This window comes from Pleurodeles waltl, chromosome 1_2 (genome assembly GCF_031143425.1).
Source record: "Pleurodeles waltl isolate 20211129_DDA chromosome 1_2, aPleWal1.hap1.20221129, whole genome shotgun sequence".
Taxonomy (NCBI): Eukaryota; Metazoa; Chordata; class Amphibia; order Caudata; family Salamandridae; genus Pleurodeles; species Pleurodeles waltl.
Window position 1 is genome coordinate 594,732,615 of NC_090437.1, and position 72,089 is coordinate 594,804,703.

At 43.1% G+C, this 72,089-nt stretch overlaps 1 protein-coding gene across 3 annotated transcripts; it reads left to right on the forward strand.

Annotated features, from left to right (window-relative positions):
• The first annotated feature begins 11,950 nt into the window (after positions 1 to 11,950).
• Positions 11,951 to 37,199, forward strand: NOCT (nocturnin). Of its 3 annotated transcripts, none has more exons than XM_069242238.1 (3): positions 11,951 to 12,246; positions 26,576 to 26,848; positions 30,617 to 37,199. In XM_069242238.1, exons 1-3 carry the CDS (start codon positions 12,195 to 12,197, stop codon positions 31,450 to 31,452), a joined length of 1,161 nt encoding a protein of 386 aa, XP_069098339.1. In that variant the 5' UTR covers positions 11,951 to 12,194; the 3' UTR covers positions 31,453 to 37,199. The 3 variants fall into 3 exon arrangements, with proteins under 3 accessions (XP_069098339.1, XP_069098335.1, XP_069098338.1); XM_069242234.1 differs by lacking the exon at positions 11,951 to 12,246 and adding an exon at positions 12,252 to 12,530; XM_069242237.1 differs by lacking the exon at positions 11,951 to 12,246 and adding an exon at positions 12,253 to 12,512.
• The last annotated feature ends 34,890 nt before the right edge of the window (positions 37,200 to 72,089 follow it).

Below are 72,089 nucleotides of genomic sequence, written 5' to 3' on the forward strand. Positions count from 1 at the left end.
CCTGACGCTGTACACATTTCATTTTGGCCCATGACCTTTTCTCCTTCCTATCAACATTATTTTGCAATGTCTTCAACTCTTCCAATGTATCTATAACATGTAATGCATAACCTGGACATGTCTCATATTCCTCAGGTAACAATTCTCATTTCTCTTTGAACGATATACAGTTCAATGTGCAAAACCTTGCAACTTGATCTGCATATCCATTTCCCATAGACACAAAATCTTGTGATTTTAGATGTGCACTGCATTTCACCACGGTAATATTTTCAGGCATTTGGCTAGCTCGCAACAACTCCTCAATTCTCTCACCGTTTCTTACTGGCAAACCAGAATAGGTCAGGAAACCGCTCTGAGACCACAACTGGCCAAAATCATGCACTATCCCAAATCCATACTGGCTATCCATATAGATGGTAACTTTAAGCTGCGCAGAAACATGGTGAGCTCTAGTAAGGGCTACCAGTTCCGCTACTTGTGCGGAGTATACTCCTCGACGCCAGGACGCTTCAATTATACCAGGAATGGTGCACACAGCATATCCTGCTGTCGGTATTCTCGTATTGTCCCTTAGACAGGAACATCAACAAAAATAATTTGGTCATTCTCTTCCAATCCAGTATCTCTAAAATCGGGTCTCTGTTTTATGAACAGATCAGTTACTTCAAGACAGTCATGCTCAATATCTTCAAATTTTTCGATTTCTACATTTTCATTGGGGAGTAAGGTTGCCGGGTTAAGCACTGTACATCTTTTAAATGACAGGTTTGGGGACCTTAGGATGCTCGTCTCATAGCGAGTCAGCCTGGCACCTGTTAAATACTGTGTTTTGGTTCCTGTAAGTAAAACTTCAATGGAGTGAGGGATCATTATGGTCAGGGAATGTCCCATCACAATGACTTCACACTGTGCGAGGCTCTATTCAACCGCAGCGACTGAATGCAAACAGCCTGGTAAAGCTGCTGCAATTTGGTCCAAAGTAGCTAAAAAATATGCTACTGCTCGGTTTACACCACCATCAACTTGAGTCAAGACAAAGAACATGATTCACGCTCATGACAAAACAATTTGGGGGGTTTTGGGTAGTCAGGTATTCCCAAAGCCGGAGCTTTGCACAAACTTTCTCTCAACTCAGAAAATGTCTTCATACAGGCCTGATCTAACACTAGGGGATCAGTGACTTCTTTGTGTGTCAGCTTCTGCAGCGGCTTTGAAATTACTGAAAAGTTGGGAATCCACCGACGACAGTAGCCTACCACCCCCAAACACATCCTGACATCTCTCTGTGTGGCTGGGGGACTCATCTGCAATATGGCTGTGACCCTTTCTCTAGATATTTTCCTAATTCCCTTCTCGATCTGGTGACCCAAATATTTCACTTCTTTCTGACAGTACTGTAATTTAGTTGGGGACACTTTATGGCCATTCTTTACTGAATGGCTCAGCAAGGCAATTGTGTCATATTTGCGCTCTTCCTTGGTTTTGAATGCATTTAACAAATCATCAATGTACTGTACCAACGTCGATTGGAAAGGCATTTTCAATGACTACAGGTTTGTTTTCATCATCTGGCTGACTATCGAAGGTGATTCTGAAAACCCTTGTAGAATTCTACACCAACAGTAAACTCGATCTAAAAATTTGAAACAGAAGAAAAATTGACTATCCTCATGAAGGGGCACAGAAAAGAATGCTTGGGACAAGTCTATAACGGTGAACCATTCAGCATCACATCGAATCTCAAGCAAAATCACGGCTGGATCTGGCACTACGGGACAACATTTAATCACAATGTCATTTATTTTCCTCAAATCCTGCACTATCCAAACTTTCCCACAGGGCTTTCTCAATCCCATTAGCGGTGAATTACATGGACCGCTCAACACTTCTTTCAAAGCCCGTTGGTTCACAAATTCTGCACCTTTTCAATGATGTCCTGTGTTATGTGGTATTGGGGAATCTGGGGAAAAATTGTGTTCGGCTTTACTTGAATCTTAACTGGTTCAACACCCTTTATCAGACAAATTTCTTTCTCTGTCAAATCTCACTTTCTCTCTTTAACTGTTCCTTGTGAGTTGGAAGGAAGATCCTTTACAGTGAAAACTGGAAAGAAGCTAATCAGGGGGTATTCCTCATTTATTATCTCACACTCTGTTTCTGGAGCTGGGTTATCCTCATTATCACTGTTCGTCTGTATCTCAATCCCATCATTCGAGCAAGTAATTGAGCATCTTGTTTTACACCGCAAGTCTCTTCCCATTAGGGATACCGGACTTGAGTCACAAACAATGAATTTGTGTAATCCTTTAAAGTTGTCAATTTGAATCTGAACTGGTTCTGTAATTGGGTTGGTCAAATACTGATTCGATACTCCTACAATCTGGACTATTTTTTCTAAAAGGGGCAAGTTTGAAACTTCTACAGTTCTCACTGTAGATCCTGTACTCCTGTGCAAACCAAGAATGAAACTTTGTGACCCATTACCTTTCCCTTCACATATGGACCCTTCTGATCTACTTTTAAGGGAGCTGCAAGCACACATTCCTCTTCAAGCAAACTCTCGCTCACCGAATCATTATTTATTCCATTCTCACTGTGTAATGGGAATAGGTGTACTGTGTTATTACTCAGCTTGAACCTGTGACCTGTTGAGGAAGCATCACCTGCTGCTGCTCCATTGGGGCTTGGAGTATTTGGATTTACTGTCTAGGTACCATTTGAACCTGCTGTTGCATTAGCTGCAACTGTGTCATCTGCATAGGTGGCATTTGCACCTGCTGCATGGGTTGGAAATTTAGCATCTGACTAACATTGCTTTGAAAATTTGGATTATGAAGCCTCATTCTCGGTCCTCTCATGTTTTGGAACAAATTGATGTCACTTGTTTGATGAACAACACCTTCCTGTACTATCATCGGGCACTCCCGCTTCCAATGTCCTATTCATCTGCAAGCGTGATATGGCAACAATATCTCCATTCCCTGCACATCATTCTGAACCACTACAGTACACAAATCGAAACTACGATTTCCGTTACCAATTCCTCGGCGACCTCTACCTCTCAACTGATTTTGAAATACCACATGTTCCTGCTGTTGCTGCTGATAAGGAAAATGTCCCTGCATCCCTGTTTGTGCCGCTTTAATTTGCATCATCATCGCCTTCTCTTTCAACTTTCTCTGCTTCAACTCAATCTCGTCACTACAGTACTTTGCATACTGCAATACCTCATCAATCGGTTTCACTTGCCAGAAAATCAAATGACTATTAATCATTTGGCTAATTTCAGGTCTCAATCATTCCAAAAACCTGAACTCAAAATGAATCATGTCTTTTGGCTCACTTGTCTCTGTACCACTGTAAATGCTTAAACTCCTGCAACAATCTCTCACAAGACGCATGTATTGATTCTTTCGCTTCCTGGGCTGTCCAGTCTATTCTCTGCCAATCAATGTTTTTAGGCAAAATTCTCGTTTTTAAAAAGTCAATCACTTTATAGTAGTATTTCATCACTTCAGGAGATGGTGCACCTGTAATCGGATCTCTCTCTGGTTCCTTCTTCGACCAATCTACGCTCCTCTTGCACTCAATCTACAAGTCTGCTGGAACTACTATCTCTAATAGGTTTTCAAATCCTCCCACATGCATTTTGTAAGTTTCACAAACCTCTCTGTCTGCTGGTACCATTCTACTGGTTTCTCTCTCAACCTAGGATAATAATTTGTAAATTACAATATGCCACTTCTGCTCCAAGGGACATGGACAAAATTCCCTCCTGGAATTCCTCTCATTTGTAAGATTTTTATCGGGTCCTCTACCTCCTGCACATTCGCAGTAAGACTTGTGGAATCCCTTTTCTTCTTATCTCTTTTCTTCACACATCTGCCTTCCCATTTGTCTAATGCTCCCCATGTCTGGACTCTCTGAAGTAACTCCCTGAGGTGTGCCTTCATACCTGTAGGTCTCATGTGTTCTAAATCTTTGGAGTCAAAATCTAACATGTAACTCCTCTTTAAGTGTTTTGTTTTCTCTATTTCTATGCCGTATTTCTCTGCTAAGTCTGCTAGTTTTTGATGCACATCACTCTCTTCCCTTGTAATTTTTGGGCACAAGTATCTCAATTCTACTTTTGTGTAGGATTCAAGTCTTCTCACACCCATAGTTCTTTCAATAACCTCACCCGCTTCCATCCCTAGTCTAGTAAAGTTCAAGTACTCTTCTCCCCTAGGAGCACTCTGCTGGGTATTCAGCTTATCTAACTATTCAGTCAATTGTTGGGTAGTCAAGCCTTGCAGTGAAAAGTTGTTCTGCTGAGTATTTGGCGACGGCTGTACAGCTAGATTTGGAGACTGCGGAGTCAGTAACTTCAGGCAATGACTGGTGCTTGACACTGTTCCACTATTCGGAGGAACTCGGAAAAGACCAAGGTCTAACAATGATCCTGTTCCGTCAAAGGTCTGTCCCACAGGAGAGACTACTCTGGTACTCTCATTGAGTCCTCCCCTCATTGAATTCTGACTCAGGAGTCCCTGTCCATTTGTGCTGTTATTTCGCTGGACAAACAAGGGTATGACTGGACCAATGGTGACGGGTACAGAAGCTGCATTCGGATTTGGTCTGACATTTGGGCTTTGTGAGTGTATGATTCCCGCATTCTGACTCATCAATACGGACATATCTGTCTGTGTCCCTGTCATAGGAGTGTATCTTGGCATTGCTAGTGACTGCACTTGAGGCAGTAAGTGTAGAGTTGGCTCTGTCTGAACCAATGTCGGTTTCTGGTTAACCTGTCCTGTTGGCACTATTAAATTAGTTGCAGTTTCCACAATGGGTACATCAGGGTAAATTCTCGGGACATTCAGCTGTGGCATTGGATTATGAGCTGCTGATGTAGTAGGCAGGTTAGGACTGCTCTGCACCGGGCTCTGTGTCATGCTAGAATTAATCTGCACTAGACTCGTCTTCATGTTAACCAGTGTTGATGCCAAAGAGTTTACTCTAGTGCCTGGACCGTTCTCTTGTACTGCATGTGGCGGGGGACGATTTCTTAGTAACTATAAAATAAACTCATCATCATCCGACTCTTCCTCAAGTGTTAGAGATATCCTAGACTCTTTTGATCTCTGCTCCCTACTCTCTGAGGGACTTCTGTTTGTCTTTCTGGTAGCTTTCTTTTCTTCTCTCTCACTGTCCTGTGTAATTGCAGGAAACAACTTAATTCCGTGTAAAGTCGTGGTTCTCCAAAACTTCCGATCGCTGTCCCATCTAGCCTCCGATAGTGTCTTCTCTGCCTTTGTCATTCTCCTCTCAAACTTCTGTTGCTGTTGCTGTCTGGCTACTAATTCCCAGATTGCCAATGCCTCAAACTTTGCTGATCTCAGAGGGGCTTTCAAATCATATAGCACCCTCCTCAGATTCTCTAAGCTCGTCAAATTAACTGTTCCTGTGGGTAGGAAACGCTAAACTCCCATCTTTCTATGTCACTTTGCACCATCGTTTAAGCCAAAGACACGGCGCAGCACCATTTTCTTCTATTACAATGTAAGCAGGTTACCTTACGGCGGTGCAATATCCCTTATACTCGTTGTAATATATGTATCTCCCCTTAAGGCACTCTTTAGAGATTTAAAAATGTTAATTTCTGCAGCCTTTTTGTTATTCTAAATCAAATCGGGAAGTGACTTCCAATCCCAGAATCCTTTTCACCAACCTGCTCAACCAATTAAGCTTCATGGTTGTCCGCCAATCCGTGTGCGACCCTTCTCAATAACCAACCTATTCCAGCGTGGCTCCAATGACATCACACTCACACGTACAGTGGCTGACAAAGTCTTACCGCTTATCCTCCTATCCTCAGATTCACACTCAATTAATGCAAAATTATTGCAAGCACTAAACAAAATCAAAACCCAATTTGTCCATTTACTACACTTAGGGTAACACAATCACTTCAGAAACCTTACGGATTTTTCACTGATGGCCTTTCACTCTAGCAGCTATGTTTTTTTTCCTCAGTTTCCCTGATTTGCAATAAAAATTTGACCTGCAAATTTTACTCTCAACTGATCAGTAGGTCTATCCTTGTGCACATAGGACTCGCCAGATCTCAGTCGAAAAATGATTTCACTCACTTTGACTCACGCTCTGACTTGTCAACCACGCCCGATCGACCTATTAAACCAGACAAATTACAACAAATACCAAGAGTCTCATACACTTTTCAATATACTCCGGAGTCTTAGACCTCATAGCGCCAGTTAACCAACAACCACATGGGCAATTTTTGAGCACAAAGACACCCACACATGTGAAGTTCGACGACTTCCCTACTCTCACACTCCGGAGTACGCAAACACCTTTAACAACTTAATTTGGAGTACGCACACTCTCTAAACGCTCACAAACATCACAATTCACCTGTGATTTGCATAAGCTGTGCAAGCGCAAAACCTATTTCATTCACACTGTCATTAGAATGCCCAGAACATCCTCAAACAATCATTGGAAACCTCCAAGGTTCTGAGAAAGCCATTTTAAATATTTAGGGATACATTTTCTCTTCCCTTTGTATCATCAAACCTGAAAATCCAAACTTTCTGCGAATTATTTTCTCTTTAAGGGACTAACCATGTACCCCACTACGACCACTGGATACCTGCTATTTCTCCCTTACTTTCTCTGGGGGCAAAATGCTTTATGATGGGCTCTTAAGGAGACTAACCATCATACTCTGCTACCATCACTGTTAGCGCGTGACCTTATTTGGTTTCTTATCATTAGATTATAAGGGGACGCGTTAGAGGTTCGATAGACCTTTTGACTGCGCTTAGAGTACTTCCCACCATAAGACTCAGTTCCAATACAAATCAATGGCAATACCAATCAATAATATCAATAACTTTGGGAGTCAATAATTTCCATGCACCATCACCCCTTGGCCATGAATAACCACACCTTTAGGTAAAAGTTAGATTATTTTTTCCCCTATATTAACAATGCTAATATCACGTAACTTAATCTCAGAATCAAATGATAAGCACACAGAAACATCTTCTAAAGAATCTCAATTTAATGAAAGCATGGATCACTACACATTCTAGTGTTACAGTACAACTCAAAAGCAAGAATAACTGCAATAGAAATGGAAACCATTTAGATTCAGCAAAGAAAAGACATCAACTGTTGTTAATATTTAGCTAGCATCATCGGTGAATGCTCTAACTAACATTTTGATTAGAATAGCATGTTGGGCTTCATGCAAAACAATTTAGTCAACACAAATTTGGAAAAGTATCGAAATATGGCTCTATCAAAATTAGCGGTTGGTACCTAAAAAAAAAAAACCAAAAAGGCATATTAATCAGTAACATCGTCATATACCTTGCCTCAATTTGGTTCAGCAAGCGTTAACAGTATTTGTCAATTGGACTTCTGTTCAGTCAACAAAGCATCGGTATTCAGCATTAGAGTTCAAGATAGAAATATCTCAGGAACGGGCATAATATAATATCGCTTCTCGGCAACAAAGTTAGGAAACGTTATCCCCTTCCCCGCCACGGACGTAATGGTTACGTCCATGGCAGCGCCCGTGTGGCGCCATGGACGTAACCATTACGTCCGCAATGTTGCCCTCGGGAGAAGCGCTAGCGCTCCTCCCGAGGGCCGCCCCCCCACCCCCCTAGGTCAGGGCTGACCGGGGAATCCCTTCCCCTTCAACCCCCGACCCCCCCCACCCCCCCTGTGACGTCAGCGCGCGAGCGCGCGCTGACAATCACACAACCTCCCCCATCGCGCTGGAAGCAGAGCTTCCAGCGCGATCGAAAGAGAAATGCTCAGCATTTCTCTTTCGATCACGTGGGGGAGGCCCGGAGGGGCTTCAAAGGGAAGGAAATGTATTTCCTTCCCTTTGAAGTCTCTCCGAGGGTTTCAAAAGCCGGATTGCTTGCAATCCGGCTTTTGAAACCCCACTAGACACCAGGGATTTTTTTTTTTTCTATGAAATTGACAGAAGGGAGCGACCCCTTGGGTAAGGGTCGCTCCCAGGGGGTAATTTTTTTTTAAGGCCTTTTCTGCCCCCCCTGGGGGCAGATCGGCCTATTATTAGGCCGATCTGCCCCCAGTGGGGGCAGAAACCTCTAGACACCAGGGATACTTTTTTTTGGTTTGTTGTTTTATTTGTTTTCTTTTGTTTTTTAGGTGTGGGATGCGACCCCTTAGGCAAGGGTCGCTCCCATAGGGGGAAATTATATTTAGGCCATTTCTGCCCCCTTTGGGGGCAGATTGGCTTATTTTTATGAGGCCAATCTGCCCCCAAGGGGGTCAGAAACCACTAGACACCAGGGAGTTTTTTTTGTTTGTTTGTTTTTCACGTAAGGGGAGCGACCCCTTAGGCAAGGGTCGTTCCCTTGGGGGGCAAATTTATTTTAGGCCATTTCTGCCCCCCATGGGGGCAGATCAGCCTATTTTTATTAGGCCGATCTGCCCCCACGGGGGGCAGAAACCACTAGGCACCAGGGATTTTTGTTGTTGTTGTGTTTTACAGATGGGGAGCGTCCCCTTAGGCAAGGGTCGCTCCCCTGGAGGGGCAAATTGTATTTAGGCCATTTCTGCCCGCTTTGGGGGCAGATCGGCCGATTTTAGGTCAATCTGCCCCCAAGGGGGGCAGAAACCACTAGGCACCAGGGATCTTTTTTTAGCGCCGTCACGCAAGGGGAGCGACCTTGTAGGCAAGGGTCGCTCCCCGGGAGGGGTGGGGGGGCAAATTTATTTTAGGCCATTTCTGCCCCCCTGGGGGCAGATCGGCCTATTGGTATTAGGCCGATCTGCCCCCGGGGGGGGGGGGCAGAAAACTTTAGGCGCCAGGGCAATTTTTTTTTTGCGTGGGTTTTTTTTTGTTTGTTTTTTTAGAGATGGGGAGCGACGCATTAGGCAAGGGTCGCTCCCCTGGGGGGCAAATTGTATTTAGACCATTTCTGCCCCCCTTGGAGGCAGATTGGCCGATTGTAGGTCAATCTGCCCCCAAGGGGGGCAGAAACCACTAGGCACCAGGGATCTTTTTTTTGCGCCGTCACGCAAGGGGAGCGACCTTGCAGGCAAGGGTCGCTCCCCGGGGGGGTTGGTGGGGCAAATTTATTTTAGCCCATTTCTGCCCCCCCTGGGGGCAGATCGGCCTATTGGTATTAGGCCGATCTGCCCCCGGGGGGGCAGAAACCTCTAGGCACCAGGGCAAATTGTTTTTTTTGTGGTTTTTTTTTGTTTGTTTGTTTGTTTTTGTAGAGATGGGGAGCGACCCATTAGGCAAGGGTCGCTCCCCTGGGGGCAAATTGTATTTAGACCATTTCTGCCCCCCTTGGGGGCAGATTGGCCGATTGTAGGTCAATCTGCCCCAAGGGGGGCAGAAACCACTAGGCACCGGGGATTTTTTTTTTGGCACCAATGTCACGCAAGGGGGGGCGACCCCATAGGCAAGGGTCGCTCCCGGAGGGTCAGGGGGGTTGGGGGGTGGGGGACAAATTTATTTTAGGCCATTTCTGCCCCCCCCTGGGCCCGGCTGAGCTAGAGGCCAAAATCCACAGGTAGGCACTGTTTTCTATGAAAAAATGTGATGTGTCCACGTTGTGTTTTGGGCCATTTCCTGTCGCGGGCGCTAGGCCTACCCACACCAGTGAGGTATCATTTTTATCGGGAGACTTGGGGGAACGCTAGGTGGAAGGAAATTTGTGGCTCCTCTCAGATTCCAGAACTTTCTGTCACTGAAATGTGAGGAAAACATGTTTTTTTAGCCAAATTTTGAGGTTTGCAAAGGATTCTGGGTAACAGAACCTGGTCAGAGCCCCACAATTCACCCCATCTTGGATTCCCCTGGGTTTCTAGTTTTCATAAATGCGCTGGTTTGCTAGGTTTCCCCAGGTGCCGGCTGAGCTAGAGGCCAAAATCCACAGGTAGGCCCTGTTTTCTATGAAAAAATGTGATGTGTCCAGGTTGTGTTTTGGGCCATTTCCTGTCGCGGGCGCTAGGCCTACCCACACAAGTGAGGTATCATTTTTATCGGGAGACTTGGGGGAACGCTGGGTGGAAGGAAATTTGTGGCTCCTCTTAGATTCCAGAACTTTCTGTCACCGAAATGTGAGGAACATGTGTTTTTTTAGCCAAATTTTGAGGTTTGCAAAGGATTCTGGGTAACAGAACCTGGTCCGAGCCCCGCAAGTCACCCCTCCTTGGATTCCCCTAGGTCTCTAGTTTTCAGAAATGCACAGGTTTGGTAGGTTTCCCTAGGTGCCGGCTGAGCTAGAGGCCAAAATCTACAGGTAGGCACTTCGCAAGAAAAACCTCTGTTGTCTTCCAAAAATTTGGATGTGTCCACGTTGCGCTTTGGGGCGTTTCCTGTCGCGGGCGCTAGGCCTACCCACACAAGTGAGGTATCATTTTTATCGGGAGACTTGGGGGAACATAGATTAGCAAAACAAGTGTTATTGCCCCTTGTCTTTCTCTACATTTTTTCCTTCCAAATATAGGAGAGTGTGTAAAAAAGACATCTATTTGAGAAAAGCCCTGTAATTCACATGCTAGTATGGTCACCCCGGAATTCAGAGATGTGCAAATAACCACTGCTCCTCAACACCTTATCTTGTGCCCTTTTTGGAAATACAAAGGTTTTCTTGATAGCAATTTTTTACTCTTTATATTTCAGCAAATGAATTGCTGTATACCCGTTATAGAATGAAAACGCACGTCAGGGTGCAGCTCATTTATTGGCTCTGGGTTCCTCGGGTTCTTGATGAACCTACAAGCCCTATATATCCCCACAACCAGAGGAGTCCAGCAGACGTAACGGTATATTGCTTTCGATAATCTGACATTGCAGGGAAAAGTTACAGAGTAAAACGTAGAGAAACATTTATGTTTTTTTCACCTAAATTTCAATATTTTTCTTTTTCAGTTGTTATTTTCTGTAGGAAACCCTTGTAGGATCTACACAAATGACCCCTTGCTGAATTCAGAATTTTGTCTAGGTTTCAGAAATGTTTAGGTTTCTGGGATCCAGCATTGGTTTCATGCCCATTTCTGTCACTGACTGGAAGGAGGCTGAAAGCACAAAAAATTGCAAAAATGGGGTATGTCCCAGAAAAATGCCAAAATTGTGTTGAAAAATTGGGTTTTCTGATTCACGTCTGCCTGTTCCTGAAAGCTGGGAAGCTGCTGAGTTTAGCACCGCAAACCCTTTGTTGATGCCATTTTCAGGGGAAAAACCACAAACCTTCTTCTGCAGCCACTTTTTCCAATTTTTTTGAAAAAAACTAAATTTTCCCTGTATTTTGGCCAATTTCTTGGCCTCTTTCAGGGGAACCCACAAAGTCTGGGTACCTCCAGAATCCCTAGGATGTTGGAAAAAAAGGACGCAAATTTGGCTTGGTTAGCTTATGTGGAAAAAAAGTTATGCGGGCCTAAGCGCAAACTGCCCCAAATAGGCAAAAAAAGGCCTGGCACAGGAGGGGGAAAAGGCCTGGCAGCGAAGTGGTTAAGCATGTCTACTCTCTGGACGGTTAGGAAAAATAATGGCTAATGGCCTCTTGGTACAGTCTGGCTAAGTTAGATTCCCTAAAACTACATCCCACGTTTCTATTGGTCAAAGAATTGTGCGTTTATGTTTAGTCCAATGAAAGTAGAATCTCAAATCTAAGAAATTTCTAAACCATTGTTCACATGCTGATGATTGGCTCCTCGTCTCCTGTTCCCGTTGTTGTGCTCCTCAGGTAACAAAATTGTATCATCTTATACTCCAGTCAGAGCTGCCATTGTCAGCTCCTGGAAACCTCGCCTTCACACACACTACGTTTTACAATGAAACTCTAGGGGACATATTCGTGATGCATTTCCTCCCACGTGCGCAGCAGAGTCATGCCTGTGACGTGTTCATCACCTTTTCCCCACATCCCCGGATGTGCCAGATGGTTGGCGTCACTGCATTCTGTTATAGCCGCACCCGGCCTCCCTCCTCTCTTTCCAGGGAAACCCTCACGCGGGCCGTTCCATCTCGCGCTAGAAGGGGTGGGCGAGTTTTACACAACTGTGGCCCCTCACAGGAAGAGTAAAGCGTTAACTACGCGAAACTGAGTGCATATTCACTTCAGAACTACAGGTCGGGATGATACAAACTGCTGCCTCGCTCTCGTGGCTGAAGGCTGCTGGAGATGGATTCGCCCGGTGATGTCAGAGCGGAGGTGGGGAGCCCTGAGCCGGCTGGTAGGTTGCAGTACAGTCTGAGCTCAGTAACCTTCGAAATCTGCCTTTCGACGCCTTGCGTGCCTTGAGCCCCCGGCAGGCCCGGCGGCGCGCCATGTATCAGGGGCCTAGCGTAGCCCGTAGCTTCTGCTCGGCATTGATCTGCTCCCCTCTGCGCTGGCGCTGTGGCCCCTCGGCGGCCACGGAAAGCAGCAGCGGAGGAAGGAGACGCGGGCGGAGCTGCTCTCCGCGGCCCCCGCCGTCAGCGGGTAGAGCAGTCACCCGAGGTACCGTTTCCAGAGCAAGTGAGTGACCGGTGGATTGTGCGGGGGAGGGTGGCGTTCACTGAGTGTTTGTCCCCGTGAAGGACCTATGTTTGTGTTTAACGCCTGGACCCAGTCCTGGAGTCTTGCAGCTAAACACGATATGCCCGATGACCATGCCACGGTGTATATGGTTTAGGCCATGTCCCTGTCTTGATCACACGAGACCACTTTTAAAGGGGCTGTCATTCAGTGCTGTAAATTGAAATCATTTACTCAAGACACCTACAAATTGGGGGTTGACCTGATAGAATATGATGTCATTAGCAGGTGGTGTCATAAGGAGCATGAATGTGTTGAATGCACGATGGTGCCAGTTGATGCGCCTAATGTGCTCTGTTGCTGTAGGAGAAGTGTAACTATAACTTGACTCGCGTTTTCCATTTCGCTCTCTGGCAACGCTTTGCTGACTAAATGACCTGATGCCATATTAGGTCAGGAGGTTGTGAAGTACAATGTGTTTGGGCAATGTAAATACTTAAGTAAAACTACCTTTTATAGAAATAATTATGTTGAGAAATAATTATGTTGAGAGTTGAACCTCTTCTTGTCAGATCTTGCCCGTAAGCGACAGACGCTGCTTCCGTTGAGAAGTCGGAAACCGATGTTGCAGTATTTGTGGTAGAGGCTCTTCCAATAAGAACACCCTTATAAAGTGTTAGGAAATTGTCACGATGTTTCCTCTTCAAGTGAAGTTAAATACTGTGATTTCTGTTTCCAGAACATGAACTCGTTTTGAAGCGCTTGACTGATTTCAGGTACTTTGGTAATCGAAATAGTGACAACTGGTTTGAGTTTAAAAAAAAAAAAAAATGTTTTATTGCATTTATGATGACATGAAGTTTATACGATTTTTCCCTCTGGGTGGGTACATCAGTTATGTCAAAATTAACTAATTTTTGTAAAGCCCAGGACTGTAAACAAGGTGTCCTTATCACATGGAGTGTCGTGCCAGCCTAAGCTGGTTACCTCCGCGCATTTCAGAGAATGGGCTTAATCTTTTCCTGCCAGAGGACTTCTTAAAGAGGTGTTGTGATGTCACTCAGGCAGTGACCTCAGTTACCAACTTAAACCCACCTTTGATATAGCATATGTCAGGATATATCGGCATAAAGGTGAAGAGGGCTGTCATAAGTCACGCACCTTACCCCTCCTCTCTAGCACAAACTGGTGAAAATAACTTGTAGTTACGATTTAGCACTGCATGGCTTTGTATTCTCAAGTTGAGAATGGAATGTAGAAGGTTAGGTGTGGAATGGGGGGCTTTTAAACTGTTGGTTATGCGATACTGAGGATTAAAGAATTCTTAGTGAAAATACATTTTATGTGAAGTACCTTCTTTCTTCATTTGGTGTTGAGTGGAGAACCGTGCGGAACCCGTCCACACTGCAACAGGGTGGTGTGTACGTTTTCTCGCCACTTTTACTTTATCGGTTCCATGCATATGAAAAATTCCCGATGCCTATGCTTCCGCTCACAGATGAGCGGCACTGGTAGAGCACTGAAGAGAAGCATTAAAAGGTGGTCAAAGTTCTTATCATTTATTTTTATTTTTTTTTAAGTCAGAGAAATCTGAGGCACTGTTGGGTTTGGGAGCCCTGAGCGCAAGACCTAGCATGTGACGCACCTCAAGCATGGGTCTGATGACTCGGACGACATACTGTCGGTGATTGATACGGCACGTTTAGTCTACGTTGATAATGCATGAAATGCAGTTGTGGTGGCAACGTGTACAACTGGTATTTCCATAGCAACGTACACGCTGGCATGAACAGCTGAAAGAGAATGAGTCGTGCTCACCAACGCGCATTTCGGTGATGCTCACACCAGAACTTTAAAAGCGGATTACCTAAGAATTAATAAAATGGTGATTTGCACACAAATCAAATTTAATTGTAAATAACGACGATTTGCGCATAGGGTCAGTTGCTCCGTGGTGAGGTGTATCTATCCGGTTTGATCAAACAGTAAAATGCAGATTTTTGAATTTCATCATACCATCAGTAAGTGGATTTGGGTCAATTCACAGTGTGCAGTACATATACTCTTCGCATTTAGTAAAATCACAATGCAGCAATCAGTAATGCCACCAGTCCCATTTTTAGCATCGCCAGGTTTACCTCCCATTGAGTGGGAACAATGGAAGGAAGGATTTGAAGCATATTTAGACGCGATTAAGGGTGAAGTATTCACTCAAAAGAAGAAATGTGCATTGTTTCAACGTTCTTTGAAAATCAAGGGGAAAAAAGTGTTAAAACAGTTGCCACAAGTACTTGTTGCTGGTGAGGATGATGAAATTGAGGACTATAAGTCAGCTATGAAAGCATTAGATGCACGTTTCAAGAAGAAAAAAGAATCTCATTATGGAGCAACATAAATTTTACAGGAGACAACAAATGCCAGATTGGTCAATAGAAAATATTGCAAGTGACTTAAGGATGTTGGCTTCAACATGTGATTTTAAGACATTTGAAGAGAAAGTAATTCGTGTCCAAGTGGTGGAAAAATCTAATACTAAGATTCAGGAAAAAATTATGACAATAGATAATCTCACGTTAGAAAAAGCAATAGAAATTGCCAGCGGTATTGAATCAACAACTACATTTATGAAGCAGATGAGTATGAAAGTAAAGTACAGAGTTTGGAATTGCAATACAATAGCAAGCAAGTAGATAAGAAGATAGCAACATCTAGTGAAAATAGAAGAAAACCATTTGAGTGTTATCGCTGTGGCAGCAAAAGACATTTAGGAAACTCTCAATGGTGTCCGGCGCTAGATAAATGGTGCAATAAATGCAAGAAAAAAGAGCATTTTATTAAAGTATGTAAAGGTAACTGGGTAAAAGACACAAAAAATGTCAAATCAGTCAATGTAGTAGAAGGCGGTACATGCAGGAATCTAAGTGACTCACATGAAGACAGTGTTGTATTTTTAGTAGAGGAAAATGAGGAGAAGAAAAAACAAAATGTTGCAATAGTGACGGAAATTCCTTTTAGGAAACCCCTCTGTTCCATTGAGATCAATGGGATCAAATATGATATGATGGCAAACTCTGGCTCTCTGTTTACATTAGTCAGTTTGGATGAATGGAGCAAGATACAGAACAAGAAATTAAGGACGTCTAAGGTGAAGCCAATAGCATATGGTGACAAGCCGATTGAAGTATGTGAATTTGATGCTAACTTGAATTTTAAAGGCAAACAGAAAGCAACGATGGTGTACATGGCACACAGTGCAGGGAATTTATTAGGTTGCTTGGATCAAAGGAAATTGGAAATTGTTTAGCATCCGAACAGTCCTGAACAAGTGATACTACATAAGGATATAGTGAGCTCTGTGTCATTAAAGAATTGTGCTTGGACAGGGAAATTTTCGGAGGTGTTTAACAACACTTTAGGTAAAATAAAAGGATTTAGCCATAGCATACAATTGAAATCGGGAGTAGAACCTGTTGTTCACCAACTTAGACATGTACCAATTGTGATGAGAGAATAATTAGCAAAGGAATTACAAAGGTTGTGTGATCAAAACATCATAGAACCAATAGAAGGTTCTGAGTGGTTATCTCCAGTGGTATTGGCAAGGAAGTCCACCGGAATGTTAAGGATGTGTATTGACCTGAGAGACCTGAATGAAAGGATACGGGTTGATAGGCATCCTTTAACTAACATTACAGAAATGTTGTCCAATTTAAAGGGAGCAAAAGTGTTTACAACTCTTGACTTGTCATCAGTTTATCATCAAATAGTGTTACATAAAAATTTGTGCCATTTAACATCCTTTGTCACACCAAATGGAGAATACAGATTTAAACGTATGCAATTTGGTTTGGCTTCAGCCTCTCCTGTGTTCCAAAGGGTGATGGAAGTGATGTTTAAAGGCATTGAAAGAGTAAGATGATTTCAAGATGATATATTAGTGTGGGGAGTAAATCAAAAAGAACATGGTGTTGATGATTTTGAAGGAAAAAGGAGTCACATTGGAAGCAAGCAAATGTCATTTTGGAGTGAAAAGTGTGAAATATTTGGGACACAAGTTATCGGATAAGGGAGTAGAACCAAAGGAGAGTCTAATAAAGGCCATAAAAGATTTTCCTGCACCCCAAAATAATGATCAATTGCGGTTATTTTTTGGGATGTTGGAATTTTCTGCACGTTTTATTCTAAGGTGTGCTGAACGTAGGAAAGAAATGCGAATGTTGTTAAAGAATAATGTCAAGTTTGAATGGACAAAGGAGAAACATAATGGATTCAATATGATAAACCATGAAGTTGCAGAAACCGTTTCTTTGAAACCATTTGATACAAGGTATCAGAGCATTGTAGTGACTGATGCAAGTCAATTTGGTTTAGGAGCTGTATTGATTCAATCCAGGAATGGCAAAGATGAAGTGGTGGCATTTGCTTCTCGGGCTTTGAGAGGAGCAGAATCTACGTATCCGGTCATAGAATGGGAAGCTTTGGCTTGTAGGTGGGGAGTGTTTCAGGAAATATTTATGGGGCACAGAGTTTGTTGTGCGAATAGATCACAAGTCATTGATCCATTTATTGTCAACTAAAGGGGTTTCTGAAGCGACTCCAAGAATTGCCAAATGGCATTATAGATTGCAAGAATTTCGATTCGGGTTAGAATACATTACTGGAGCTAGAAATATTTTTGCAGACTGTTTGTCACATCTTCCGATGAGGGCAGATACAGAAGAAGTGGATGATGATTTCTCTGTTGTAGCTTGTACTATGTTAGATGAAAAGGAGTGTGTGCAGAAAGGAGAATGGAAAGAAGCTGTGAAACACGCAAGGTGTTGCAAGAATTGATTGGGTGGTTAAGTGGTGGGTGGCCTAAGGTTAAGGTGGATGATGAGATGAAAGTACATAAGGAAATTGTTCAGGAATTAAGTTTGGCTGAAGGTGTTTTGAGACAAGCAGATTTGTTAGTAGTGTCATAAGCGATACGCTGTAAAGTGTTGAGTTTAGCTCATTAAGGCCATGTTGGAATGAGTGCAATGAAAAGAAGGATTAGGGAGACTTTTTGGTTGCGGGGCATGGACAGAGACACAGAACATTGGGCCAGAGAGTGTGTGTCTTGTGCGTTGAGTGACAAGTCCCAAGTTACGGTGCCCAGTCCGGTAGAAGCAGTATCTGTGCCGGATAAAACTTGGTATAAATTAGGCATGGACGTTATTGGACCAATGAATATGCTGAATAATAGTCATAGGTTTGGTATTAGATTAATGGACTATTATTCTCGCTGGATAGAGGTAAAGCTGGTTAAGACTGCAAAAACTGAGGAAGTAATGATATTTTTGCATAATTTATTCATGAGGGAAGGTGTTCCATCTGAAATAGTCACGGACAATGGGGTGCAATTCACGTCTAACGAGTTTATGGGTAAATGGGGTGTGAAGCATGTAACTACTTCTCTATATCATCCTAGGAGCAATGAATTGGTGGAGACGTACAACAGTGTGATAAAGGATAACATACAACTATCATTGGTGAACGGCTTGGAATGGAAAAAGGAACTGGAAGAATTGATTTGGGCTTTACGCACTACTCCTAATGTTACAGGAATGTCACCTTTTGCTTTACTCAAGGGAAGGGAGGCGGCAAACAAATTTGATAGTCCTTGGATGAATGACTTGGAGGTATCAAAGGATAGGAAAATGAATGTGTTGAAAAGATGAGAGAGTGCACAGAGTAAATATGTGGCAGCAAAGGAAGGAAGCTGCATGAAAGTAGTGGAAGGTGATTGGGTTTGTGTCAGATTACCAGGAATAATTGCCAAAGGAAATTACAAATGTTCTAGTCTCAAGAAAGTGGTATGTGTAAAGAGGTGTGTGGTCAAATTAGATGATGGTAAATGGTGTAATAAAAAAAGATTAGCCATACAAAATAGAGTGGGATCAACCCCAGAAATGGACAAAGCAAATGAATCGGAACCTAGTAAAGACTTGTGTTGTAGGAGATTTTCAAGAGCAAGAAAGAGACCAGGTTGGTTACAAGAATATGCAGTGTAAGCTTTAAAGAATACATGAAAGAAGATATTGTATAAAGTTTTCATTAGATAAGTACAAAAGATGTATGTTTTATTATTCTAGATATGTAGTGAGAAATTTGAATTTGTATGGTAATCTTGTTTCATTATTGAAAAGGGGATGATGTGTTGTCTTAAGCCCGTGTTGAGAAGGATGGGGGTGGAATGGGGGGCTTTGAAACTGGGACAGTTGCTGCTCTGTGTCCACCCTGTTGGTTATGCAATACCGAGGATTAAAGAATTCATAATGAAAATACAATTTATGCGAAGTACCTTCTTTCTTCAATGGCCTTAGTTGTGCAGGACTCCCGAGGTAGGCACTAGTCAGATGGGACCCCTGTCGATCTATCGCTTCCCCTGACTCTGACAAATTTGGCAGCTAAAGGTTATAGACAGGAAGGCCAAAAAGGGCACAAATTTCCATTAACATGGAGTGTTACAAAGAACCGAGATTCTTATGGGAAAGTCATAATGCTTGAAGTTTCCAACAATTAATAGTGCACAGGACCACTCCTCAAACAATTTTTATTTTATTTACATATTCTTGAACAAAACGTAATTGATAAAAACACAAATACAAGTGGTAGTGTTTGAAGAGAGGCACCCCTGTCGTTCACATCCCCAGAAAGTGATGAAAAGGATAAGTATCCAAAGGCGGCATTGAGATCCTGTGCTCTGTATGAAACACTAATCTCGAGTTGCATCAGCAGTGTTGGAACAGTCAGCCTGCTCTCATGGGCTGTAATCGTCACTACTGTTGCTGTGCATTTCTCACAGTCCCACTAATCAGGATAACATTTCTTGTTATTGCCGAGGTTCCACTGGTCAAATATAGTACTTTAATATAATAAACACTGCAGGGAAGTAAACCTGGTGATCAATAGTCTAAATCACAAGTGCAATAAAGGTTGACAGAATATAAGCTGAACCGAATTGGAAAAGCAGAAAAATAAGAAATATAGCCAAAAAACACCATCCGTTTGCTCTCTGTTCATTAATGTTGCATACTTGTTTTTGAAATACCTAAACCTACAGTCAGCCCAGGTTTTTCGTGAGCACCTCGAACTGTATATAAGTTGCCAGATATGACTGTCGAATGTCTCACCTTCACATTTTTAGTGCAGCAGCCCTCCCTTCCCCCTCATACGGAGAAGCCTGGCTCCTCTCATGATATCCCATTATCTGCCCAGTTGCTCTTATCTCCAAGCAGCTCAAAGGAACCTACTATGCATTAACTTTATGAATACCAGATGGTGCTAGAGGTCAAAAGGGGGGGGGTTCTCATCAATATATCCTCCCGTTCTAAACTGTTGTCCTCAAAAACTATGGCAGAGTTAAATTATCCTAATGTGTGTACTGTAAGACTAATTACAAAGCCAAGATTGTTTGGAGGCGAACCCTCACTCACTTTTGTGGCATGCTTAATCACAGGTTTTTCCCCCGATAAAACTGTCATTTATCTCGGCTCACCAGAATTTGGGAGCTGTTGCATAAACATAGGCGTTATTAATATTCGGACTGGAGAATTTTAAAACATTACTTAAGAATACCCCAAAGGACCTTTCTTTTCAGGTCCCCTGTTAAGATTAAACAATAAGACAGCATTCAATATGGTATGGTCTACAGTGGTTCCGAAATTCCTGCAGTGAACATGTTTCAGCCATCTACATACAGCCCAAAGGGTCTCCGGATTTCATCAGGACTCATGGATCCCTTTTCTAATTCTGTGCGTGCAAAATACATAAATATGAAGAGTAATACTTGCATTATATTGTGTCCAAGGTTATTTCCCTGCACTTTTAGTTTTTTCCTCATGGATGGGGTAATCTGTCTAGTTGCCTATTTGTCAAGCGTAATTACCCTTCTGACACCAAGTGACTTTCAATGCATCCTGACTGCAGGAATTACCACACCTCTTCCCACTTTGAAGTGAAAAACCTAAAAGTCCAGGGAAAGCTTATAACTGGAAAAAATGTGTATTACTCTTACATCCGTTTACTCTGTAGTTTTCGATTAAAGTGGATAGTAATGTACTAGTTATGTTAAACTGTCTGGGCCTTGTTTTATATTTATTAGCACTCAGTCAATCCCGGACAACAGACATATGGCTATTGTAAATGGTTTTTAAGCAGATGCATACTTGATTCAAAATCATTTCCTCCCTGTACAAGCTATACACATTAAAATAACTAATTTCCTCAAAAATTAGGTTTGTTCTCTAATTCTTGTATTTGCAGATGATACTAATTAGTAATCAAAACTGTTGACCACACCTCTACATCCAGTCAGACAGTTTAATGTCGAGAAAGCCATGATAATGGTTTATAGAAGATGGGGGACTGGCTAGATCCTAGTAATCAATGGGAAAACTAGAAACTGAGACATTCCCTCTTACTTGAGGGTGCCTATCCATCCAGCATTAATTGCAAACTGCACATGAAAGAAGTAGAAACAAAACGTCCCTAATATTTTGACTGAAACATTTGCACATTAAATATTGAACTGGCCTGTGCACCCATGCTTGGAGCACAAGTAAAGAAGATTATATCTATTTTACTTCATGGCGAAGAATCTTAAAGGGCAAGCACAATGAGTTGGCTATTAATATTATTAGATACTTTGTGATGTATTTGTCCATCTCACTAGTCTTAGGTTGGAGGTACAAAAAGGTCAACACTAGTTTAAATGTTAGGTTACTAACATATGCAGATTGTAAACCTATTGTTCCTCAACTGTCACTCTTACATGCACCCATCTTAGGTTCCATAATAAGCTAGTAATCATCTTGCGGTTGGACATGAGCCCTGACGCCCATATGGTTTACAAAATAGGTTACAATTGCGAGAGCAGATTACCAGGTCATTCGGATACTTTTTGTCTACAATTACTCTAATTACCCTAATTGCCTGAAGCATAATTTCGTCCAATAATTTATCAGGCTTAAAATAGTGGTTCATCTGTTTGTTTCAAGAGACCTCAGATATTTTTGATCAAGCTAATCAAAGCTTTATATTCTTAAGTGTACTGTGGTCAATAACATCTGGCACATTGGGTGTTACTTTTATAGCCATCAATAGTCCCTACTAGGTACCCCTTTTTTTTTGCTTCTATGTGCTGCTAATCGAAACCAGATAATCAGTCCAAACAGTGTCTTCAGTACACAAAGGTTTCTAATGCATAATTACTGAGAATGACTAGCAGTTCTAAGATATCTGGATTTTCTGTTTCCTGTTGAAAACAGACTACATTCCAGCTAGTAAATCACCAGCCAAGTTTGTAGTTCGATCTTCTGTCATCATTGGTGGTGCAAGATAAAGGTCATCTCTCCATCCCTGTATTGAGAAGGCTTCATTGTCACAGGTGTCAGTGTGACACTTAAGGGATAGCATTTAAACTGCAATTTGACGTGTTGGGATAAGAACCTTCCTCTGCATGGTAAACAGCCGTGTACCCCTCATCCAAGTGTCTGACTGCATGTTAAACTGGAGTCTTGGCTTTTTTTTTTTCTTTTTCTTAGCCTTGGAATCATGCTAATCTAGTGTGTGTGCGCCCGATCCCAGAACTGTCAATGGTAGCGCAAGGTCCAGAATCTATTTTACGATGCACATGGGTGGGGGAAGAGTAACAAGCATGCCCTCAAAGGGAGGAATAGAACTACTGTAAATGCTCTGGTTAAGTCACATACATTTGTGGTGGCAGCATTCTGAGTTTTTGTGAATCTTTAGTATGGACAGACTGCTTCCTGTGGGTCAGGCGAAAGAGCATAGTCTCCTGACCCCTCGCATGTAAAGTTCCACTTTCATGTGAGCTCCTGACCCTGCACTGACATTCTATATGCCTAGTACATTTATGCAGCGGTGTAGCTTTGGGGTGTTTGGTGTGGTTTACCCTACTATTAAATGTATTCTCTTTTAAATATTTGGGTACAGTGAGGTGTCTGTTGGATTTCACCTGGTATTTTTACATGCACTGACAGACAAGATCATACAAACACTCTCTCTCTTCTGTTTTGAAGTTCTGAAACATGTTGGTTATTTTACAAAATAGTGTGTTTTAAGTTTCCTGAACAATCTGCACTGCTCTCCCTTTTCTTTGCCCTTTAAGCTCCCTCATGCCCTCCTTCTGATATATGTATCTTGCCGTGATATCCCAGAGTGATTGTTCAGAAACTCACACCTACTTAATCTTCCTGATCATGCTACACCTCTGCATGCATGTGCAGTAGATGTGAAGCAGATGTATGTTAGTTGGGTGTGTGTGTGAGACATCATGTTTCCTAGAACTAGTGTGATACATTTTGAATGGTCTCTGGATGAGCATGGTATAAGATGGGTTTGGGTGGGGGGGAGGTGTATATCTTCCAAATAATGGAAGTGTATTGCCACCATTTGTGACTGTTATACAGATACACAGACACTAAAGTCAGGCAAGATGAAAACAAGGATACCCTTAGAAAGTCAATGAAGTACCCGTTAACGTAGGGCTGCAAAATGTTTATTCCTGAGCACTTGCATTTGGTCTGATTGTGGTAAACGGTCAGACTGCTTTTTTTGTTATGCAATGTGAGGAATTTTCTAGGCAGATCCTGACATTTTGTCTAACCCAGATTACTGTTTCGGGACGTCTTATTGACAGTCAGGTGCTGAGATCTCATACTTGGGTATTCCTGCTTGGAGCCAGTAATATTGGTACCTGCTAGCTGGGTTTGAGAAGCAATAGAAAACTACATTTAAGAGCCCCAACCCAAACAGGTTCTGAAACCTTAGGCAGGAGATTCGCATTAATGAGCTGGAAAATGTGTGTAAATGTTGGGTCCAAACAGTCTATTTTTGTTCCAGCTCCGAGCACTTCCGGACTATGGAAGGGAGTGCTCTGCAGAGTGCTTTAAGGACTACTGTATGGCCTGGGCTGGAAGCTGCATAACTGCCATTCTCCCAGAGTTGAGGGGTTAGCACCCACAATCTGCCCTCTTTTTGCTAGAAGAGCTGAGGGTATGCCCGGAGACTTGCCTGCTGAGAGCTAGAAAGCGTTTGCCTGAACCTGCCTGGAGGAAAGATTGACCAAGATGAGAAGTCCAGCATGTTCCAACGTGAGGAATACCTAGACGAAGCTGCCTGCCAAAAGAGAGAAAAGTGAGGAGCAACACGTGATTTGCAGGGATCCTCCAGTGTCCCTGAGTTGTTCTGCTGTGAAATGCACCAATGCTTTTAGCTATTATCCATTGTGCCATCCATCATCCTGCACTGTGCTCAGGAGACTGGTACTGCAGTATATGAGCGAAATACCTCTCGTTGTCACCAAAGTGGATGCCCTGACCAGCCTGGAGGCCACTACTACTAGACACCCCACAAGCTGCACAGGCTGTGTTTAAGTGCCCTTCTGCTGTGATGAAGACGAGTGCATCTGTAAGGGGCTGCTGCACTACTTCAGCCCAGTGGCTCATGTTCATGTTCGGCGTGAGGGCTTCTGTGCAGGCCCCCACAGTTACAGAGCCACTGTCACAGGAACTCTGAACGCGCCTGCGAGCAACACCAGAACTGCATCTCCACTGAGCCGGTAAAAGCGGACCCTGACTGTGAAAGCAGAGAACTTTGGCAGATAAACGTTAACATTTTGCCTGGGTGAGCTCTTAATTGGTGAAAGCTATTTGAACTGATTTATGCATGCATGTGTGGTTGGGTGCTTTGGAGTGAATCGCTTATTTCCTAATCATTGCCTAGGGTCATGGTATACATCTGGTGCTGTAGATGTTGGAATTCCTGTATTGGGGAGAGGGTATCGGAAGGGGTGTAGCACCTCACTAAAGATCGTAAAGAAGAGTACGTTCCTGTAACTGGGAGCCCTATTGAACCCTGTGCCATTTTATTTGTGAAATTCAAATGCCTTGTTTGCTTTTACAAGATGAGCACTTGGGTGAACAGTGTTAATGTGTCTGTTGATTGACTTAGTTTTTAGCTCCTGCCCCCGCCCCCAAACTGGTTCAATAAAAAGCCGTTGGCCCTCTTACCCTTGCTACCCTAAAAGTTAAGGGTTCCGTGGGCTCAGTTTGCAGAACCATAGCAGGGCAGACACCCGTGGCAAACTGCCTTAGCCACCATCAGTGTGTCCCAGTAGCCCCTCTGCTCTGCGGCCACTCCAGACAGGGACTGACCTCGAGGTTATGAGGCGTGCTATACACAAACTGGCTACTTTTATTATTTTCTGGACTGGAAACTGCTATTGCATGATCTGAACGATTACATGTTATTCTTATTTCATGATTAGAATCGCTCTTCAAACTTTTATCAGCAGTAAATACATTATTCTTTATCAACCACACATTAATTTGTTAAATTACTTGCAGCTATTACACTCCATTATATCCTGGACCTAGTCCAATCTGGTGCTGGGGACCACTGCTCTGGTTTGGGATATTGAGGAAAATATATTTTAGAAAATGCTGATTTTGCTCTATGGAGATTTTAGCATCGCTGTTTTTATCCCCCCATACATAAATTAATTAAAAAAGATGCAGTCTTTTCTGAGGTGTGCGCACAATGTCAGCACGATTCATGTGAGCAGCGTGTTTTTTTTTTTTCCATTGCCACAAAATTTTGAAGCGTTGATAACTCTTAGCTCCATGTGAAATTTTATGTTCGTAGGGCTAATTTTTGGGAAACGGATAATATTTAAGGCTCCAACTCCGATAGCGAAACCTACCTAATTTTCGGAGTCGATATTAAATTACGGTCACTACCACACAATAATTGATAAAGAAATTACCCCCTTGTGTTATTTATTTATTTTTTTTAAGAAGAACTTGCTGTAGTGCTTGGGCCTTTTTCCGTGTTATGTGAAATCTGCAATATATCCAGACACTTGCTTTGTTATTTGCTTTTAATAGGTAGCTAAACTGGTTAAAATTATCTGAAAACGAGTGGGGCCTTTTATGATTCATTGTGCTTAAATCATATTCTTAAGCAATGTCAAGTACAGCAGAGAGGAGCAATAAAACGTAACCAGTATTATGTGGGCCTCTGCACTAAATTAAATTGCTAATTAAAATATGTACGTTTTATTCTTATTACTTTTTTATGTATCTTCTTTGAAATTAAGTAATTGTGCACCATTGTCCATTTTTTGTACGAATGATAGAATGCATTTAAAGATCTGCATCTCCGTGGCGGCCGGCAGTTTTAGGAGGGAGGGGGGGGCCGGCTGAAGCACACTTACACATTCTTTCACACACGCACGCACACACTCATCAACACGCACGCACCAAACATTCATTTAAAAAGATCTCACACACACACACACACACACTCACACTCACACTCTTACCTTAAGCCTCAGAGGTCCCAGGAGGGTTGGACTGCTGCCTTTCCTCACTGGCTGACCTTAGATCGGCCAATGAGGGAAGGCAGCAGTCCCAACTTCGTCACAGAGTGGGATACCCCAGTGAGACTGCTGATTCCACCCCACTCTGTGACGAGGTGTCACTGATTGACACTCGCCCTGAGCGCTTCAGGGCTTAAACCTGAAGCGCACAGGTCGAAGTCAATGGGTGATGCTTCTCTCGTCACCCGGGGGAGGGCCTCGAGGCACCTTTGCTGAGCTGAGGAGGTCCTGCCCACAGGAGCTGTGACATCTTCAGCCCAGCAAAGTTCAGCTCGGGCAAATCGCACATGTATCGCTCCTGGCTGCCTGACCTGAACATGAAGAGTGTCTTGTCAGGCTGACCTTTGTTCAGCCTGACCGGCACTCTTCATGAGGGTCAAAGGGTGGGGGGGCGTGGCTCCTCCGCCCTAAAGGACAGGCCACGCCTGCTGCATCTGCTGTTGGACTAAATCCTAACTTACATAAAATCGATCAGGGGCCCAGTTAAGAATCTATATCACATCAAACCATACAGTATTGTTACAGATGACGCCACAGAGAGGTGTGAATTATTGCTTGTGAAACAACCCAGAGTTTGCTTGGCTCAGTTTAACCTTGCCTTCTCTTTCCTCCTCAGCGTGTTCGATGGGAAACAGCACAAGCAGGCTCTATAGCGCTCTTTCCAAAACACTCAGCAGCAGTGCTGTTCCCCAACCCCAGGAGGTCTTAGAGAATCCAGAGGATGAGGATGAACTTGATCCAATCGATCCAAAGGATCTCCTTGATGAATGTCATGAAGTTCTGAAAGCAAGACCTGCACGACTACAGAGGAATTTTGTGAATCTGAGGAGCCTCTCAAGTAGTGACCAGCATACCATTCGGGTCATGCAGTGGAACATTCTAGCACAAGGTATGCTGTATTTAAAACCTTTGGTCTGAGTATTTCGCATTTGCGATGATTATGCTGGACCAAAGAAATAGGGAAAGGACCTTAAAAATCGATATTTTGTATCAGAGTTTAGAATTGTAAACCGCTAATCACTGGCCTTTCACATTTTAAACACACCCTATTGAACGAACGGCAGACTGCTGACACTGTGTTATCTGACCACCATCACTGTTTCTCTTGTTAAAACTCCTTCAGATATATATTTTTTCACAATTCCTTGTACTCTTTCAGAGTTTGAAGATGTCCTGACCTGAGGCTGGTTAGTCATAAAAAAACTGTATGTGGTCTATTCCTTGCTTCAAGAAGCACTGATGACACCAAACATGGTCGCATGAAGGGTTAAGGAGAGCCCGTTTTGTCATAAACTACATGTTTAGTGGCAATTTACAGTTTCTGCCATAATTGGTGTCTAGATCAGTTTTTCTGGTACAGGCACTATGGAGACATCACTTTTTGAAGTTGCATTTTTGTAATGTCTGTGCTTGCACATTTAAAGACAGCTGAGCCCTCCCAAAAATGTCATCACTGCACCTCGCTGGTGGTTGTCAAGTCCGTCCTTTTCTTCTAGGTGTGTATTAAATTAGTCCTTTCTGGGCCCTCAGGTACATCCAATATAATGTATAAATGTGTGGCTCTGGGATAGTTGAACATCTCAAAAACAGTGTGTCTTTAAGAAAACATTCACTGCTTTTGCACTTTCTTCTCGTGTTTTCTTAGTTTGTGTTGTACAATTTTATTTCTGAGATGTGATTTATTGGCTTGATTTCATAAAAAAAACATTTGCATGAAATGAGGGTGTGTATGTGTGTGTGTGTGTGTGTATGTGTATGTGTATATATATATATATATATGTATATGTATATATATTATTAATCAAAAATTAGCAGTGCACTCCATTAGGGGTGATAATTCTCACGTTTATTTCAAGTTCAAGCTGGAAAAATAAAACGAACGACGCGTTTCGACCGTCTGGTCTTTTTCGAGTTCAAAAAGTGATGGAGTGCACTGCTAATTTTTGATTAATAACATTGTTATGCGTTGGCTCGCCTCAGCAGTAGCACCGGTAATTGGAGCGCGGTGCCTTTTCTGAGCCTTTTTGTTTTTCAAATATATATATATATATACACAATGTTCTTCTTTCTCATTCTTGAATGGCTACTTCCTTTTTACTCTGTAGTTCTGGCCTTTCCTCAAGTCAGAGTGGTTGGGATTGATACAGTGCATGTTGTTGCTTTTAGTTTAGCAAAGGGACCTAGCTCCGCTGTTCCCCTTCTTACACACCAACCCTGCAAACATCAATGTGTTATCAACTAGCTGAGGGCAGATCCTTTTACTTTACTGTTTTACTAAGACTCGTGAGGGTCTTTTCTTGATACCTTTTTTTATGTTGTCTTGTTGCGTTCTCCTTAATAGAATGTTCGTATATCCATTCTTTTCCAAAATTCTATTTCCCCCCCCTCAAAAAAAAAGTCCCTTCCTCCACCACATACCTAGTTGAAGTCCATCGTAAAGCTGTGCATCTAGTTGCTAGTTTCTTCTCAGTAATTGATCCGCACAAGGTTTGGTTGGTTTAGCGTCTAAGATCTTTCAGTGGACATCTGTTTTTTTTTTCTGTTCAGGAATATAGTTGAGGTCCCTGAGGCTAAGACTTGTATAGATGTTGAAGGTAGTCTAGCTACCACAGGAAACAATCATTTTGCTCATTTGAGTGGCTTGTTTCTGAGGGTTGCTTCATTCTGGACCCAATGCTTCAAATTGGGGTTTTTCCTGCCCACACCATGTTTCATTACAAGTGGGAGGCACTTAAGGATCACCAGTTTTGGGTACTTTTGGATATTATGTCCACATAATGATGTATCGGGTTTTTAACTAAATGCTCACTAATGAAAAACTGGATCAGGGCTAGGTAGGAAATCCGTATCTCCTCAGACCATCTAACAATCCCTTAAGTTAGTATTTACTGTACTTGGATATAGGAAAGGATTCTGGTAGGAAAGGGGCTAAACTAATGGGTAATGCATGGGTTATGCAGGGCCTGCATGCAACAAGAGTACTTGTGATGGGCCCCTCTCAGTCTTCATAAAGTGGCACACTTTATTCAGAATTATAATAACAATTTTTATCAGGATATTCTATTTGGCTGATAGCATCATCATTACTGTATACAGTGGACAGTTATCAAAATATTTAAGAATTTTGAATGAAAGGAAGAATCTAACAACCCTGTATAACGTACTGATCATCTCAGCCAAGTTAAAGTCTTAAAACTACTGGTGATTTTCAGCTTCCTTGCAAAAGGATAGTAGGCTGATTACCAGACTTAAATAATCAACTTTGGTTCCAGATAGACTAAGGTAATAGATGATGATCTTTGAAGATTTCTCAGTTTTGCAAAGGGGGGGGAAGGGCTGTAGTACAAAGTAACAATGCCAACAGACGTCACTAGTGTGACAATCTCCTTTTAACAGGTTGTCAGCTTTGTCATCGGTTGTAGTGGGCAATAAAACTGTCTAAGTAGATGCTGCAAATGTCTCTTGTATAACTGCTTGGTGGCTCTGTCTATTTTTATGAAGTGGCTTAATAACTTGGGATCCAAGTTAGGCCTCTTGTTTGAACGGCATAGTTAATCAGTGTCTAATAAGAATAATGAGCATTGTCTTCTTACTTACGTTCTACTGTTATCATTTGATAACATAACCTTATGAGGTAAAACATATTTTCTGGTTGAAGCTCTAACAGATTTTTATTTTAACTAGCGCACACGGGTGCCAGATTTCTTCAAACCCATTAGGCTGTTGAAGAAGAGTTTGCACAGTCTGATTCCCAAAAAGCTCCGTTATTAAATTGAAGGAGGCATAAGTGCAGAATGAACTGAACAGCATTGGGTGTCTTGCAAGGATCGTCTAATTGACAAATCGGTAACTAAGAAGATACACGTGTACTGAATTGTTACTTCTATAAAGTAGTGTGACTATGCAGCTGATAAAACACCTCCTGGAAGCACGATGATGTGTGTCCTAACAGGAGAAAGGAGATTAGCACCAACTACTTTTCTGTGGTTAGTTTGGACTGCTGTGTATTTGCCAGAGGTCTGACAGGTGGCTACTTACTATTCTTTGCATGGATTTGTGAAAGACTCATGTATAATGGTGTAGATCATTTCCCTACTGTTTTAATTTTTATCTCGGATTCCTTGATGCAAATGTGTTGGTTAGTGCCAGTGAAGTCTTTCAAAAGACCTGGAATTTGCAGATTCAGTAGTAACTACTAAAACGAAAATATGCATACATTTGTTAATGTTGGTTTTTGATAGTGTTTCTCCTCTGCAAGTTCTTTCTCAGACTGCTTTCCCTCATGTTCGACATCCTTTCTGCATCCCAGTGTGGTTAAAAAAATATCGGAGTACCGAGGGGTGGCATTTACGTTTCGGCCTGTGGGTACTATAGGGCACCAGCAAGATACTGCAAACCTGTGCGGCATGGTAAAGGTTCAAGGGTCTTAGCATAAGAGGAGACCACTACACCAGATAACCATCTGCAGTGAAAACACATTATTGATCACAAATAATTTTACTCTATTTTTTTTTATTTTTTGTAATCCTGTTCCGTCGTTATTTTGCTTTGCTTTCTCTTTACCAGAAGAATCACTGTACCATTGTATGCATATATGAGAAAGTTTAGATACGTGTTTGAAAAACATGTTTTACTATCTTTTTGTTTTTTCATTTAGCTCTTGGTGAAGGCACAGACAATTTCATAAAGTGTCCCATGGAAGCTCTCAAATGGGAAGAAAGAAAATATCTAATCCTTGAGGAAATTGTCACGTATCGGCCAGACATCCTTTGCCTGCAAGAAGTGGACCATTACTTTGATACCTTCCAGCCAGTTCTCAGCAGGATGGGCTACCAATGCACGTTCCTACCAAAGCCGTGGTCACCCTGTCTGGATGTTCAACACAATAATGGACCAGATGGTTGTGCTTTGTTCTTTCTCAAAGATCGCTTTCAGCTTGTTAGTAGCAACAACATCCGTTTGACTGCTCGTTCCCTGAAAACGAACCAAGTGGCCATAGCTGAAACACTGCAGTGCAATGAAACTGGCAGGTTACTTTGCATCGCAGTCACTCACTTAAAAGCTCGGACAGGCTGGGAGAGATTCCGTTCAGCTCAGGGCTCAAACTTACTCCAAAACCTGCAGGATATCACCCAAGGAGCAAATATTCCTCTTGTAGTCTGTGGAGACTTTAATGCAGAGCCCACGGAAGACGTGTACAAGCACTTTGCTTCTTCGAGCCTGAATCTGAACAGTGCATATAAGCTTCTGAGCCATGATGGGCAGTCTGAGCCTCCATACACATCATGGAAGATCCGCCCTTCTGGGGAGAGTTGCCACACATTGGATTATATATGGTACTCCCAGAATGCCTTAAATGTTGTTGCTGCTTTAGGAATGCCAACTGAAGAGCAAATTGGACCCAATAGGTTGCCCTCATTTAACTATCCCTCAGATCACATTTCTTTAGTGTGTGACTTCATATTTAGTGACGTACCCAACATACTTCTCTAACGTGGACCGACTTTTACTTTACTATTTATTTATTTTTTCGCCCTGCTGATGGGGCTTCGGCAAAGTGGGGCCTGTGCAAAATAACGGTTTTACACTCGATACATTTGCCAGTGTTTGAGGCCTGCTGTACATGATCTGATCCTGCTAATAGATTGCTGACTTTTGTAGAACACTAAAACACGATCACCGCAATACTTGTTTATTTAGGGCCATTCTATATGACCTGGTATTTGTTTGTCAATTTGGAGCCATTTTTAAAAAAAAAATTGTGAGAAGATTTCCATTCTAAAGACTTTGAAAACTACTGCATTGTCGTAAACAATCAAAAGATAACACCATGCATTGAAATGGTCTGTTTTCTGTCTTGTCATTGTATGTGACTGGAGACAGATTTCAGAACTTCTGAGACAAAGCTGTGCTTACTCCACAGAAGGCCAACCTGCGACAAACTTCATACAGCTTTAATGCACACAATTTATATAAGATTTTATCAGGGGTTGGCTAGTCAGGGTGACGTAAAAACAGTGCGATTACCATCATGAATACTAGTTTTCCACTCTTTCCCCTACTTCGCAGGATTCTCTTTAGAATTATCTTCTGCATACCTGTTTCCATCCACTGATCAGGATTTTAGTTCACCAGGTCTCCCCCATTACATGATCTAGTAAATCCTTGAGTAGACTGATACTGCAAGCCTGTCTATATAAACCGTTTGTATTGGACAGAAGTTGGTGGCAAGTGAAGGGGCAGTCAGAGTACAGTAACGGTTTCTAAAATCTATTTTACTGCTGCGATCCATGTATCCGATTCCCATGTGTATATTTTCACCACATTTGGGTCTTGTCTTTGAAAAGCGTAATGTAAAGAAAACAAACCTTTTAAATGTCTACACGTTTACAGAATGCAATTAAGTATTTAATTTGAGTGAAGAAAGTTTAACGTTAATATTTCTCAATATAATTAGGTAATAGTTTAGGCTTATGTATATATCATTTAATTTTTCTATTAAGAAATATTCATAGAAAATAATCTTTGTTCTGACACACTTGTTTTAATTCGTTTTTCAGTTTGCTCAACATTTGTGCCACTGTTCCCTTGTTCCATTTTCTGGCAGCAAAGATGGGTCGAAAAATAATAGTGAGCATGCATAAGTTGGCAAACGTTGGTATTCAAAATCAGTCTTTCCAAGCAGGTGCCTTTGAACAATTTTGCATTTGCAAAATATGTAGGCTGCATGAATCTGATTTCTGCCACTTGAAAATATAAACTAAAGATATATGGTGACCTAAGACCATACATGTGCGTTAAACTTCTGAAAATGGCATATCTGAAACAAGGTGCCTCTTTCATGAAAGCTGGTCAAAGTAATTAAGAGGTTCTTCATTAACCACCTATTAAGAGGTAATCTTAGAAAAACAGAGTTGCGTTTCTGTCCTTGTAGGTGCTTCTGCTCACGGAGAATATAGTAAGTCTTTGCTTTTCAATGCAGTAAGCAGGCTCGCTGAGGAGAGGGGTGCGTGGTTTGCAGCCTATCAAAACAAGCTGTTTTGTCATTATTAGTCACATTTTATGTGCTATCCTATCTGCACACCTTCTCCAGAAAGCAGATTTTGTACTTGCCAGTATGAAGTAAGTTTACCTGAACATTTGCTAACTTTGTCATGCTAATAAGTTACATGAAATTGGGAAATGTAAATCTTTTTTTGCAATTGGATTGTAGGCTTAAAAGAAGACCTGGATATATGCCCTAATTGCTCCAATGATGCAGGACTTATAGAATCTATAGTGATGTAACTCTTAAATTAGAAGGCTGTGCTTCGCTATCATAGTATTTTCTTTGATGTTGGTCAACTGTCAGTCATAGTGGGTCCCACCTATTTTCCACATAGAACTTCCCCACCCTTCCTCTTTGCTTGGGTGGAGCACAGGTGTACATGGATCTTTCCTCTACACACACCTAGTCCTGAAGGCAGCTTCTATTCTTAAACCTCTGGGATATATTTCTTGATCTGTGTCACGCCTTCACAGTGTGAGAAATGAGCCAGCCTAGTCATTAAAACGGCAGCCCACTAGTCTTTATTAGCTAAAATATTTTCTTTGTCTGGGGCCAATTAATGTATTTTTAGGTTAATCGTATTTTTGTAACTATCCTGCTATTTATACCAATGAAGGAAACCTTCCTCCTTTTCCTAATTTTGAGTGTCTTACTGTCACATTCTCACATGCTGTTAAGACTGCTGTTTGAGCGATCATGCACTGCCCCACTCCAACTGACTATAGTGTAGGTAATTTAACGATTTCTAATAGAAGTTAAATAATAATCCATACATGGGTGATGAGGTAAATACCTGGTGGCTAGTCTTTTGAGGTGGCGTATGTTTGCGGCCCCTCCCCCCCCCTCCCCGAAAAAAAGAATTCAGGAATTCCTTTTTTTCTTGTCTTCTCTGGCTCCATCAAAGAGATATTTGGACACACTGTCTGACTCACTGTATCAACCAATTTCTTCAGCCTATAAAAGGCTTCGCCTAGAGGACTGTATCACGGAGTCTGGACCAGACGATGCGCCCTTCTCATGGTAGAGTGCGCACCTGCCACAGTCATCTTTTTGACAATGATACCTTAGTCCCTGATTAGCAGGCCTTACAATACCACTTTCCTTAGGTCCACTCCCCTCTCCTACCAAGTTTGCCATAGTTCTGCCATTAGCCTCCCTAAAGTATTCTACTCTTGTGCACACAATAGATGATTTATTTCAGTGGCTCGAACCTTCCCACCCTCCCTTACCTATAGCTCACTCATCATAGCAGGAGTGGCACTTTGAGACCGACCCGCAGCCTGAAATCCTATAGTGATGTTCTTGTTCAGGATGTGATGAGATGTATAACTTTATTTAAAAACAAAAGTAATGAAAAATCTTCAAAAAAGATTAGAGGCCTAAATATACTAAATATATCCTTCGTATTTTTTTATTTTTTTTTTGTCATTTCTTTTTTTTTTATTCCATACAAAAATGTCCCTTTTGAGGTTTAGTATCCAATCATCAGGGGGTTTCTCTGTGGCGTTGGATACAGAGACATTTTCCTTGAATTCAGACTTTGAGTAGGTAGACATGTTAATATTGCAAACAGAATACTTGTAAACATTAATTATGTTTAGAGACATGGAACGGGTGAGAGGGTTCAAAGTATTGATCTCTCATTAATGGTCAATATCTCTGGCAAATGTCAACTTGCAGTCTAACTGGTATGTCAGTAAAATATCAGCGGGAAGATGCAACTTGCAAACAGACATCTTTTGAAGGACTTGAATAAAGGAGAAGTCTTCTTTCGTTCTTTTTCCACTGTCTGCTGCTAACCCCCCCCTTACATTTTTCTCAGTTACAGAAACAAACGTTGTTAAATCCGTGCCTTCAGTGAGGTGTTTTAAGGGCTACTCCTAAATAGTCTGAAACAGTGGTTTCCTGGGCATGTTTCTGCTGCCACTGATGTCCAATAAATTAGCGAACAGACTGATCTTTCACTCGGGCCACACTTTTTTTTTTTTCTTCTTTCAGACTTCTCCATTGAGATATACAAGCTCTTAATATTTCATAGAGAAATTTGGCATGGCATAGATTATTTTGGGCAAAATAGAACATAGTTGTTTTTTTCTTTAAATTCTAACTAGACAGTGATTTTAAAAGCGATGCAGTGACTGCAGCAGTATTAAGTAAACCAACGTTTGTACAGGAAATACAAAGAAGGGCTGGCAAGTCTTGTAAGCCAACATCTAGGTCTTGCACATATACCCTTTTAAAATAATAATGGTTATATCCTTAACAAGCAATAATTATTAAACCTAGTGCTCTTTCCATTAGCAATTAATGTTTTCAGTAGAAGATCCTAGTTGTGACATACTTTGGAATCCTTCCAAAATGCTGTTCAAATTGAGCAAAGTGCTAGTCCACTTTTCTTTCTGCATTTCCATGTTGCCATTAGCCGCATTTGCATATTAGTGACACTCGGGCAAGACTAAGATCTTGGAATGATGGCCTTTTGGTATCATGTCTGGTCCTTTGCTGAGGGCAGAGTATTTATGAAGTAAGTTATTCCAGGTGGGTATTTTCATGCTAGGGCTCACTTTAACTAAGCCATGGCCCTGGCAGCAGCACTAACCTTTGTCTAAAAATCTGTAAGGCACTTCATTGAGCTAGTCCTGTTCTCCTGCAGCTGCCTGTTTAGATTATGATTTGAGTTGGGTAACATGACCTTCAGTCTCTCTTCACAGAGAGGCCAATATCTGTGCCCTTTATTCCCTGGATGATTAGGTTCATTTTTCTAAGGGTCCTTTTAATGGCATGATTGGTTCTTCGCTTTAACAGTATTTCCTCAGCCTGAGTATCTTCAGATGACTCCACTTCTTGACTCTGACACAGCCTTTTTCCTGCTTCAAAAGGAATTGGCTTGGCACAGAGGGATCATATGATTCTTCTTGTCATTGAGACCCAGAAAACACATATTAACATTTGTTTATGATAAAGTTGAACTAACTGCTGCTTTCCATGATATTTTGCTTGGATTTGGTATACACTCCAAACATACTGCATCCATCTTTTTTTTTTTTTTTTTTTTTTTTTTTTTTTAGAAGCCCATGCTGGAATAGTTTCGCAAGAATACCCTATTCAATTAATGTACGATATCCGTTGAGGTGTGCTTTTCATCAGTATATTAACATAAACATTTATTTGGAAATGTCTGACTTTCTGTACTGCAGTCAACAGTTAAAATAGTACTGTAGAAAGGGCTGCTATTGGTCTTGTTTGTTTTAGCCTGCTTTTTATCAGAATGTCCGTATTACCAACTGTGAATCACTTGAGTTTTTAGTTCAGTGTAATTCATATTTTGTTGCATGAAGTGTATTCAAACTCCCCATACATATTATTGGACCAGTTTTTGAAAGTTACCAAATCCCTTCTTTGGCTTTAATTCTAATTGTTAAGATTCATTATGAATGGTTTCCAAAAACAATTTTTAGTGTTCTTTTAATCTGTTACATATGTTTTGAAAGCATTATAACAAGTTATTATTATAATTCCATATTAAGTACTTTGATGCAGGTTCTAGGGTTGCATTAGATATTTAAATGCTAGGATTCACTAACAATTTTCGGTTTTCATGATGAATCCATAAAGATGTCAAAATAAATTGTCAGTTCTGTCGTCCCTCCCCCCCATTAAAACAAATCTTTCTGTTGTAAAACAAAAGGTAGCTTGCAATGTTTTAATGAATAAAACATTTTTGGGATATTTTCTTTAAAGGTGGCTATTTCTGTTTTTATTGAAACTATATCGGTTTTAAGCCAATGCCTACTGTTTAGGGCTTTGAGCACCAAGTTACAAGTATTGGCCGAAACACAACAGGCTCTGTGCCTTGTATAACAGTCCTCACCAGATCACTAAAGAATATATTTTTTTTGTTCAGTTTCTGTGGAACTTCTTGCCGACTTCAGGATTTGTTTCTGAAAGTTAGGCTGTACTCAAATTATATGTTTTGATGAAAAGTAATATATATGTTGTATTTTCCAGATAGAGGTGCACGACGAATGTATGTGTATGTTTACATTTGTGTAAGTCTGCTTAACATTTTGTTTCTCCCAAAAAAAATATTTTCATTATATTATTTATATGCTTTAACTTAAGTGTAATTTATGTAAGAAAATGTTCTCATAGATGTCTATAGCAATGAGATAAATAAATTATTCAGCTTCGATTTGGGTCTTTTTTTCGTTTCATATGATGTAGTTTTGTCAGTGATGTATAAATGTTGATTTCACACTGTAATGGGTGACATTTCGATAGTACATTCTTTTTTTTTTTTTTTTTTTTTTTTTTTTTTTTTTTTTTTTTTTTTTCTTTTTTTTTAACTTTGGTCTGCATCAGATGCCCCTTCTCCACCTTCAGTATGGGTTAGACAGTTAATACAATAAGGTGACCCAAAATCTCATGTGGAACCCAGGTAGCAAAATAAAATTCGAACATTGCAATTAATCATATGGAAATAATTAATAATCAGCTTCATGTAACTTCACAATCATATTTGTTAGACCAGCACAGACAAGTGTTTCCTCCTTTCTCAGCACAAACTTCGATGTGCTCCAGTTTTTTTTAATCCTATATCAATTAAATGAATCTCTTGTTCTACTCTTTGCAGTGTTCTCCTCAGATACTTGTAAATTGTTAGTATTCTGATGATGTCTCACTGACCCGTATGGCAGGGTTGAAACAATGACATCTTGTCAGTGGCATAAGACATCTAGAATGAATAATTTTCCTCTCCTGAAAGTCATGGATTCACCACTTATTTTCCAGGGCCAAAACAATCCATGATCTCCTCTGAATCTTTGATTTTCACCAGCTGGTTTTATTTTTCCCCTGCTCAAGGTAGTGCATACTATGGGAGGATGCAAGACGAGTAAGTTAAATATTACTTTTCCCTGTAAGAATCCATTTTGTATTGCTCCTTTTCCTTTAACACATGTAGTTTGAGCGCTCTCTCTCTCTCTCTCTCTCTCTCTCTCTCTCTCTCTCTCTCTCTCTCTCTCTCTCTCTCTCTCTCTCTCTCTCTCTCTCTCTCTCTCTCTCTCTCTCTCTCTCTCTCTCTCTCTCTCTCTCTCAACGCACTGCCTATCGCATATGTTATCTTATGTATATTTATTTAAGTAAAATAAGCCTTGTTCCACACCACAGGTTTACAGCTGGGGCACGTTACTCATTATAATCATGTGGTAAAAATAACTAACCGACCTCGGCTGTTGTATTTTGGGGAGGGAAAGGCTGATATCTATACCTTTTGAACCATGCAATCCTTTGAAGGGTCTCAAGAATGTGGGAAGTCAGGCAGCTGCAGCAGGGAGTCGAGGACAAAGCAGGGAATGGAACCGGTGTGTGGAAACTGATTACCTCCTTAAAATATCTGTATGACGCATATCATTATGTTCGATGGCATCTGTCGCTGTAGATACACATGTTGTGCATAGCCCGCCATCTGGTGTTGGGTCGGAGTGTTACAAGTTGTTTTTCTTCGAAGAAGTCTTTCGAGTCACGGGACCGAGTGACTCCTCCTTTTGTCTCCATTGCGCATGGGCGTCGACTCCATCTTCGATTGTTTTCTTTCCGCCATCGGGTTCGGACGTGTTCCTGTCGCTCCGAGTTTCGGAACGGAAAGTTAGCTAACTATCGGAAGATTACATCGGTATTGTTGCGTTCGGGATCGGCTTAGATAGAATCGACACCGCATCAAAGTTTGAAGAGCTCCGGTGCCCTTCGGGGTAGCTTTCGATCCCCCGTCGGGGCCTGGTCGGCCCGACCGCGTGTCAGACAACGCAGATGGAACGGACCCCGTTTCGTTTCTGTCCCAAATGCCACAACAAATACCCGTATTCAGACCAACATTTGGTCTGTAACCTGTGCCTGTCGCCTGAGCACAGTGAAGAGACTTGCGAGGCCTGTCGTGCGTTCCGGTCCCGAAAGACACTCAGTGACCGTCGAGCCAGAAGACTTCAGATGGCGTCCACGCTGACAGCACACCGAGAGTTCGAGGAACAAGAGGAGGAAGAAGCCTTCTCGATCCACGAATCGGACTCCGAGGAATTCGACGATCAAAGAACTGTGAGTAAGACGTCGAAGGCAACACACAAGAAAAGTGACAAGGCCCAGGGGACGCCACTGCCACCAGGCCATGGCTCGACCCATAAATTCGGTGACCGACCGTCGGCACCGAAAAAGGCCGAAACAGTGGCGAGATCGTCCGACTCCGGTCGAGACACCGGCGCGCAGCCTGCTCGGGACCGAGACAGTGCTGCTGAAAAGGATCGACGCCGAGATAGCGGTGCCGAAACGGCTTGACGCCGAGACAGTGGCACTGAGGAAGATCGACGCCGAGAGGTTTCGACTCCAAAAAAGAAAAAAGTCACCTCGGAGCCGAAAAAGAGTACAGACAGGGTTTTGGTGCCAAAACGAGCCGCAACCGACCCAGTTACCGGTTCCTATTCAGAGGAGCAATCACTGTCCTCTCAGATGCGAAAGCATAGATTTGAGGAAGAGTTGCAATCCACCGAAGTGGACCATACGCAGAAACGTATTTTCATACAGGAAGGAACAGGGAAAATAAGCACCCTTCCCCCAATTAGGAGAAAAAGGAGACTGGAGTTTCAAACAGACCAAGCACCACAAACAAAAATGGTGAAAAAGGTAACTCCGGCACCCTCTCCTCCACCTGTAACTAACGTTTCACCAGCACAAACTCCATCACATTCCCCGGCTCACACCACCGCGAGCCAAGGTGACCAGGACCAAGACGCTTGGGACTTATACGACGCCCCAGTGTCGGACAACAGTCCAGAGGCGTATCCCACAAAGCCCTCACCACCAGAAGACAGCACGGCTTATTCACAAGTGGTGGCTAGAGCGGCAGAGTTCCACAACGTAAACCTCCACTCAGAACCAGTCGAGGATGACTTCTTATTCAACACCCTCTCCTCCACCCACAGCTCCTACCAAAGCTTGCCTATGCTCCCAGGAATGCTTCGGCATGCAAAGGAAATCTTCAAGGAGCCGGTCAAGAGTAGGGCAATAACACCAAGGGTGGAAAAGAAATATAAAGCGCCTCCCACAGACCCTGTTTTCATCACCACACAGCTGCCACCAGATTCCGTCGTAGTAGGAGCAGCTCGCAAGAGAGCCAACTCCCACACATCTGGGGATGCACCACCCCCAGATAAAGAGAGCCGCAAGTTCGATGCAGCCGGAAAGAGAGTCGCAGTACAGGCTGCAAACCAGTGGCGCATCGCTAACTCCCAAGCACTACTTGCGCGCTATGACAGAGCCCATTGGGACGAGATGCAACACCTCATTGAGCATCTACCCAAGGAACTGCAAAAGAGGGCGAAGCAGGTGGTTGAGGAAGGACAGAACATATCTAATAATCAGATACGCTCCTCTATGGACGCAGCGGACACAGCTGCGAGAACAATTAACACATCTGTGACTATAAGAAGGCACGCATGGCTACGAACGTCTGGTTTTAAACCAGAGATACAGCAGGCAGTGCTCAATATGCCATTCAATGAAAAACAACTGTTCGGACCAGAGGTGGACACGGCAATTGAGAAACTGAAAAAGGACACTGACCCTGCTAAAGCCATGGGCGCACTCTACTCCCCGCAGAGCAGAGGCACTTACAGCACCTTCCGCAAGACAACCTTTAGAGGGGGGTTTCGGGGTCAGGCCACACAAGCCAGCACCTCACAGACAACACCGTCCAGCTACCAGGGACAGTACCAGAGGGGAGGCTTTCGGGGCCAATACAGAGGACAATTCCCTAGGAATAGGGGAAAATTTCAAAGCCCCAAAACCCCTACAACCAAGCAGTGACTCACATGTCACTCATCCCCTCCACACAACACCAGTGGGGGGAAGAATAGGTCAGTATTACCAAGCATGGGAGGAAATAACTACAGACACTTGGGTCTTAGCAATTATCCAACATGGTTATTGCAACATTCAGACCTTCTGGAAACAGAAGTTCAAGCATTATTGCAAAAGAACGCAATAGAACTAGTACCAGAAACACAAATAAACACAGGAGTTTATTCACTGTACTTCCTAATACCAAAAAAGGACAAAACACTGAGACCATTCCTAGACCTCAGAACACTACACACCTACATCAAATCAGAACACTTTCACATGGTCACGCTACAAGAGGTGTTACCATTGCTAAAGCAACAGGACTACATGACAACCTTAGATCTCAAAGACGCGTATTTCCACATACCAATACATCAGTCGCACAGGAAATACCTCAGGTTTGTATTCAAGGAATACATTACCAATTCAAAGTATTGCCGTTTGGTTTAACAACCGCGCCAAGAGTCTTTACAAAATGTCTAGCAGTAGTGGCTGCACACATCAGAAGGCAGCAAATACACGTATTCCCGTATCTAGACGACTGGCTAATCAAGACCAACTCACTGACAAGGTGCTCACACCACACAAATCAGGTCATACAAAACCTCTACAAACTCGGTTTCACCATCAACTATGCAAAATCGCACATTCTGCCGTGCAAAGTACAACAATACCTAGGAGCCATAATAGACACAACAAAAGGATTAGCCACTCCAAGTCCACAGAGAATTCAAAATTTCAACAAGATCATACAACGCATGTACCCAACACAGAGAATACAAGCAAAAATGATATTACAACTCCTAGGCATGATGTCCTCATGCATAGCCATTGTCCCGAACGCAAGACTGCACATGAGGCCCTTACAACAGTGCCTAGCATCGCAATGGTCACAAGCACAGGGTCACCTTCTAGATCTGGTGTTGATAGACCGCCAAACATACCTCTCGCTTCTATGGTGGAACAGTATAAATTTAAACAAAGGGCGGCCTTTAAGACCCAGTGCCACAATACATAATAACGACAGATGCTTCCATGACGGGGTGGGGAGCACACCTCGATCAACACAGCATACAAGGACAATGGGACATACATCAAACAAAACTGCACATAAATCACCTGGAACTGCTAGCAGTTTTTCAAGCACTAAAAGTATTCCAACCAATCATAACTCACAAGTACATTCTTGTCAAAACAGACAACATGACAACAATGTATTATCTAAACAAACAGGGGGGGACACACTCACCGCAGCTGAGCCTTCTAGCACAAAAGATATGGCGCTGGGCAATTCACAACCACGTTCGCCTAATAGCACAGTTTATTCCAGGGATCCAGAATCAACTTGCAGACAATCTCTCTCGAGATCACCAACAGGTCCACGAATGGGAAATTCACCCCCAAATTCTAAACACTTACTTCAAACTTTGGGGAACACCTCAAATAGACTTATTTGCAACAAAGGAGAACGCAAAATGCCAAAACTTCGCATCCAGATACCCACACAGGCAGTCTCAAGGCAATGCCCTATGGATGAACTGGTCAGGGATATTTGCGTACGCTTTTCCCCCCTCTCCCTCTCCTTCCATATCTAGTAAACAAATTGAGTCAAAACAAACTCAAACTCATACTGATAGCACCAACATGGGCAAGGCAACCTTGGTACACAACACTGCTAGACCTATCAGTAGTACCCCACGTCAAGTTGCCCAACAGGCCAGATCTGTTAACACAACACAAACAACAGATCAGGCATCCAAACCCAGCATCGCTGAATCTAGCAATCTGGCTCCTGAAATCCTAGAATTCGGACACTTAAACCTCACACAAGAATGTATGGAAGTCATAAAGCAAGCTAGAAGACCATCCACTAGACACTGCTATGCAAGCAAATGGAAAAGGTTTGTTTGCTACTGCCATCAGAATCAAATTCAACCATTACACGCATCTCCAAAGGATGTAGTGGGCTACTTACTACACTTACAAAAATCTAACCTGGCCTTCTCTTCCATTAAAATACACCTCGCAGCAATATCTTCATACCTGCAGATTACCCATTCAACTTCACTATTTAGGATACCTGTCATTAAAGCGTTTATGGAAGGCCTCAAAAGAATTATACCACCAAGGACACCACCCGTTCCTTCATGGAACCTCAACATCGTCTTAACAAGACTCATGGGTCCACCCTTTGAACCTATGCATTCTTGCGAAATACAATTCCTAACCTGGAAAGTTGCATTTCTCATCGCCATCACATCTCTAAGAAGAGTAAGTGAAATTCAGGCGTTTACAATACAAGAACCTTTTATCCAACTACACAAAAATAAGGTAGTCCTAAGGACTAATCCTAAATTTTTACCGAAGGTTATTTCACCATTCCACCTAAATCAAACGGTAGAACTACCAGTATTCTTCCCACAGCCAGATTCCGTAGCTGAGAGGGCACTACATACATTAGATGTCAAAAGAGCATTAATGTACTACATTGACAGAACAAAGAACATCAGAAAAACTAAACAGCTATTTATTGCATTCCAAAAACCTCATGCAGGAAACCCAATATCAAAACAAGGTATAGCCAGATGGATAGTTAAGTGCATCCAAATCTGCTACCTTAAAGCAAAACGACAGCTGCCCATTACACCAAAGGCACACTCAACCAGAAAGAAAGGTGCCACCATGGCCTTTCTAGGAAATATTCCAATGCACAAAATATGTAAGGCAGCCACATGGTCTACGCCTCACACGTTCACCAAGCACTACTGTGTAGACGTGCTATCCGCACAACAAGCCACAGTAGCTCAAGCCGTGTTAAGAACCTTATTTCAAACTACTTCCACTCCTACAGGCTGAGCCACCGCTTTTGGGGAGTGTATGAAGTTGGCTCTGTATGTGCTATTTCAAAGTAAGGAATAGCATGCACAGAGTCCAAGGGTTCCCCTTAGAGGTAAAATAGTGGTAAAAAGAGATAATACTAATGCTCTATTTTGTGGTAGTGTGGTCGAGCAGTAGGCTTATCCAAGGAGTAGTGTTAAGCATTTGTTGTACATACACATAGACAATAAATGAGGTACACACACTCAGAGACAAATCCAGCCAATAGGTTTTGTTATAGAAAAATATATTTTCTTAGTTTATTTTAAGAACCACAGGTTCAAATTTAACATGTAATATCTTGTTTGAAAGGTATTGCAGGTAAGTACATTAGGAACTTTGAATCATTTCAATTGCATGTATACTTTTCAAGTTATTCACAAATAGCTATTTTTAAAGTGGACACTTAGTGCAATTTTCACAGTTCCTGGGGGAGGTAAGTATTAGTTAGTTTTACCAGGTAAGTAAGACACTTACAGGGTTCAGTTCTTGGTCCAAGGTAGCCCACCGTTGGGGGTTCAGAGCAACCCCAAAGTTACCACACCAGCAGCTCAGGGCCGGTCAGGTGCAGAGTTCAAAGTGGTGCCCAAAACGCATAGGCTATAATGGAGAGAAGGGGGTGCCCCGGTTCCGGTCTGCTTGCAGGTAAGTACCCGCGTCTTCGGAGGGCAGACCAGGGGGGTTTTGTAGGGCACCGGGGGGGACACAAGCCCACACAGAAATTTCACCCTCAGCGGCGCGGGGCGGCCGGGTGCAGTGTTAGAACAAGCGTCGGGTTCGCAATGGAAGTCAATGAGAGATCAAGGGATCTCTTCAGCGCTGCAGGCAGGCAAGGGGGGGCTTCCTCGGGGGAAACCTCCACTTGGGCAAGGGAGAGGGACTCCTGGGGGTCACTTCTGCAGTGAAAGTCCGGTCCTTCAGGTCCTGGGGGCTGCGGGTGCAGGGTCTTTTCCAGGCGTCGGGACTTAGGTTTCAGAGTCGCGGTCAGGGGAAGCCTCGGGATTCCCTCTGCAGGCGGCGCTGTGGGGGCTCAGAGGGGACAGGTTTTGGTACTCAGTCGTAGAGTAGTCCGGGGGTCCTCCCTGAGGTGTTGGTTCTCCACCAGCCGAGTCGGGGTCGCCGGGTGCAGTGTTGCAAGTCTCACGCTTCTTGCGGGGAGTTGCAGGGTTCTTTAAAGCTGCTTCTTGAAACAAAGTTGCAGTCTTTTTGGAGCAGGTCCGCTGTCCTCGGGAGTTTCTTGTCGTCGTCGAAGCAGGGCAGTCTTCAGAGGTCGCTGGTCCCTTTGGAAGGCGTCGCTGGAGCAGAGTTCTTTGGAAGGCAGGAGACAGGCCGGTGAGTTTCTGGAGCCAAGGCAGTTGTTGTCTTCTGGTCTTCCTCTGCAGGGGTTTTCAGCTGGGCAGTCCTTCTTCTTGTTGTTGCAGGAATCTAATTTTCTAGGGTTCAGGGTAGCCCTTAAATACTAAATTTAAGGGCGTGTTTAGGTCTGGGGGGTTAGTAGCCAATGGCTACTAGCCCTGAGGGTGGGTACACCCTCTTTGTGCCTCCTCCCACGGGGAGGGGGTCACAATCCTAACCCTATTGGGGGAATCCTCCATCTGCAAGATGGAGGATTTCTAAAAGTTAGTCACCTCAGCTCAGGACACCTTAGGGGCTGTCCTGACTGGCCAGTGACTCCTCCTTGTTGCTTTCTTTGTTCCCTCCAGCCTTGCCGCCAAAAGTGGGGGCCGTGGCCGGAGGGGGCGGGCAACTCCACTAAGCTGGAGTGCCCTGCTGGGCTGTGACAAAGGGGTGAGCCTTTGAGGCTCACCGCCAGGTGTTACAGCTCCTGCCTGGGGGAGGTGTTAGCATCTCCACCCAGTGAAGGCTTTGTTACTGGCCTCAGAATGACAAAGGCACTCTCCCCATGGGGCCAGCAACATGTCTCTAGTGTGGCAGGCTGCTGGAACTAGTCAGCCTACACAGACAGTCGGTTAAGTTTCAGGGGGCACCTCTAAGGTGCCCTCTGTGGTGTATTTTACAATAAAATGTACACTGGCATCAGTGTGCATTTATTGTGCTGAGAAGTTTGATACCAAACTTCCCAGTTTTCAGTGTAGCCATTATGGTGCTGTGGAGTTCGTGTTTGACAAACTCCCAGACCATATACTCTTATGGCTACCCTGCACTTACAATGTCTAAGGTTTTGTTTAGACACTGTAGGGGTACCATGCTCATGCACTGGTACCCTCACCTATGGTATAGTGCACCCTGCCTTAGGGCTGTAAGGCCTGCTAGAGGGGTGACTGACCTATACTTGCATAGGCAGTGAGAGGCTGGCATGGCACCCTGAGGGGAGTGCCATGTCGACTTACTCGTTTTGTTCTCACTAGCACACACAAGCTGGCAAGCAGGGTGTCTGTGCTGAGTGAGAGGTCTCCAGGGTGGCATAAGACATGCTGCAGCCCTTAGAGACCTTCCTTGGCATCAGGGCCCTTGGTACTAGAAGTACCAGTTACAAGGGACTTATCTGGATGCCAGGGTCTGCCAATTGTGGATACAAAAGTACAGGTTAGGGAAAGAACACTGGTGCTGGGGCCTGGTTAGCAGGCCTCCGCACACTTTCAATTTTAAACATAGCATCAGCAAAGGCAAAAAGTCAGGGGGCAACCATGCCAAGGAGGCATTTCCTTACAGGGAGATAACTGCTTACTAGTCTATGCACAACATGTGTATCTACAGCGACAGATGCCATCGAACTGAAAATGTCACTTACCCAGTGTACATCTGTTCGTGGCATCAGTCGCTGAAGATTCACATGTGCCCACCCGCCTCCCCGGGAGCCTGTAGCAGTTCGGAAGTTAGCTTAAGCTTTGTACATTTGTAAATATATTATTTAAACCTTAAATAGGTACATACTTAGTCACTCCATTGCATGGGCACTATTACTACAACACAACTCCTACCTCGCCCTCTGCGGGGAAAACAATCGAAGATGGAGTCGACGCCCATGCGCAATGGAGACAAAAGGAGGAGTCACTCGGTCCCGTGACTCGAAAGACTTCTTCGAAGAAAAACAACTTGTAACACTCCGACCCAACACCAGATGGCGGGCTATGCACAACATGTGAATCTTCAGCGACTGATGCCACGAACAGATGTACACTGGGTAAGTGACATTTTCATTACATACTTTATGTATCCTTTGATGTATGAGTATAAATATCACTGTTAAACGCTCCATGCTAGCACACTTTACTTCGGGCCAGGGATGCCAGTTGTAAATCTGTCCTCCTTTTTGCTGCAGCTAAAATAAATAGACCTTTGGTCATAGATTTTTCACTCCGGCTCTCCGTGTCAAAACTCCTTTGTAAATGCATTTGTAAGTATGTTTAAAAACGTGCTTTACAATTTGGCGCCCGAACAGGGACCTTCTAGTGGATGTCTTCAGTAGCGCTGTCACGAGACGTGCTGCCAGTGGGGGGACGCCGTTCCGGAGGTGTAGATTCCATGGGCCACTGCACAAAGACTTAGTTTCAAAGCAGCTGCATCTTATCCACCGGGCAGGCCTCTCCCCGCTTTTCACGACGTCCCAGCGAAGACCCTGAACATCGGCTTTTAACTTGACTGATTAGTCTGACACAGGCGACCGGAGAGAAATCCAGGAAAAGCAGATAATCAGGTGAGACTGTTCCTCGTTGGCTGTTTGTCTGCTTTAACTTGCATTTGAGAGAATAATTGTTTTAGATAACTGTTATCAATTTTGGGAATGATTAGTTCTTGGTAAATTTGCATTTGTACAAGGTACCATTTGACAATTTGTATTACACATGTTTTGTTAATTTTGAATATTTTGTCCAGGCCTGGACCAATTTGTAAGTTGGTAAGCATTTGATAAAAGGGGTTTTAAAAAAAAAAAAAAAAAGTTTCTTTGTTGCATGTTACATTTTGAAATTTAAAAGGTTAGACATGGGAAATAAAAAAAATGCTGGCAAGGGCTGTCGTTGTTTTCGCCGAAATCATGTTCTACGTTTAGATAAAAAACAACCAATCCCAAAAGAGGGAACACCAGGTTGGGACATGTTAAAGGATTATGGTTTAGAGAATAATTTGTATAACAGTATATGGCGCAGATATACTAGACATTATCCTGACCTCCAGTGGCCGGAGGATGGTTCTTTTGATTTAAAGAAAATAACCTACCTACAGGAATGTTTGTTTCATAAAAAGGCTAGACAACACATTGGGAAACTGAGGCCACCAAAAGAAAAATTAAGACCGATAAATTGGTAGAGAAAGAACCAAGGAAAACCATAATGCAAAAAGCAGCACAATACCACCATTCCCAAACCCAGAAAAGAATTGAGTCTGAAGATAGTCCATAGAACCCAGGTGGAGGGAAGTTATGTATCAAAGCAGACAGAATCCAAACATGCATTAGAGGAAGATGAGGTATTGCTACAGATGTTAGATAATAGCCCCACAGCACCTCCACCTTACACATGCCCCCCCGCAGTAGCCCAACCTATCATGGGGGCACAGCAGCAAGGGCAAGGGCACAATTTGGGAAATCCAGGTACACCACCACATCAGCACATGCCACAACTATCACAGACCCCAGTCCAAGTCCAAATTTCTCCGCCCTCTGCTCCACCACTACCATCCAGCACTGCAAGTTTACCAATAAGGTCCTCTGCCTCTAATACCCCAAATAGACAACGCCGACAAGATACAACCATTCATACACTATCGCCCATGTGGAGCAACACCTATGAAGCCGATTTCGGCCCCTAGTACACGCTCCACTATTGGTGAGGATGAAAAACAGGTCATCAAAAATCAGTCAGGGACTTGGATGGCAAATCCTATTTACACTCACACCGATATTATTCACACAGTACAAGATATGCCACATTTTGAACAGCAATTAGCAATTAAGTACATGATTGAAAAATTGGAAGCAGATTGGTGCTGTGGTAATAGGGACTCTACCCCCATCCCTTATCAAAAAGAATTATACCAACTTTGGCGTGATAGCGAAGCCTGTAGACTTGAGGGTGAGGACCTAATAGAGGGAGTACGCATTTGCGTTTTAGCTAGAGAACAAGTCCTGAAAATGTATGAAAAGGGATTCCCAATGAGGGAAGTACATCTTGGTCCTCCAACTGCTGCTGCACTCGCAGCTGCTGCCAACCAACCGCCTCCGGTATCTATGGCTCAGTTTGTCCATGTCCCCGGGAAAAGTGAAGAGGTGATGGCTATAAAAAAAGATTTGCCGGATCCTCGAAAGAATCCAGCTGGGTTCTATCGTGACCTTAGAACTGCAATTTCCACCACCACCATGACCCTCAAAGACCTTGATTATTTTTTTGTGGTCTTATTGGGCCCTGAAGTCTGGCATAAAATTCAGAGAGTAGATGATGCGCCTACTTTGGGATCTACATGGGGGAGGGTTTAGAAGAACATGAAGCACGCAGGGCACCAGGAGCCTTGCCTCATCAGGATATTTTACATTTACCTAACCGAATATTGACTAAAGTAGAAACTGTTATTCCCCTTCAAACTGTGGACTGGGGAAAACTTGCCACTTATAAACAGAAAACAGGTGAAGATGTCCCAGATTATTTTACTAGAATTGAACAAGCAATCATAGATTTTAGCAGTCAAGATCTCGCCACCGTAACAGGTGTCACGCTATTGGTGGAACGCTTTGTTAATGGCCTTCTACCTGAAATATCACAAAAATTAAAAACAACAGAGAGTTCGTGGATGACGAAGGGACAGGCAGAGATTTTAAAGATGGCACAATATTATGAGAGCAGGTATAAGGAAGAATTAGAAAAGAATGAGAAGTCAGTAAAAGAATTGAAGAAAAAGTTACTATTACAGCAGGCATATCCCCAGCGGGACACAACCCCTCAGCCAAGGGGTGGCCCACCAAGGGGACGGGGAAGGGGTCGAGGACGAGCTGCACCACCCCAAGACCGCCGATTGAATATCAACCAATGTGCCTACTGTAAACAAGATGGCCATTGGCGTGATACTTGCCCATTACTGGAAGGAAGGCAAAGTATGTCACTTGATAGAGGGAACGCGTCAGGTAATACACGAGAGCGAGGAAGAGGTAGAAATGGTCAGAATTTGCAGATTGGAAACCAGGTCCCGCATAACACTAATATTTTTGACAATGCATTTGAACGACAATATTATGCTGATGATTCCTTTTCTGAATCATACAATTATTAGGACAGACAGGGCCAGGGCCAGGGCCGAGTAAGTATTCCTGTAGATCCGACTGGTCCCTATATCGATGTAAAAATGGAAGGAGAGGGCCATAAGTTTCTCCTAGATACTGGTGCCACCAGAACATCTATCGCACATTCTGCAGTCCCCGGGGCTCCCCTGTCTGCGCTTCATACCATGTCAATTGGGATTTCTGGGATCCCCGTGGTGAGCCCCATCTCAGCACCTATGAGAGTAACTGTAGGACCATTTACAGTGCACACGCCACTCTCTTTAACCTCCGGTTGCAATGAAAACTTGTTTGCATTAGATATGTTAAAGAAATTAAATGCATTTATTCACTGTTCAATGGATGGTGTCTATGTAACTATGGATAGTATTGCCCCTACCCGGTGCATGTTTTCACAGGAATACGACTTACCCCCAGAACTAGCGGAAATAGACCCTCGCTTATGGGCCAAAGGCAAAAATGATGTAGGCATTATGGATATCGACCCTATTGTAATAAAAATCAAACCAGGTGCCCGATTACCTCGTGTTCCTCAATACAAATTACCTAACGCAAGCGAATAAGGGCTCAAGGCAGTCATTTCTGACCTTGTGCATGCAGGTGTTATAAAGGAAATAGTGAGCAGCCCCTGTAACAGCCCAATTCTCCCTGTTGTCAAGAAACAAAGTGATGCTAATAGATCAGATGTTGAACAATCAGTTACTAATAACACGGTATATCGATTAGTTATTGATCTCCGAGAAATAAATAAAATAGTCATTCCCCAGTTTCCTGTAGTCCCAGACACAAATAGTCTTTTCACCATGGTCCCACCCACTGCGTGTTACTTCTCTGTCATCGATTTGAAGAATGCATTTTTTAGTATTCCAATCGCTGAAGAAAGCCAATATTTGGTAGATAATTTTCACTGACAAGAGCTCCTCAAGGGTTTGTGGAGAGTCCCAGTGTATATATAGTCAGTGTCTTAAACGTCAACTAGACCAATTCAATCCACCTTCAGGCTCCTCACTGTTGCAGTACATTGATGATATTTTAATTGCCTCAGATTCCATGACGCAATGTAAGACAGATACTGTTGCATTATTACATCATTTAGCATCCGTGGGCCATAAGGTGTCCTTCCCAAAATTGCAGTATTGTAGAGAGGAGGTCACCTATCTAGGACACCTCCTCTCAAAGGAGGGAAGGAGATTACATCCAGACAGAATAAAACTGGTTCCTACAATGACTGCACCACTCACCCCTTTTGAAGTCCGAGCATTTTTGGGATTTACATCCTTTTGCAGCCCGCGGATTCCAAATTTTTAACTTATAGTGAAACCATAGATTGCTCTGACACTTTCAGATGTTCCCTCGCCTGTACCTTGGACTGACAGATGTGAGGAGGCTTTTCAGGAATTAAAAAAGGTGATGTGCTCTGTTCGTGTATTGCATAATCCAGATTACAGCAAACCATTTGTTTTATTTGTGCATGAAAAGCATGACTGTACATTGTCTGTTTTGACACAGGATCAAGGTGGGAGACAACGCCCTTGTGCATACTTCTCTTCCACCTTGGACACTGTGGCGCAAGCTTTGCCTACTTGTCTTAGAGGAGTGGCTTCTGCAGCTGCTGCGGTGAAACAAAGTGAAGGGTTTGTTGGTGGCAATCCGCTCACTGTGATGGTTCCTCATGCAGTTAATATTTTGTTAAGCAAGACACAGACGCAGCACCCACCAGTGCTCGTGTAACGGGTTATGAATTAACATTGTTCTGTCCAAATATTACTTTGAAGCGGTGCAAAATCTTGAACTCAGCTACGTTACTACCCCTCCCTCAGGACAATGTGGAATTCGATGATAATTGCATTTTTGCCACTGAGGAAGAAACCAAGGGACGAGTAGACTTAACAGATACTCCCCTATCTGACCCACAGGGGGAGCTGTTTGTAGATGGGTCTTGCTTCAAGTTACCAGACGGTACAACCACGGCAGCCTATGCTGGCACCACATTAAAAACAGTGGTTGAATCTCATAGAATCACACAATTTTCGGCACAGGCTGCAGAATTAATTGCCCTCACCAGAGCTTGTGAAATAAGTGAACATGTTAGTGTTAATATCTACACTGATAGCAAGTAATCTTTTGGAGTAGCTCATAATTTTGGGCGACTCTGGGCGCATAGAGGCTTTATCACGTCACATGGCACTATCATTCAGCATGGCAACTTGATTGTGGCACTTTTGAATGCTCTCGGTTTGCCCCGTCAGGTCGCAATCATGAAGTGTAGTGCCCACAAGAAAATTACTGATGATCTAGTTCGAGGAAATGCTTTTGCAGATTCCACTGCGAAAGCAACAGCACAAGCACCATTTGACAATGCATACGTTGAGAGTACTATCAGTGGGGAGCCCAAGAACGAAGTACTAGAAAATACCTTGCAGTGTGTGAGAGAGATTCAAGCAGAAGCAACAGCAGAGGAAAGGGAACAGTGGGAGAAGAATGGTAGACTAGACAGTGAGGGTTGTTACACAGATGACACCGACAGAAGAAGATGGATATTGCCTAATTGTTATGTACACGCTATGGTCACTATGGCCCACAGTCCTGCACACATCCGTGCCCAAGGCATCAAGACAACTTTGGACCACGTTTGGAGTTATCCCATGATATCCAAAGCTGCTAATAACCTGGTCAAAAGTTGTATGGTGTGTGCAGTGCACAATGCAGGAAAAGGGACCCCTATGCCCCCTGGCCATTTTGCCCCTCCTGACTTCCCCTCTGAGGCTATACAGATGGATTTTATCCACATGGAACCTTGTAACAAACTGAAATACGTGTTAGTGGTAGTATGTATGTTTTCAAAATGGATAGAGGCCTACCCATTAAAAGACAATGGTGCCCTCTCTACCGCCAAGATATTACTCAGAGTACTTTCCTAGATACAGATTACCAAGATTAGTCTGGAGTGACAATGGCTGTCATTTTGCTAATGAGGTAATGGGAAAAGTCGGTACCGCCCTTAACATCAAACAGCGATTTCATGCTGCAAATAACCCACAATCAGCGGGCCTTGTAGAAAGGTATTATTACACTTTGAAGAGTAAAATAGCTAAGATTTGTGTGGGGACCAATTTAAAATGGCCAGATGCTTTGCCCCTAGCATTGATGTCCATTAGGACGACTGCCAGTAGCAAGTCACGATTATCCCCCTACGAAATAGTCATGGGAAGGCCAGCCAATATCTGGGGGGACTAACACGACCAAAGAAGCTTTCTGAAGTACAATATCCTTTGTTTGTAGACTATTGTAAACAATTCACTAAAGATTTGCATTTGATCCACCAACAGGTCAAGGCCAGCCTACCAACTCCTCTTGAAGGCCCTGGTCACCCTTTCAAGCCAGGGGATTGGCTTATGACAAAGAACTTTCAAAGAACCAACAGTCTTCAGCCCAGGTAGCGGGGGCCAGCCCAGGTACTGCTTGCAACAGACGGCAGTGAAAGTGGAAGGAAGGAAAAACTGGATACATGCTAGCCATTGTAAGCATGCACCAATTACACTGCAATCTACTCCAGCAGAATTACCGTTGTCTCCTGATTACAGAGAAGTAGGGAGACAGGAAACGCCTCCACATGATTCAAGTACTAACATTTCTGCTCCTGAGGTGACACAGCAGCCCAGTGACGAAGGTTTGCTGTTTGAAGATCAACAAACTCATCGATACAATCTGTGTCCTCGCCCACCCAAATAAACAGAATTCTGAAGGTGCGTGAAGTGGTGACCCCTACGAAAAGCTACATTTACATCACCCTGATAGCTCCCAGCCTGGAACTGCAAACTGAGGTCTCTTCTGAATGGCCAAGGAATCCTTTGCTCAGCAGAATACGGCACGCTTGCCTTCATGAAATACAGTTCCCCGCTTTCACCGCCACAGGCATTTCCGATGCGCCTGATGTATCGGCATTTAAACGAGCTATCCTCACTTTTGTTACGCACACCTTGGGTGACGAGGTTGTAAATGATTGTGATGACTAAAACCTCAGCATGAACATGAACACGGGTGACTAGCCTGTGCAACGACACCAGAACATTGGTCAGAACAACGGTCTTAACAAGAACACAAGCATAGTGGGTTCAGCTTGTGCAACAATATTATTTGTGATAAGAAAGTGTGTAAGTGGGGTTAACAGTTCTGTGACTGGCGAGAAAAACCAAGTACCAGTTCTACAGAAGCAGCCAGTCATTAGGGTTGGTGCAGTTTGTAGTCCCAGCGGGAAAGAAGGTGCCTTTTTCTGTTAAGTACCCAGCACACCACCGATCTGACTTTAATTGCTGGCCTCTGCCCTCATTTTGCTGAAACACTGAACAAAACTGACGAACTATACTGAAGACTAACTTTGAAGTATCGCAACCTACTCACTGGGAGTTGAGTTCTCATCAGGAGTAAAAACTCGACAAGGAGTGGTCAAGGGACCTAGGATCAAGCCAACATCTATTTTCCAGTATTCGAAAAACTAGTTAATGGACCAACTAGTGCAGCCGAAACTGCTAGAGTGGGAAGCACGGCGTTGCTGAACTCTAGTGGGTTGTGAACATTGAAGGAAACTCACTTATTTGTATATATACACATATGATTATTAGTATAGTGGTCTCAATATTTTGTATTTGCATATTTGGTAATTGTGTGGGTATATTTTTGAACACACATAGGTGGTGGAGACGAGTAAAACTGCACCATAGAAAGGTAGTAGGAACAAGGAGAGTAGAGTAAAATTATGAAAATATATCCATTTGGCAGGACAAATATCCTTTGAGAGAAGAGTGGTCGTATAACTATTTCTACAAAACAACAATGAAGTACCTAGTGACCCTCATGTTAATATGTATAATGTCCAGCGGTGTTGCATCATTGTTGCAAAATCCCACCTTGCATCCATTGATAAAGGTTCATGGAAAGTTGGCTGAGACACTGAAGTCTCACTGACTGCTGGATTTGCCGGCACTTGTCTAGGCACCCTGAGGGCCCTATAGGCCTTTATGAAGTACCAGTATCACCAGGCGAATATGAAAGAGGGTAAGTGTGTCTTGTACCAAGTACCACTTGGAGATGTGACCAACGAGAATATCAGTGGTACCCTAGATGTGCTTTGCTCCCTAATACCCAGGCATAATACAGGCTTTCCCCGATTCCTGTAGAGAATGTCACACTTAAAATGTTTCCCATATGTTTTGGTACTTATTTTTACGGGCAAAACCCAGAGGCAAAATACATGGGGAAGATCCCACCTGAACAATGTGTTTACACTTTATTTGATATTAAAACAGGGAACTGGGATCTTCAAAGGAGAGGAGAAAATAGACAGAAACTGGACTGCATTAATTAATGGGACTCAGCAAAATTACACTGTAAATTATTGGAACCGGACGGTGGGAGGAAATGAGGTTCTGGTAGATCCAGAAGGATTTATGTGATCCTTCCAGAGAACGAGATAGAAATTAGAAGAATTCACCTGTAATATTGTCACGGGTTTTCCTTGGCCCCCTCTGGACGGCTAGATGTTCTTATGTTGCACCCTGGGCAAATGTATCATTGCTAAATTAAATTTGGGCGGATTACAAGTATTGTAATAGTTCTGAGCATGACACCCAAGGGTGTGGGTTTGCCCTGAATAAAATACAGCATTATAAATTCACAAATCCAGGGAGGCATGTATTTTGTATTTGGAAGAACTGCATATAAAGTACTCCCTCTAAACTGGGAAGGGATATGTTCACTGGCATACTTGGCACCCAATATTACTGTGATATCAAATATATCATCTTCCCAGCCCCTTAACATGGGGAGTTTTGCTCATAGGTACAAATGAGGGACGCCCATATTGGAGGAACGAAAGAACTGGGTATTTCAAGTACTACATGTTCTTATTCCAGGATTTGGAATTTTTGACTTACAGCTGGCAATGATGAACATGTCTGCTGAATTAGCCATTGCATTTAATGCAACCAAGGAGGCCATAGGAAGTGTACAGCTAGAAATCAACTCTGCAGCCCAATTGGCGATAGAAAATCGGCTTGCTCTAGATTTGATTATGGTACAACAAGGAGGAGTATGTGTTTTAATCCAACATCAGTACCAGCAAAAATGCTCCTACTTTGTCAACAAATCATCAGAGATAGAATTGGATATTGGGAAAATAAAAGAAGCAGTACAGGTATTTGAAAAGGGGGGCCAATATGAAGGAGACAATTTAAGCTTATCATGGTTACGGTCTTGGCTTGGCGGGTAGGGCTGGTTGTTTAAAGACATACTTTTTATAATAATAGTTATTATATTAAGCTGTCTGTTAGTACAGTGCCTACCTGCTTTATGTTCCTGTTTAAAATTGTGTAAACTTCCTCAAGTTAAAATACTAGAAACAAATCGAACTATGATGCAGAGAGAAGAGATAAATACCATAATGGCTATTGATCCCACTATTCTGACTACAGATACTGGTTGCTCATACCCATTGGTTGTTTATGTCCCCATGAATGTCAATTCCAAGGAAGTAGGATTAAAATTCAACATTTATGAGGAAATTTAGAACTCGTTTTGAAAAACGTTGGTTATGTTCAGGGAGAAAAACTAAAAGAGGGTTGATTGTAAGAATCCATTTTGTATTGCTCCTTTTCCTTTAACACATATAGTTTGAGCTCTCTCTCTATGAACGCACTGCCTATCGCATATGTTATCTTATTTATATTTGTTTAAGTAAAATAAGCCTGGTTGCACACCACAGGTTTGCAGCTGGTTTCTTTCCCCAGCCGGGGCACGTTACTCATTATAATCATGTGGTAAAAATAACTAACCAACCTCGGCTGTTGTATTTTGGGGAGGGAAAGGCTGATATCTATACCTTTGAACCATGCCATCCTTTGAAGGGTCTCAAGAATGTGGGAAGTCAGGCAGCTGCAGAAGGGAGTCGAGGACAAAGCAGGGAATGGAACCGGTGTGTGGAAACTGATTACCTCCTTAAAATATCTGTATGACGTATGTCATTATTTACATACTTTATGTATCCTTTGATGTATGAGTATAAATATCACTGTTAAACGCTCCATGCTAGCACACATTACTTCGGGCCTGGGATGCCAGTTGTAAATCTGTCCTCCTTTGCTGCAGCAAAAATAAATAGACCTTTGGTCATAGATTTTTCACTCCGGCTCTCCGTGTCAAAACTCCTTTGTAAATGCATTTGTAAGAAACTTTAAAAACGTGCTTTACATCCCTAAATTGGCATCTGCTTTCTTGTGGTCTGATGCATGGTTCTTTAGTGCAGTGGCTTCTGGTGTGCAAAACTGTGGTTATAAAATGCATTCCTAGTCTGCTGATGTTTCCTATTCAAAGTTGTACAGTTAGCAAGACAGTCTGCTTTACCATCATGTACTGCTTTTTTAACGATCCACCCAAATGGGGAGCTAGGCTTCTTCCTATCTGTTTGCACAGCTAACTTAACAATCCTCGGGGCTCTGTCTTCACTGGGATTTTTTGTTCTGAATGGAATTTATTTTAAAAATATTGGGCTTGCTAAATATCGTTGTCATCCAGCTACTGTCAAACCTCAATCATTTTCCCCACCACGGTGGCTGCTTGGCAGTAAAACTGTGCGAGTGCAGAGAATGAAGTGGTTTAAAAGGACTCTGTTGGTGGTGATCATTGCAGGGACACTTGCTGCTCTGCTGATGGGTTATGTGAAATGCCCAGAGACTGCTCCTGGTATGTGGGAAGAATTTGAGGTGAATTAAAGGCCGTGGAAGGGCATTTGCTGTCTTAATGAAGGGTGCTAATGTCCCTATAAGCCCTTGCACTCTAGAGACGTCAGGTGGAGGTTCGAAATACAACCATAAAAGCATAGTTATGGCAACTGTCTGCTTCCATTATGCAGTCCTAAGAGCAGGCACCCAGAAGTTATCAAAAGGGAATGGGCTTCATCTTGGGTGCCACTGCTGGGAGGGAGTCTTCTCTCAAGAGGAGGTTCTGGCATTAGCAACATCTGCTGTCAAATGCAAGGACAGAGGGGGGCTGAAGACATCCTCTTTCAACTTGGTGGATTGATGAGGAATTAGATTACATGCTTTCCTGATAAGGTGTGGTTTGGAGCTTGACTCCACCGCAGTGAGCACTGCATGAGAGTGCTTCATTGTCAGAACAGTTTGACTGCAGAAATGATCTACTGTATTTAAAAAAAAAAAAAAATTAAGCATGGGACATGAGAGCCTAGAATTTGGTCGACTGCACTCTAGTGAGGCCCTTCTGCAAAGGTCCTGACAGTGACTGGGTATATTGGTGTGAGCCTGTGGGCCAATTGCTCAGCCTGGATCCTGACATGACCGGGGTACCATCCCATAATCCAGCTCTTGACATGCTTTGAGGAGCCTGAGGCCTAACATGGGTGGAATCTGGGACACTGTACCCCAGGTGCCTTAGGATGTACTTATTCTGGCAGCTACAAATGTGGGCCATGAGTACAGATTACCACTTGTGAGCCTGTTGCTGTTCTTGATGGCTCTTTTGCACCTAATCTTTTGGAAGCTGGCCAGGTGGATATATGCAGCTGGACCTAGTGAGAGAACATGAGGCACTACATCAGCAAGAGGCGCTACATCAGCAAGTACAAATTGAGCTTCGGCTGATAGGGATGGTGTTGTGTGCGGGACAGATTTGCTGCATGCTGGACCTTGACTTACTGCCTCAAATGAGAGAAACTGACATGACCACGTCTCCTGCAGTACTTTCAGGCAACTCAACATAAAATAGGTTGGAAATATGACCCCTTCTAACTAGGATTACACTTGAGAAATTGGGTGTACTTTTTAACAAATGGGAGTTCCTCTACCCACACCCGCCTCCCCCCCACACCTTCAATATCATAGCAAAACAACATTTTGTATAATGCTTAATGAACGCCACCATGGATGTAATTGTTTTTTCTATGCTACAGAGAGGGTACTTTCAGATTGTAGATTGTGCAAATGCTGCTTACAGTATACAAATGACTTTGCTACGTCTTAACAAGGAATCCAGTGAAAATCTTTTAAAACGCACATATACCCTAGGTCGATGTCTTGGCAAAATAACCATGTCAAAGAGCAAATGCTAAAGAAAAGGCAACCCATATATAATTTAAAAAGCCATGTATTTATGTGTTTAAAAGCATACGGGGCACTGTAAGAACATAGTTTCCAGGGGCAAAGAATTCCATTGTTTGGGAATCAAGGAAGGAAAGTTAACTTGATCAGTATGCTTCAAAATATGAATGTGTCATCAAAAGGCACACCTTAATTTGTAGCAGATTAACTGGCGTCTGTAAAATGCCAAACTTGGTGGACCACCAGACGTTGGACCATATGGTCGTGTCATGCCCAATAATAGGGCAGCAGTCTTTTCAGCATTCAACTTCAGACAGCTGAAATTCATTCAGATACCAACTTCACACATACAGTTATGGGAATTAAATGCCACCGCCTGGAGAGGGTGAGGGGGTCGTCTGTTAATGGAACTATTATTTGGGACATAGAACAAGATTGAGCCCAAATTATTTTATCAAGCCAGGGAGGGGCGAGGCCTAAAGAGGAAAAATGGTGGGGCTCAAACATGAGCCTTGAGGAACACTGCAAGGCAGAGAACAGTTTAGCTGTGAAATGATTACAGGCTACCATTTGCATCCAATAGATTGCGAAGGAACGTAGGCGTTGCATGGCCTAGTCTCTAATCCCTAGGTGAGCAAGGCGGGTCACTAGCACAAAGCGGTACACGGTATTGAATGTCATCAAAAAATCTAACCAGATTAAAATGGCGGATCCACCACTATGAACAATGCCTCGGTTGTTGATGACCAATGCAGACTCATTGTTGTGGCAACTCCTAAAATCTGATTGTGACACATCCAAAAGATTACAGTTATTCAATACAGACCTCAACTGCTGGTTTAAATCTTTCTTTAGGATTTTAGCAGGCAAAGGCAAAAGAGAAATAGATTGTAAGGTCCTTTGGACTGGCCGAAGGATTTTAATGAAAGGAATAACCGTGGCTGTAGTCGAAGCTAGCAGAAGTACGCCAGAGACAATGTTGTTCAAAGCTCACAGTTACAAAGGTGTTTGAAAATAATATATAGGACAAGCTGCGAGAAGTTTGGGGAATCGGTCAGGCCCCTGATTTGGCAGTAAAAATTACGTTTTTATCTTGTTGTTAAGTAAGGAGGAGAAATTTCGGAAAAACCATATGTTCCTTCTCATTCACATTAGTAGTAAGACAACTTTCCAAGTCCGAAAATCTTGTTTGAAGGAAGTTTCTGATAAATATATATATATTTTTTTAAAACCAATATTGCTAGTTCATGACAAAAAACCTGCAAGATAAATGGTATTGCATAAGTAGCGTGTTGTGAACTTTTTTTCTTTTTCTTTTTTTTTTACTGCGAAACGGCTTCTTACTCTGTTTTTAGCATTGTCCATATGTTTTTGGGGTTTTTCATGTAAAAGTGTGACTTTTCACAAAATGTCACGTATTAGTACTCTAGAGTGGCCACTGTACACAATTTTATATTGATGATCCTAATCCTACTTCCATTTTTGCTCAAGCCTACTACTCTTTGCTTTTAGATTTTCTAAGTATCAAGGCGCAGACTGGTTTATCGCTCTGTTTTACCTCACATAAAGGTGCTACTGTATCAAGTGCTGTAGTGAGCTGTAGGAAGTTGGCTCTGTATATACTATCTCATAGTAAGAGGTAGTGTGCACAGAGTTCAAGGGTTACCATTAGAAGTAAGATAGTGGCAAAATTAGATAATTCTAATGCTCTATTTTGTGGTAGTGTGGTCGAGCAGTAGGCTTATCAGAGGGTAGTGTTAAGCATTTGTTGTACACACACAGGCAATAAATGAGGAACACACACTCAGACTTAACTCCAGGCCAATAGGTTTTATATAGAAAAATATATTTTCTTAATTTATTTTAGAACCACAAGATTCAAGATTTGAAGTAAATACATAAAATGCAAGGTACTCCACATTGGTAAGTTAGGAACTTTGAATTAGAGCAGTAACCTACGCAGCTTTAGTTAACATGGCAATAAGCTATTTTAAAAGTGGACATAGTGCAAAAATCAACAGTTCCTGGGGGAGGTAAGTAATGGTTAGTTGTTCAGGTAAGTAAGGCACTTACAATTTCAAGTTCCTGGGCATAGGCAGCCCACCGTTGGGGGTTCAAGGCAACCCCAAAGTTACCGCACCAGCAACACATGGCCGGTCAGGTGCAGAAGTCAAAGGAGGGCCCAAAACACATAGACGCCTAAGAAGAACAGGGGTGCCCCGGTTCCAGTCTGCCAACAGGTAAGTACCTGTGTCCTTGGAGGGCAGACCAGGTTTTTTTTTTATAAAGCACTGGGGGGGGGGGGGACACAAGTAGGCACACAAAACACACCCTCAACGGCACAGGGGCGGCCGGGTGCGGTGTGCAAAGCAGATCTGGTTTGTAATAGAAATCAATGGAGGGACCCGGGGGTCACTCTAGTGTTGCAGGCAGGGCACGGGGGGGGCTTCTCTGGCCAGCCACCGACTGGGCTAGGCAGAGGGTCACCTGATGGTCACTCCTGCACTGGAGTTCGGTTCCTTCTGGTCCTGGGGGCTGCAGGTGCAGTGCTTGGTCCAGGCGTCTGGTTCCTTGTTACAGGGAGTCGCGGTCACGGGGAGCCTCTGGATTCTCTCTGCATGCGTTGCTGTGGGGGTCCATGGGGGTCGTCTCGGGTTACTCACAGGGTCGCAGTCGCCTGGGAGTCCTCCCTGTAGTGTTGGTTCTCTGGAGCTCAAGCTGGGGGCGCCGGGTGCAGAGGGTGAAGTCTCACGCTTCCGGCGGGAAGAGTGAGTTCTTTAAAAGTTGCAAAAATGTTGCTGTTGTTGAACAGTGCTGCTGTTCTCTGGAGTTTCTTGGTCCTTCGGTTCAGGGCAGTCCTCTGAGGCTTCAGAGGTCGCTGGTTCCTGTCGGATGTGTCGCTGTGTGGGTTCTTCGAGTCTGGAGACAGGCAGGTAGGGCTGGGGCCAAAGCAGTTGTCTCCGTCGTCTCTGCAGGGCTTTCAGGTCAGCAGTCCTTCTTCTTTGTGTAGGTTGCAGAAATCTGTTTTCCTGGGTTTTGGGGTGCCCCTAAATACTGAATTTAGGGTTGTGTTTAGGTCAGGAGGGCAGTAGCCAATTGCTACTGTCCTGGAGGGTGGCTACACCCTCTTTGTGCCACCTCCCTAAGGGGAGGGGGCACATCTCTAATCCTATTGGGGGAATCCTCCAATCTCAAGATGGAGGATTTCTAAAGGCAGGGGTCACCTTAGCTCAGGACACCGTAGGGGCTGTCCTGACTGGTGGGTGACTCCTCCTTGTTTTTCTCATTATCTCCTCCAGCCTTGCTGCCAAAAGTGGGGGCAGTGCCGGAGGGATGCCCTGGGGTGCTGTAACAAAAGGTATGAGCCTTTGAAGCTCACCGCCAGGTGTTACAGTTTCTGCAGAGGGAGGTGAGAAGCACCTCCACCCAGTACAGGCTTTGTTCCTTGCCACAGAGTGACAAAGGCACTCTCCCCATGTGGCCAGCAACTCATCTGGTGGTGGCAGGCTGGCAGAAACTGATCAGTCTAGCACTAGGAGTCGCACTGGTATTCAGGGGGCATCTCTAAGATGCCCTCTGGGTGCATTTTACAATAAATTCCACACTGGCATCAGTGTGCATTTATTGTGCTGAGAAGTTTGATACCAAACTTCCCAGATTTCAGTGTAGCCATTATGGAACTGTGGAGTTCGTGTTTGACAAACCCCCAGACCATACACTCTTATTGCTACCCTGCAGTTACAATGTCTAAGGCTTTGCTTAAACACTGTAGGGGAATAGTGCTCATGCACATATGCCCTCATCTGTGGTATAGTGCACCCTGCCTTACGGCTGTAAGGCCTGCTAGAGGGGTGGCTTACCTATGCCACAGGCAGTGTGAGGTGGGCATGGCACTCTGAGGGGAGTGCCATGTCAACTTAGACATTTTCTCCCCACCAGCACACACAAGCTGTGAGGCAGTGTGCGTGTGCTGAGTGATGGGTCCCCAAGGTGGCATGAGACATGCTGCAGCCCTTAGAGACCTTCCTTGGCATTAGGGCCCTTGGTACCAGGGGTACCATTTACAAGGGATTTATCTGGGTGCCAGGGCTATGCCAATTGTGGGAACAAAGGTACAGTTTTAGGGAAAGAACACTGGTGCTGAGGCATGGTTAGCAGGGTCCCAGCACACTTTCAGTCATAACTTGCATCAACAAAAGGCAAAAAGTCAGGGGGTAACCATGCCAAGGAGGCAGTTCCTTACATGAGCCACATCGCATACTCTCTCGTTGTAAAGCCTGCAATGTGTGATTTGGGGGAAGATTATTCATAAGCACTAATATAAGATTTTCTTGTGTGATTTTGCTCCACGTGCGAGAGCTGTGGATGAGTAGGTATATATTGTTTCTTAAGGGTTGAAGAAACCCTAAGGCTAAAAGCGACTGCTTTATGGTCATACCATATTAGGGAAGAACAGAGCCAAGGAAGTTGTCTAGATTATTAGGGAAGATAGAATCGAGCACATGTCCATCTAAATGAACCGGGATGTTAAGTTGTGCCAATAAAAACCCTGTCAAACATTGATGTCCCTATTGTTGTTAAGGTCTAAGTGATTATTAAAATCCCCCCCCCCCCCCAACAAACAAAAAAAAGGGATAAGAGATGCACTTGTGTGAGAGATTGAGAACCCTAATTAGATGAAGATGATAATTCGAACTGGTATGGAGAAGGAAAGCTAAATTGTTGATCTGTCAGGATGGGGTAGTGTGGTACAAGATCCTCTATAGATGGTATCCAATGCCATCCAGACTTACTTGTCACTACCCTTCAGCTCCTAATACGTGCTGGATATGTGATTGCTTGCTAAGATGCCAAGTTAGGTGTTCCTAGGGATGATGATGCTCCCTTGGACAACTTTAAAGAGATAGAATACTGTCAAGTGTAGACAGGGAGGTCCTCCTGGGTTTTGAGAATTACAATCTAGCACTGCAGTAACTGCCCCAGTGTCTAGTTGAAACTCGTGCATGAGTGGCTGGCAGTGCATTGCCCAAAAGCAATACTGCACAGTGCACACCTGATTCCTTCTTTAGGTTGTTCAAGGTACTACGTACCTGGTGGTGCTTATGTTGTATATCTGGGACCGAATGACAACAACATTTGAGACTATACACTTTGACTCAGAAGTTGAAATCTGGGCACATCCATACTTCATTACCGCATGTTGGAGGTAAAAACTGTAAAATAAATAAATAGAAGGAATGTGTAAAACACTGGGATATCTATGGGGAAGAAGATAACTTTCATAAATGTTGAAGAGATGAGGTGCAGAGTTGCACTTGGACCAGGACATTTTCTAATGTTTGGTAAAATTGCTCAGGCTGCAATACTTGCATGGAAAGGTTTCCTACGCACTTGCCTGAATTCACCATATTGACTATTCGTGATCTACCACAGGCTGGAAGACCTGTCACTAACATTTGTAGGGCAGAAATGTTCACAGCCCCCACTAAGTGGGAACCAGATAATGGATTGCCATTCACAGACGGGAGTGGCACAATTTACTGGGATACTAACCAGTGATGCACTATTCAATCTGACACCGTTAAGAATACTGCACCATGCCTTCTTAATAAGAAGTCTTGCACAAAATTGACCTGACACGATTACAGGAATGCCTGAGATGTTGCAAACCTGTTATTATGGTCTCTCTGGTAGCTGAATACTGTAAACAGGAGGTGACAGCCATTAAAATGGCCACTAATAGTAACAATTAACGACCAATGGCACACTATATTTGGACTAAAACTCAAAGCAAGGAAAAACTAAGTATAGATTTGTCGGTCACACTGTTGCTTGTGTCACACATTTCTTCAGGTAATATCAGAGTACATGTTTGTTAAGGTAATTCAGAGGTAGTGTGTTATCTGGCGAGGAGATGATCCTAATCAACCACCAGATTTGTGCTGAGACTGGAAACGCAGTATTTATCCAAATCTCGAATCAACTAGTCAAAGTTAATTTGATTCCTTCTAAACTGATCCCAGTACAAAGTATTTTACACCTTGACAGGTGAGCAATATGACTCAGACAAGACTTTTGTAATTCGAATCATTTCTAGCTTCTCAAGACACGACCATCAGTAAAGTGTTTAACTTTAGACTTGTATAGTAATATAGTGCAAGCAATGTGTAGGGACAGCAAATATCTCAAAGCAAGAATAGCTGGCTTAGATTTCCCAGGCTCAGCAAAGGAGGAAGGGTGACCTGTAAAGATATTTTTGGTGTTAGGAGAGGTCACCAGCCACAAGTTTGGGTCTACATGTGCATTATGTATCTTTTTTCACATGGGCACAGTTGTTGTTTTCATTATTATTATTTTTTTTATTTTTAATCTTCCAAACTCAGTAGGAGAAGAATTATATTACACTGGCTCCAGCCAACAGGCCATACCCTAAGGCTCTGGAGAAAAGCTGTAGCTGAGCGGTTTGTGGCAGAAGAAATGTTTGTGTCCAGGGTGACAAAAGATTTGACGTTTCAGGTTTGATCTGAGGCTGGTTGGAGATGGCTGATAAACTGAAAGATGAGGCAATGATTACAGTTGACAGTTGGTCCCCGGATGAACGGCATGACAATGTAAGGAAGATGAGATGGGCCCCTACACATAGAGTTTATTAACCTGACGGATACTACTAGCAGTACTCTTCCCTATCTGTATTGCAATGTGTATTAGTATATGAAAAAATACAAATCAAATGGTAATAGAAAAAATAAATTCAAAAATATAGCGTAAACACCGATGTATTCTGTGGCAAACTGCTTGCAGGGTTTATTATACTAAAAAAAAGTGAGATGGAGCACTGAAAGGCTGTCTAGGCATGGAAGTTATGTATATATGCCCAACCATTTAAAGACACATAGTAACCTTTCAATAGCTTACTACACCTAAAGCCCATTTTTCCAGAATGTTATCTTTGTGTGGTATAATGTGAAGCAGTTTGAAAGGCTCAGGCCTGGTGTAGAGGATCAGTTGGGACGGTAGTGTCTAGAAAGCCCCCTTCCCAGTTCCTTGCTTAGTAGAAACTTTGTAATTATATGACAGGCGCTTTTTTTGTTGCAGAAATGTAGTCTGGAAACTGTCAATTTTGCAGCCTTCCAACTTCCTCAGCAGTAGTGAAAGTAGATGCTTTTGCTTCTGTAACAGTGAAACTGACAAAGGGCAATTCAAAGAAGAAACTGCATCGGTATTCCTATGGTAGCCTGATAGAGAACATATGATTTGTACATTGTCATACGGATCAGGTGAATAGTAAACTTGTACCATTTAAGAGTTTAACAAGTTATATATTACGGTTAAAATAGCTGGCCAATTTTATCAGCAACACCCATGTATTTATTATAATCAAGTACAGTTCGGCTTATGCATGGGAGAACATGTACCTCACTTTTGTATAAAATTTCACTCCTAGAAGTTTGTTGCAATGAAAGGCACTGTAGTGATATTTTTGGAGCTTTTACAAACATGCTTCTGAGACACTCCTAGTGGTGACTTCAAATAGTTCCATACACCTGAGTTTCCATTGTTGTACAGCTTTCTGACAAACTGTATTCCACTATAGAAAAATTCCTTATAAAGACTGCAACCTGTATAAAAAGGATGACTTAGCAAGATCCCACTCATTGTTTTCACTAGTTCCTAATGTGGAAAGACAACCAGTAAGATCTCAAACTTTAGTACAGCATATACAATTTGATGTTATATCGAACTGTCTTGCTTGGTACATACTGCCTGACACCAGTCACCCTTTGTAAAGGATCAACAACATGTCGACTGCTATACTGGTCCCTGGACTTTAAATATGAGAAAACGTGGCAGAGAAATGTTCCATGACCAGCTGGATTGTGAATAATCTATCATGGTCTGGATAGTTTTGTGACAAATATGAAGAGTTATCACTGAAATGCAGCATACATTGCAGATACAAAAAGTGTCTCACGACTGATGGGAAGTTGGGGGTTGCCTGAACCACAAGAGAAAACCATCAAGACTGTCCTGATGGTTTTCACAATATTCCCATGAGCAAGGGACTGCTCCAAACATTTTTGAACTACCTTGGAAAAGTGGCAGTCTGCAGGTGTGCCTTGGAATGAGACTACTGAGTGCCTCCATACTTCCTCAAAGACTGTAAATTTGTTTGCTGCACAATTTCTTCAAGAAACATGCCATCCGCAAATGTTGGAAGTAGTCAATGGACAAAAAAGTTGCAGCATTGACTTTTCACCCAGCATCGCCACTAAAAGGATGAATTAGAGACTTTACTCTGCTAAAGGGTTGCCAGGTTGAGCCATCTTGTGCTCTGCACAGTGCCTGGTCGCACTCTAGATTGTGATACATTGCCCCGTCTCACAACACAGGTTGTGCTTGTGAAGAGACTTCACAACTGACTTGCAGCATGACCATGTTTTGCTGAAATACCACCAACTGAAAAATTACTTCCAGATTTTGCTCCATGATCCACTCATTCAGATGCGATCTGTTAGTAATGGGGTCTGTAGTTGGCAGTGGTTTGCCTCATGCCCAAGGACAGACCATCACTCTAGTGAGGGTAAGGAAGTCACACACCTAAGATAACCCCTGCTGACCAGTTTGGTAACTTGGCTCAACCAGTTAGGTTTATCTCAGAGGCAATGTGTCTGTCTCTCTCTGAAAGCACCACAAAAGTACTCCACACCAGTTTAGAAAATGAACCTATATTTATCTGAGAAAGAAAGACATAAATCCAACATACACAAGCAAAGATTATAGTTTTTAAAGATTATAACTTTGTAAAGCACTTAGAAACACAATAGCTCTAACTGGGGCTATCACTGTGTGGTTACCAACAGTCCGACGCCACTTGTGAGGGAGTGCGGACCAGTCATGGAATTGCACGGACCCCAGGTACAGTACCTTGAGAAACGATGAGGAAACAAAGATGTTGCATGGAGTCGGGGAGGTGAGGCATCACTGGAACCTGTGCGGTATTGGTTCCTTCCTGCTACCGGGAAGATGAGGTGTTGGTTTCTTACTGCTAGGCAGGGGAGGTGAGGAGGCATCAGTGGTGAGTCGTTGGTTCCTTATGACTCAGGGGGGTCGCTGATTCCAGCAGGTCAAGATCCGAGGCTTTGACTTTGTGGTGTTTCGACCACGCCATGGTGTCACGGACATCTGTGACACAGCACTCATGCTGTGGTGGGACTTCGGAGGTGCTGCGATGGAGTCAGGCCTGTGTTGCAGGTTGCAGTTGTTGCACTCACCGGGGACCACGGCTCCGGTGCAGGCAGCGGCGCAGAGTCAGACAGAAGCACTGGTTCCAAAGTTGCTCTGGAGTCGATGTGCTTGGTTTCTTCTTGGTTGCACCAGAACTCACTCCCAAGGACCCAAGAACTGGACTTTGCACCACCTGGCAAGTCGGACTCTCAGCAAGAGAGCCCAGGTGCTGGCAGATAAAGTCTTTGATGTCCCTGAGACTTCTTAACAGGTGGCAAGCGCAGTCCAAGCCTGTGGAAAACCTTTGAAAGCAGGAAGTAGAAAGCAAAGTCCAGCCCTTTCACTCCCAGGACAGAAGCAGCAGGCTACCATAGCAAAGCAACAGGCAGCGTAGCAGAACCTCCTACAGCATCTAGCTCTTTTTCAGTCCAGAAGAATTCTAATTTTGTGGAGTCAGAGGTCCAGTACTTATACTCATTTCTGCCTTTGAAGTAGGCAAACATCTAAGAAAATACTTTGTACTGCACATGGCCCTGCCTTTCCTGACCTGGCCCTTAACACACTGAAGGGGTTGGAGACAGCTTTGTGTAAGGACAGGCACAGCCCTATTCAGGTGCAAGTGCCTACAACTCTAGCACAGGAAGACCCATCAGGAAATGCAGGGCAGACATCAGCTCCCTTTGTGTGACTATCTAGAGTGAACTTGCAAACATCCCAACCTTAATCCCGACCCAGACTTGTAGTCTACAGACAGAATGGTTAAGCAAGAAAATGCCCACTTTTTAAAAATTTAATTTTTTCACTTGCAATTCAAAAACCAACTTCCCCAAAAGTAGTATTTTTAAATTGTGAGTTCAGAGGCCCCAAACTCCATACCTGTATCTGCTCCCTTTGAGAAATTACACTTAAAAGGCATCTAAAGGCAATACCCATGTTACCCTGTGGGAGAGATAGTACTTGCAATAGTGAAAACGGAATAGCTGTATTTCCTGTATAAAACACACCAGTACATGTCCTACCTTTTAAATACACTGCACCCTGCCACGGGGCTGCCTTTGGTCTCCCTTAGGGGTGACTTACATGTAGAAAAGGGGAAGGTTTGGGGGGGAGTAGGGGGTACACTTGCCAGGTCGAAATGGCAGTTTACAACTGCACACACAGGCATTGCAGTGGCCAGTCTGAGACATGTTTACAGGGCTACTCATATGGGTGGCACAATCAGTGCTGCAGGTTCACTAGTAGCATTTGATTCACAGGACACAGATGGTGCACTGTACATGCGACTTAATGATAAATCAAATATGACAATCATGGATAAACCAATACAATTTAGACAGACAGCACTTGCACTTTAGCAATGGTAAAGTGCCCAAAATCCTAAAGCCAGCAAAAACGAAATGCAACACATAGTCAAAAATAGGAAGTCAGAGACAAAAAGGGCAATTTCCAACACAGTCTCAATATCAGAACCAGCCTCCGAACTCTCCTTTGTTATTTGTCTTAAGGTCTGGGCAGCAGTCATCCAACAAGAGGCCATGTTAGTTTCCAATCTAAAACTTGATAGGCCATGCTAGCTTCCAAAAACATTTTTCCTCAACTGCTGTGCACTAGGTGGAATACAGGAGTACAACTGTACCGAAGGCAAAAAGACACTGAAAGCAATCAAAGAATTTAAAATGAAAACCAAACCACTGCTGCTCCACTGACTTTGCAGATTGGGAAAATGGAACCTCAGTGGGACGATAAAGGAAAAACATGACAAACTGGCAGCACACTCATCAATTACTCAAAATAAAATGCATTAACAATATTTGAAAACTGCGCAAATCGTTGTGACTGGACAGCAAAAACCAATCGGATAAAAATCCTATGTGCTTTCAAAACAGGATTAAAATTAATGGGCTAAATTCACCTAAAAGAGGGTGTGGTGCACACTGCAGGGTAATGTTGGAGGGGCAGATCAAGGCCCACCTGGCACAGAGAAGCAAAATCCAAAATGGTAGCTGCCATTTTCTCTTTCCTGGCTGGAAGGATGGGCATTTGTCCTCCCTTCTATTCTCTAGAAGGAAATATGGTTTAAATTTACTTGCTTCCAAGGGGGAGTTCACCTTCTAAGCCCCAGATATGATCACAATATATCTTGACAAAAAAGGAAAGAATTAAGAATACCTAATGATGTATCATTGGCCTGGGGACAACAGCTCTTGGACACTTTCATGGCAAGCAGTACATTGCCAAGGTGCGAAAAAAGTAGAAGCCTTAAACAGGTTACTTATAAGTGAGCCATCAACACAGTGATTGACTCCACTAACAGAACTTTTTTTTAAACCAAAGCACAAAACAGAAAATTTTAAAACATTGTGTCAAGCTATCTGGAACACAATTCAAAGGGGAATGCCATTGCTACTCAGCTACTCAAACATTTTCCTGTGGTTTTATGTCCATTCTTCTAATAAAGGAAATTCTGAAGCTCACACAGTCCAGCTTACAAATTAACACAAATAGCCATGGTCCATTGTGTCAATTGGGGTTTCTAGACACCTTTATGACTCGGAACCCACACAAGACCCTGCCATGCAGACAGGATATCCTGTTCAGAATGGATGACACTTGAATTTGACTGCTTACATCTGACAGCCTGCAGCACAGGCATTTGAACTTCCTTTGTATTGCAAAAATGTTCTGCAGAAAGGATAGGTAACCTCTTATGACTTTAGGTGGAAAAGGTTTTACATAGTGTCCTGGACAAGAGTACTGAGCTGCATGCATGCCATATTGAAAAGTTACTACTGTGCCTCCTTTACACACTCGTTCATGGTAAGTTACTTACCTTTGATAACACACTGTCTGGTGGATACTAGGTCTTAGCCTTACAAATAGTCTGCAAGCTCCAGACTGGATCTGTAGGTTTTTGGAGCAGTGCTCTCACATGCTGCTACATGGCAATGTGTGGCTTTGCAGTGGCTGGATAGTGCCTACCAAGCGTCGGATGCGAGCCACGTACAAGCACCACCCCAGCACACTAACATCAGTTTTGTGTCTCACTTTCCCCAGCCTCCGACAGGGAGAATGAGCAATTGTTGGTAACAGTGTGCTGAATGCTAAATTAGGACCTTTTAAAATGTTAAAAAGAGGCTGCTCCATAGATAGGGGAAGTGAGAGGGCAGTGAGGAATCTGCAGTTACACAGAGTATCCACCAGAAAGAGTGTTACCAAAGGTTAGAAAACAATCTTTTGGTGGATACTTCTAACTGTAGATTCCACGCCTTAGAATAGATACCAAAGCAGTAAAGTGGAGGGTCAGTTGAGTTGACTCAATCAAAAAATCATGGAGAACCAAGCAGGAGAAATGTCTAGTCTCCTGAGCTTGCTATCAAGGCAGTAGTGCTTTGTGAAAGTGTGCACAGTCACCCATGTAGCAGCCTGGCAGATATTAAGAATAAGCAGCCCTCATGTCATTGCAGTTGTAGAGGCTTTAGCCCTAGTGAAATGGCCTCTCAGAGTTTATGGGGACTGCATCTTGAGTAGTGCACAGATCGTATTGTAGGGGACCATCCACCTCTACAGGGCCATCTTCTGCACAGCCCTCTCTTTCCTTGCTTCAGAGCACTCCACAAAAATAGATTGAATCTTGGTATGAGCTATACAAAAGCCCTTTTGTGGTCCAACTGATGGAGCTTCCCCTCCTTTTTTTGTGCAGAGAGGTGAGAAAGAATGCTGGCAAAGTGATGAACTGCCAAACATGGAAGAG

Bases quoted from the DNA above. Each gene is read 5' to 3' on its own strand.
- NOCT (XM_069242234.1), top strand. From the start codon at position 12,341: ATGTATCAGGGGCCTAGCGTAGCCCGTAGCTTCTGCTCGGCATTGATC. The intron at 12,531-26,575 runs GTGAGTGACCGG...TTTCCTCCTCAG, and splicing joins AGGTACCGTTTCCAGAGCAA to CGTGTTCGATGGGAAACAGC. The intron at 26,849-30,616 runs GTATGCTGTATT...TTTTTCATTTAG, and splicing joins GTGGAACATTCTAGCACAAG to CTCTTGGTGAAGGCACAGAC.